The sequence below is a fragment of the Quercus robur genome, chromosome 12 (assembly GCF_932294415.1).
Source record: "Quercus robur chromosome 12, dhQueRobu3.1, whole genome shotgun sequence".
NCBI classification, from domain to species: domain Eukaryota; kingdom Viridiplantae; phylum Streptophyta; class Magnoliopsida; order Fagales; family Fagaceae; genus Quercus; species Quercus robur.
The window spans coordinates 30,662,387-30,721,720 of record NC_065545.1 but is presented as its reverse complement, the minus strand read 5'-3'; the positions used below and the strand labels follow the sequence as shown (position 1 = coordinate 30,721,720).

Below are 59,334 nucleotides of genomic sequence, written 5' to 3'. Positions count from 1 at the left end.
TGGGAGACTGGATATCCACTGCAAAATCACCATCACCATCACCATCCTAAGAATTAAGAAACACACAATGGATTAGTGTACTAAACAACAGAGTTAGTAGCTAAATAACAAAATATCACTAGTATGCTATACTCATACAATGTAGTACTATTCTCTTAACAAACAATGACTGGTTGATATGAACGGGTGATTTCTCCAATATAACATAAGCAAACATGATAGCTCAGAAGTCTCCCATTTGAATGGACAAGGTTCCAGAGCTTGTTTTCTTGGAAGTGATGCACTTCTACTAAAAATAACATTTTGAAGGTCTTCTTCTTTTATCTTTCTTTTAATCAAAAAGATCTTATCCTCTGTTCAGGGATATTCAATGTGTTGGAATCCAATGCTATTAATTAAAGATAAAAATAATAATTTGCAAAAGAATAGGCAAACATACCCTCTCACATGTTCTTATTATTATTTTGGGTAAACACCTATTTCTCATGTTATAAAGTACAATCCACAGCTAGTGATGGTTTCTGCAAAGGTACCTAAATAGTTGAAATGATTTCATTGACGAACTCAAGTCAATAGCAAAAAGAAGTATAGAGGAAAGGCATTCCATCCTACTCCTTTTCCAAATACTAGAGCAACTACATGTGTACGCTACTGAGATATGATATAATTCCCATAATTTTTTATTAAAACCCCATGAATGCACACAGATTTAATCAAAGATGATCTTTATTTAAATTAAATTTGAAAACTAAACCAAGATTCTAGACCATTGCCTTCAAGTTTGTAAAACCATGTATAATCAAATTTACATGATATATGAGCCTCATAAATCTATCCCTCTTTTGTAATTTCAAATGGCTTGACAACCAAGCTCAATGAAATCACTATCCAAAAATATTTCAATTTAAGTAGGATTTAACAACTATCATCAAATCTTCTATCCACAAAGCACTAACAGTGAGCCTTTACTGCTTGAATTGCCAATATAGTCTTTCTGGACTTTAAAAAAACTAAGTATCCCCCTCCCCTTCAGGAGCACCAATGGGGCCGTCAGTGAAGACAAAGCAGGATCAGCATCCAAACCCAACTATACATAATAGATCTGAAATTGAAAGCAGAACTGGCAAACTTACAAAAGCCCAAAATCAAGATTTGATTCAACTTTGGTTTTACTTATACTCTTATATTAAGAACACTAACTATTTTTGAAAGCAGCCATATAGGGGGAAGATGTGGAAGACTACACAAGAGTACTACATCATAGAAACTTCATTACTCACCAATCACCTACAATCACACATCGACAAAACCATCATATATTATCCAATAACCCATTAACTTCACATACTATTCATAACCCATTTCATAGCAAAATTCATTAGATCAAAACTCACCAGTCACCTACACACACACACACACAAAAAGCATCATATACTATCCAATAACCTATTAACTTAATAAATTATCCATAAACCATTTCCAAATAAAATTTCATTTGATTATTTTGCATCACAGAAACTTTATGACAACTCGCCAATCACCATACAAACATGAAGAAAAATGCACATTTTCAGACACACAAATACCCACCAACAGTAACTTATTAACCAGTGAGAATGATAGACCTTCCATTGCCAATATATATCTTTGTTTAAGCCTAGTAATTTTCTAATTGCTACACATATCTAGAGATTGAACTAAACAAGAGGCACAATTGTACTGTATCTGACCCTCATGGGTATAGTCTTCAATGAATTGTTCAATAAGACATTCCACTTGCATGGTATAGATTTTGGATTATTGAAGATGTTACTGTGTTTTGAAGGAAAGAAAAGCATGGTGTTTTCCGTTATCATAGGGCCACAATCTACATTACCATATCTGATAAACATGCACATGCATATATCTAATACATATGACACACAACATACTTTGTATTCAAACTTCTAGCCATAGACATACTGGGAAATGATGGGCACAATTGGGTCAACATCCTCCGCATTAACCTCATTTCCACTTCATAACGAGTGCATTTCTCCTGCATTGCTTCTATTTGAGTAGACAACTCCATAACCCTTTGGTCGGTTGCAGTAGATGTTGGAGGTGGCGTACTGTCATCCATTGACCTTGCATGATTGCTAGAGGGGGATGGACCAAAGCCTACCCCTCTGACACGGCCACCTCTCTCTGCACCGATAACCTGTCCAATGCATTGTCGGGCTGCCAAAACATGCCACCCTCAATGTCGTTTCCCCGCAACTATGACCCCGTTGTCATAAGATGTTTCATCTTTGTCTTGTAATCACAAATAAACAAGACAACATATTAGCAACAAATTAGCAACATATTAGCCACTCTTGGATGGTTTACAAAACTGGAAAAGTTTCTGAAACAGCATTAGTGAATTTCTGGTTATGTAAAAGAGTCATATTTATTCATAAATTACAAACTCAAGAAAGAGTATGTGTGTAGTGTATCATTCATCTAATATGCAATAATAAGTTTGCTTTTGTTCATATATAAATTTTTCCATTTGCTCCCTCATAACTTATAATTGATGTTTTTGTATTCCCCATGACATGGTTTGCCATAGGAGATTATTTTCAAGATATTCTCTTATTCATGAAAAGTTTTTTATGTAAGAGATAGATAGATAGATACATACATGAGAAAACAAAAAGATATACAATAGTAACTCCCTAAACATTATATTTCATGTGCTAACTGTTTTTCTAGTGAGCCACATTAAATATGCACTTGTAATGGAGTATTGTATGTGAACATTAGTAACCTTAAAGTCATATATGATTACATTTTTTTCTCCTCCTCTAGAAAGGGGCTCTGAACTCAGCTTTACTATGAGTAAGCATTTTTGTAAATCATTTTATCTTAATGGCAGGATATTTTTGAGAAGCTTTGCATTTGGAAGTTAATTGCATCAGTTTTTGCCTTTTCATCTACACTAGAATTGTTGTTTGGACTCTACCTACTATACTATTTCAAGGTCTTTGAGAGGTATATAGGTTCCAATAAGTATTCAGTGAGTAAACATCTAGCTTAAATTACTTATGAGCTCAAATTTAATACTTATGTATTATTATTATATATGTCTTTTGCAGAAATTATATCACACATACTGAATGTCCATTATGATGCAGATTTCTAAGTATGTAGGCAAGGGAAAATTTTTTTCAAAGCATCTTTACGAAGCTCACCATTCTTATCTGATTATTTTTCCTTGTGCTTGCTCAATTTTGTTGGGCCTTAGCAAATTATAAGTATTCACATTCTGTTGGGTAGTATAACTGCATTATGTGGCTCAATACAACCATGCCTAAATGTAAAAAATATTGGCGAAAGGCTTCATTGTTGTTATAAGGGGTTTGGTTATAACGGGTACATGTCTTGACCCTGTGGCTACAAAGACAGTCTTTGATTCAAAGGATAACATCACACTCATTCCAATATATATTGTTAAATCCACAACCAAAAAAAAAAAAAATGTAAACTATACTTATAAATGAAATGAAGAGCATCTGAGTAAAATCCTCAATATCTAAGGATCTTTTAATAAATAAAAATAATAATGTTATAAACAAAAGTTTCCTAACATTGGACGACCTTAATCTAATCTAATCTAATAATGCCAACAACCTAATTAAGGACAAGGTTCGGCAATGAGAAACTAGTCTCCCCTTTAATTAAAGTCCCTACCATGTGACCTTAATCAAAGAATTTCTTTCTAACTCAAAATACAATACATTTAAATTACTAATATAATTTGTTACAAACTTACAATGTTCACTTCCGCAGTGGCATTCATAGCAATACCATCACGGTGAGAATACGCCACTTCATATATCTCACCTCTCTCTAGTTGCTTGCCTTTCTTTTCTGTCTACAACATGGTCAGTACATTCGACATATTAAAGTAAGGGTGTTGATTCGATGGCATCGAATCACATTTATTCCTACTTTAGAACGCAAAATAATATAAGTTTTGTTATTTTAAGCATGTTATTAATATATATAATATTGTTCTTACAATGCTATCTACCATTTGGGCCATGCTTTTGGATCTCAACGTATGCAGCTCTGTCTGCTTCCCACGCCGCTCTTTGTTATCTTTCGACAGCTCCTACAAACATTTCAAGAAAGTCACTACCAATTACAATAACAAGCTAATATATAATACTCTTGAGCATGGAACTTATAAAAGCAAAACATCTATACTACCGTAACTATTACTACCTTAAAATCGTCAGAGAACCAGTACTCCACCAAGCCATGAAATTGAGTGTCATCAACCTCCGGCAATGATAGCTGAAGTAAATCTTCCTTAGTTGTGCTCGGGTTGCAATACTTCTCTTTCAACTCTGATTTGTGGCTCCTCCACAACTTCCCAATTCGTGAGAGTGCCCATTTCCTTTGCTTGGCAAGTAGGATGCGGTCTGTAGGAATTATCCATCGTGCCTACCATGTGTAAAGTTGAATTAACTTTAAGATGTCACATTTTTAACATAATAGCAAATTGACATAAAGTTTTAAACAAATAATAAAGAGTGAAGAATTTGAAAGAGTGAAGAATTTGAAAGAGAGAGAATTTGATACCAAAATGGTGTGCTGCTTCATAATTTATAAGAATTTGAAAGTGTCAGGGAAGATACTTTAAAACTCTTTATAACATTTTATCAATAAATAAAATAAAATTTATGGATTGAGGAAGGAGAATGCATTATGACTTATGAGGCAGTATTTTAAGGACATAAGTAACCTAAATAAGACTAATATAAATATACACCAAAAGAACAATGTGGGTTGGATAATATTTTTAGAGCAACCTAAGACAAGAAAGGTCACTTCAAGGCACAGAAGTATTTTTAAACTTGTATGGTAAAAATACAAACCAAGTTGAAGATGCTAACTCAAGGAAGCAGAGCCAATGCATGATCAATTCACAATATAGAAAACTAAAAGATTAACTTTAGATAGGGTAGAGTATAGACAAGATGAACCAATTAACACAGCAAATCTTAAATCCAAATTGATTGCAGGGTAATCAAAGATGCACACTCCTCTCAAAAAACATTTTACTATGATTTTGATCCACTTTTCGCTGATATATTTTATTATGTAATGATCTCCATGAGAAAGAAAGTGTAAGGGATGCTTGTGAAAAATTTATACAAGGTAAACGGCATAATCACCACAAGTAGCACTCAAGATAGAGAAATTTGAAATCTACAAAATATTTTATTCTAACTCAATAAGCTAAGCTATAGAACCTATTCTTGTAGTTTGCATAACTTTATATAATTTTATTTAGAAAGATTAAATTTTATTTTGAACCAAAAGATAAAAGAAAAGAAGAAGAAGAAAATCATGACTATTCAGTGCAATTGATGTATGTTTAAAGGAAATTCATGGTCATTTCTTTTACCATTGCTTTTTGCCTAATACCTGAATGGCTTCCCAGCACCGATTCTTGTATTGTAGTGGCACGGAAGGCCATTTCCAGTAATTGATTGGACATATATTAGGCTTTCTTGCCACTGTTCCCAGCCACCTTGCCCAAGATCCAGCATTCTTCCCGATCGGCTGGCCCGCTTTATTTATTTTCAAGAATAATTTTTTGCCTGGTGGCATATTCCAAATATCATTAAATCGGTTAGGCCCACGTTTATTGGGCACAATGACCACTCCAGCTGCAGGTACGTCCTCAGGATCTATTAAAACACCAAGTTGCATCAAATTACAATGAAACACAAAAGAATGAAATGTCAAGAAACTAGCCATTCGGATACTTGGATATTCCAAAAAACATATAAGTAAATTTATATTGTATCCTTATTAGTATAAGGATATTTAATGAAAATATTAATAACATTGGAATGAACACAGAGTGTGAATTTAAACTTTAAAACAATGAGATACTAACAAACACCCCTAATGATGAAGCTAACAGGTAATAAATTCTGTGGCATAAAAAGTCAGAAGGAAAAAAAAAAGTTTTCCCACTCATTGGTTGAACTTAAGATCACATGTGGACCTGATTCTGAGAAATAATAGGCCAAAAAAATAATTGGGACTATAATTGCTTGTAGAATATGAATAAATTTGTACAATTGTACCAATATATATTATGAGGTTCATACACAAAGGGATTGTTACTTATGCTAATTGTACCAATTTATAGCTGCATGTATTATATGAGTTGTTTTACAATTTAACATCTTGCTATGTTGTTGGGAGTTGGAACAAATAGAACAAGTGAACTTGTATTTTCGCATTAGAGAGATATAATGGCCATATTTTTTGAGGAACCTTTTCAAAAATTCAAGTTGGTATAGAGTGGCACATAGCAATATCCTTATCAATAAACTAGAGGAAATCTCTATTACATTTGAATTGACACTTGTATAGAAAAAAAAAAATTTGTGGATTTCAAATTTCTCTATCTTGAGTGCTACTTGTGGTGATTATGCCGTTTACCTTGTATAAATTTTTCATAAGCACCTCTTACACTTTCTTTCTCATGGAGATCATTACATAATAAAATATATCAGCGAAAAATGGATCAAAATCATAGTAAAATGTTTTTTGAGAGGAGTGTGCATCTCTGATTACCCTGTAATCAATTTGGATTTAAGATTTGCTGTTTTAATTGGTTCATCTTGTCTATACTCTACCCTATCTAAAGTTAATCTTTCAGTTTTCAATATTGTGAATTGATCATGCATTGGCTCTGCTTCCTTGAATTAGCATCTTCAACCTGGTTTGTATTTTTACCACACAAGTTTAAAAGTACTTCTGTGCCTTGAAGTAACATTTCTTGTCTTAGGTTGCTCTAGAAATATTATCCAGCCCACATTGTTCTTCTGGTGTATATTTATATTAGTCTTATTTAGGTTACTTATGCCTCTAAAATACTGCCTCATAAGTCATAATGCATTCTCCTTCCTCAATCCATAAATTTTATTTTATTTATGGATAAAATGTTATAAAGAGTTTTAAAGTATCTTCCTTGACACTTTCAAATTCTTATAAATTATGAAGTAGTACACCATTTTGGTATCAAATTCTCTCTCTTTCAAATTCTTCACTCTTTATTATTTGTTTAAAGCTTTCTATCAATTTGCTATTATGTTAAAAATGTGACATTTTAAAGTTAATTCAACTTTACACATGGTAGGCACGATGGATAATTTCTACAGACCGCATCCCACCTGCCAAGCAAAGGAAATGGGCACTCTCACGGATTGGGAAGTTGTGGAGAAGCCACAAATCAAAGTTGAAGGAGAAGTACTGCAACCTGGGCACAACTAAGGAAGATTTACTTCAACTATCACTGCCGGAGGTTGATGACACTCAATTTCATGGCTTGGTGGAGTACTGGTTCTCTGACGATTTTAAGGTAGTAATAGTTATGGTAGTATAGATGTTTTGCTTTTATAGGTTCCATGCTCAAGAGTAATATATTAGCTTGTTATTGTAATTAGTAGTGACTTTCTTGAAATGTTTGTAGGAACCGTCGAAAGATAACAAAGAGTAGCGTGGGAAGCAGACGGAGCTGCATATGCTGGGATCCAGAAGCATGACCCAAACGGCGGATAGCATTGTAAGAACAATATTATATATATTAATAACATGCTTAAAATAACAAAGCTTATATTATTTTGCATTCTAAAGTAGGAATAAATGTGATTCGAAGCCATCGAATCGACACCCTTGCTTTAAAATGCCGAATGTACTCACCATGTTGTAGGCAAAAAAGAAAGGCAGGCAACTAGAGAGAGGTGAGATGTATGAAGTGGTGTGTTCTCGCCGTGATTGTACTACTGTGAATGCCACTGTGGAATTGAACATTGTAAGTTTGTAACAAATTATATTAATAATCGTCAAGGTTAATGGATGACAGTACTCCACCTCCAACATCTACTGCAACCGACCAAAGGGTTATAGAGTTGTCTACTCAAGTAGAAGCAATGCAGGAGAAATACACTCGTTATGAAATGGAAATGAGGTTAATGCGGAGGATGTTGACCTAACTGTGCCCATCATTTCCCAGTATATCTATGGCAAGAAGTTTGAATGCAAAGTATGTTGTGTGTCATATGTATTAGATATATGCATGTGTGTACATGTTTATCAAATATGGTAATGTAGATTGTGGCCCCAAGATAACGAAAAACATCATGCTTTTCTTTCATTCAAACACAGTAACATCTTCAATAATCCAAAATCTGTACCATGCAAGTGGAATACCTTATTGAACAACTCATTGAAGACTATACCCATGAGATATAGTACAGTTGGCAATCTCTAGATATGTGCAGCAATTAGAAAATTACTAGGCTTAAACAAAGATATATATTGGCAATGGAAGTTCTATCCTTCTCGCTGGTTAATAAGTTATATAACACTGCTAGCTAATATAAAATGTGTTACTGTTTGTGGGTATTTGGGTCTGAAAATGTACATTTTTGTTCATGTTTGTATGGTGATTGGTGAGTTGTCATGAAGTTTCTGTGATGCAAAATAATCAGATGAAATTTTTTTTTGAAATGGTTTGTGGATAATTTATGAAGTTAATGGGTTATTGGTATATGATGTTTTGTGTGTGTGTGTGTGTGTGTGTGTGTGTGTGTGTGTGTGTGTGTGTGTGTAGGTGATTGGTGAGTTTTGATCTGATGAATTTTGCTGTAAAATGGGTTATGAATAGTATATGAAGTTAATCGGTTATTGGATAATATATGATGGTTTTGTGGGTGTGTGACTGTAGATGATTGGTGAGTAATGAAGTCTCTATGATGTAGTACTCTTGTGTAGTCTTTCAAATCTTCCCCCTATATCACTGCTTTCAAAAATAGTTAGTGTTCTTAATATAAGAGTATAAGTAAAGCCAAAGTTGAATCAAATCTTAATTTAGGGCTTTTGTAAGTTTGCCAATTCCGCTCTTTCAATTTTAGATCTATTATGTATAGTTGGGTATGGATGCTGATCCTGCTTTATCTTCACCGACTGCCCCATTAGTGCTCCTGAAGGGGAGAGGAATACTTAGTTTTTTTCAAGTCCAGAAAGACTATATTGGCAATTCAAGCAGTAAAGGCTCACTATTAGTGCTTTGTGGATAGAAGATTTTATGACAGTTGTTAAATCCTACTTAAATTGAAATATTTTTGGAAAGTGATTTCATTAAGCTTGATTTTCAAACCATTTGAAATTACAAAATAGAGATAGATTTATAAGGCTCATATATCATGTAAGTTTGATTATACATGGTTTTACAAACTTGAAGGCAATGGTCTAGAATCTTGGTTTAGTTTTCAAATTTAATTTAAATAAAGAAGATCATCTTTGATTAAATCTGTGTGCATTCATGGGGTTTTAATAAAAAATTATGGGAATTATATCATATCTCAGTAGAGTATACATGTAGTTGCTCTAGTAATTGGAAAAGGATTAGGATGGAATGCCTTTCCTCTATACTTCTTTTTGCTATTGACTTGAGTTCGTCAATGAAATCATTTCAACTATTTAGGTACATTTGCAGAAACCATCACTAGCTGTGGACTGTACTTTATAACATGAGAAATAAGTGTTTACCCAAAATAATAATAAGAACATGTGAGAGGGTATGTTTGCCTGTTCTTTTGCAAATTATTATTTTTACTTTAATTAATAGCATTGAATTCCAACACATTGAATATGCCTAAACAGAGGATAAGATCTTTTTGATTAAAAGAAAGATAAAAGAAGAAGACCTTCAAAATGTTATTTTTAATAGAAGTACACCACTTCCAAGAAAACAAGCTTTGGAACCTTGTCCATTCAAATGGGAGACTTCTGAGCTATCATATTTGCTTATGTTATATTGGAGAAATCACCTGTTCATATCAACTAGTCATTGTTTGTTAAAAGAATAGTACTACATTGTATGAGTATAGCATATTAGTGATATTGTGTCATTTAGCTACTAACTCTGTTGTTTAGTACACTAATTCATTGTGTGTTTTTTAATTTGTAAGATGGTGATGGTGATTCTGCAGTGGATATCCAGTCTCCCGGTGCTCAGCGCTTATCATTTGATGATACATAGTAGGCGATACTTTGGGCACCTATTTTGGAGTAGTTACTATGACATTTTAATATTTATAATCATAGTTGTCAAAACGTGAATCGTATCGTGAATCGATTTTTAAATTTTTTGTATCGTGTATCGTATCGTATCGTGTATCGTAAGATACACAACCACTTAATAAAATTCATAAAAAAATTATAAATATACATATATAAATGGTATATTCATTATAAATTTTGAATATATTTAACTAATAACTAATTTATTCATCACTTATGTAATAATATTTAACAAGCTAACTAAATAAATTAAACTAGCATTTGTTCATAACATACACATTCAAATTACTTAAATTCAAAAGTGATAATATATTACAAATGACCCAAAAATAATAATTTATCTTTATCATATTCATCAAATTACCTAGTCAACCCCATCTACACCAACACTATCATCATGTTTATAATTTTGCAAATTTATTTCTTTATTAAAATTTTCTTTATTGTCATTCGTCATTAACATTTACTATCTCTTCTTGTTCTTTTTATTTTAATAATTTTTTATAGTTTTTTTTTTTTTTTTGGCATTCTAGTTTCTTGGACTTGTAACAATAATGATAAAAAAAAAAAAATATTAAAGTGAAAGATAAGTATGTACTGTGTAGTCCAATTGTAGGAGAGAGGGGAAAAAATTTATAAATATGTTATTTTAGTAGGCAAAATTAAGTAAACTAATAATTGTGTGTTAAAAATAAGTCTAACAACTTGTTAGATTCAAATAGAAGTACAAATTTTAACAAAAAATCTTATTTTAAAGCATCTGTCTATGTATCATACGATACGTACGATTTTACGATACGATACGATTCATATGATACACACATTGAATCGTACGATTCATGAGCACTTACGATACGCTGATACGATACAGAATTTTTTACAAATGATACAATACGTATCGTACGATACGTATCGCGTATCGTACGATACTGACAACTATGTTTATAATAAAGTTTCAAACTTTGATATATATATATATATATACACATATATATACACATCATAGTTGGAAACTTTATTATAACATTCTATATAATTAGAATGTATTCTTTTGTGTAGGACATTGTTCATAGTTGTTTAGAATGTATTATTTTGTTCATAACATTCTAGACACTTGGGATGTATTATTTTGTGTATAAAATTCTAGACATTTGGAATGTAAGTATTGATATGGTGTAATTAAATATATTTAGTTTCTTGGTTTAATGTGGTTTTGTATTTGCTATTGGAAAATATGTATTGTGGTTCATTACAGTTGCTATAAAATAGGTATTGGAAAATATGTATTGTAGGTACATTACAGGTGCTAATTTTTTTTTTTTTTTGGAAAAGGACCTATTTTGGCGCTATTGAAAGCTCTGGCGTAGGCCTTTTAAATTATTTTCATTCAAGACCTCTACTAGCGCTTTTGAGAACATTGGAATAGGTACAACCTATGCCCTTTTAAATTATATTCATTCAAGACCTATACTAGCTCTTTTGAGAACGTTGGAATAGGTTCTGCCTATGCCAGCGCTTTCAAAAGCGCTAGTACTGGTCTTTTAAATTATATTCATTCAAGACCTATGCTAGCGCTTTCCTTTTGAAAGCGCCGGTATAGGTTATATTCATATTTCCGTAAAAGCTGTCCTGACATAAGTAAAAACGCTGAAACAGGGTCTGAAAAATGTTGGGATGTATCCTAGCTCTTTTGAAAAGCGCTGGTACAGGTCCGACGACCCTATATCGACTGTCATTATGCGGTGGTTTGAAGCACTGGGAAAAAAAACGCTAGGTTAAGAATTTTGACTCTATCCCAACGCTTTCTGGGGCTATCCCAACGGTTTTGAAAACCCTGGGATAGCCCCATTTTTTTGTAGTGCACGGAAGTTGGCAATATCGACCAAAGTTCTCTATAGCTGTCACCGACCGACATGCAGTAGAAGCTGCCCCAAAGTTAATGAAGTCCTGGTACGAAATTATTGGCTTCCCAATCTCAATTCTTGTATCTTCATGAGAATTTGAAAAATTAGCCATCGGGCTCAAACCTAATGTATAACGCACTGTTACCCTTTCTTTTTTTTATGAACAAAGCATTGCTACTACAACTAAGTATTATATATACAAAGTTAAAAGACCACTGTCCTTCCAATTCCAATGACATAATATATATTCTGTTTCCAAATAGGAGAAGGTTTTAAAGAGGCCCCCTGTTTGGGCCCAAAGTCAGTCAATACCATGACCACCAAATTCGACTGAAATTGGAAACCCTCTTGCCCACTTAATATTATCCACCCCCCCCCCCCCCCCCCCCCCCCATCAAAGGAAATTACCAAGAATACAAGGCTGAACTCACTCACCACTCAAAAGACTACCCAAAGAGATGCATAATATAACACAAATAATTTTGAATAATAATCACTCTAATAAACTTATATCTCAATCTAGCTAGTACAATTTTGAATAATAATCACTCTAATAATCTAATATCTCAATCTAGCTAACTAGCTATATATAGTGCTTAGAACATCCCATTAAGCATGGGGGAATTAAATGACTATATAATTTCCAAGACATGAAAAATAAGCGGATTTAGACATTGCTATTGTGAAGCCGGATAGATTGGCTAGAATGGGAGGTCTTCAAGAAGCAGATTTTCTAGTTTTTGACAATCCGTCGTGGACTTACCTAGTTTTTTGGATTTTGATTTTAATGGATTGTACCTAACCAGGCAGTGTCTTAAGAACCTATTTGTTCTGTAGTTTTTTTAATATATTATCCTTTTGACCCCAAAAAAAAAAAAAAATGATACAGTATATCCCACAAAACCATATTTCAAGATTGACTAATTAAATGCATTAAAACGAACAAGATTGACCAAATAAATGTTGTAGGACCAATCTTAAAGGCCTTTGACTAGCAGCACAAACTATGGACAATAAAATTGGTATGGGCCTCCATGTCTAAACCATAAGATTCCTCTAATTGGGCTTGTAAGACAACAAGGATTGTTAAGTCTATTGGCTCTTTATTGGACACTCCCATGTGAAACTCCCCCAGTTGGAAAAGACTCGCTTGCAAGTCTAGTTGCTATCTTCACCATGGAACAGAGAGGGGTTAGCTATATTGAAAGTTGTTGAAACTCCATAGTGGTCAAGCAAATTAGCATTAGGCTTGAGTTTAGCATATGTGCCTCGATCTATTGGATGCCCAATCATTCATTTCCATCCCTTTATTTTCAACAATACATGTGGAACTGGCATGCTTCTTACCAATCTTTTTTTACTAGTGATAAACCTTGCTAAACGAATTTTGATTTGTAACTTGTTTTTCTATAGTACATTACATGAAGCCAATGTCACAAACAAATCAGTATATTCATCCATTGATCCTAGATTTCGTTTCCCTTTCAATTCTTCACTTATCTTTTCAAGACAAAGACCATTCATCTCCATTAATGGGACAACATCAATATCAAGTTTATCGTTAGGAAATAAATATTTTTCAACCCCAAGAAAATCAACATAAGGATTTTGCTCCTCAAGTGATAATGTTAAAACAATGAATCTTTCTTTTGTAAAATCAACAGCTTTTTGTATTTGACCAAAGAAAGACTCATCATCATCTTCCAAAACTTGTTTGCACAATTCATATTCCTCATCAGGGTACTTGTCATAGATTTGTGGAGAATTACAATCCATGGTAACGTATTCTTTAGACTATTTCTCACCACATTCAAATATGTTTTGAATACAACAATCCATTGACCTCACAATTGTAGATGAATAGAGTATTTTGGAATAACAAAGATAACTTGGATAAATCCACAAGAAAGACTTGCTCTAATACCAATTTGATACCAAAAAAGGGTGGAAGAAAAGACAAGAAATAGAACTCACACACTAATACAACAAGCTCACCACCAAGGGAAAAAAACCAGTGGGATACAAAAAATTTCACCACTCAAAGAAATTACCAAGGATAAAAGGTTGAACACACTCACCACTTAACAAACTACCTAAAAAGATACAAAATATAACACAAATAATTCTGAAATAATCACTCTTATAATCTGATCTCTTAGTCTAGTCAACTAACTATATATAGTGCTTAGAACACCTCTCAAAGCATGGGGATATTAAATGGATGTATGATTTCCAAGATATGAAATAAGGATGAAAATAAATGATATGGTATTTCCAACAAAACCTTTTTTTTTTTTTTTTTTTTTGAAAGGGAACAGAGATTTCATTGCTTCACGAAATTGGCATACAACAGGACAGACAAACAGGAAAACGGACCCAAAGGGCCTAACCTATAGGCGCAGGGCCAGCAAACCAAAACAACCAAAGCACAACTAAAAAGAACCAGCTAGCTAAGCAACTTAACAATAAAACAAAACCATATTTCAAGATTGACTATATGTAGTGAAGAATCATATTTCAAGAATGACTATATATATATAGGTAAAATAGTGAGAGAAGTAGAGGTGAGATTCAAATTACAAATGTAAAACACTATAAAGGATATTATTACCACTAAGCTATTACTTGAATTCCATGGGTCATTATTTCTAAATTATGAAATAAGTAGTAAAAATTTTCTATTGTTCCCATTTTTCTTCCTAAATCAAGTGTTTTGTAAATCAATTAGTACTTCCTGATCTTTTCAACAAAGATGTCCAATGTTCAAATCTCACTTCTTCCAACAATGAATTATCAAGAGGGAAAAAAAAAAAAAAAAACAATAAGCTCCATTGAATTCAAACAGCTGTGTTTTTTATAACCATGAACCATCAATGCTTGGGTACATTTTCCCCAAATAATGATAACCTACTTTACTATTCGTGACGCTGGAGCATTTGACCTATTTTACCATCTGTGACGTTTAATTTTACAAGTACAAGCTTCATTCTCACAATCTTGAGTACATTTGTTGTTGCTCATTACTTGGAGCATTGGCATCAGAAATGCTAAACACCAAGCACCAAAAACCAAAACCATACCTCATGAGATGTGCCAAATATCAAAAAAAACATTGGCACATGCTATAATGATGTTTTATTTTTAGAAAGGCAAGACTAAATGTGATAAAAATTTAGGTATTATCTTATTACTTTCTCTCTCTTCTATTAATAAGAAAAGAATTAAAAATAATAAAAAATGAATATTTAAATAAAGTAGTAAAAGAATAGAAGATGTGATGTAGAGTGTATAATAAAATGGTGTATTAAAATAGATAAATTAACTTTTTAATGTGTCAAAATAGCTTTTTTTTCTTTTTTTTTTTGTAAGCACTGATGCTAATGCTCAACACCCGTCTTTTTCCAAAATTCCCTATTTAAAGAGTGCGCCCGCAAATATGAAATATCCACATTTATTCAATGTCCACATCAAAGTCTAGTGAACTGTTTCTGGATTACTCATATGCTATATGCATGCCATTAATCCATAATTGGGATCGCTTTGTTAAAGCCAGGATGCGTAATTGTTCCTTTTACTAAGCTAAATAAGATTTGTGGACTACAACCATTTCTTTCACTTCATCTTCAATTTTACTGTATCAAGGACGGGTTTGATCTTTCAACGACAGTTCACGGATTAAAGTTTAAACCATTGAACCTTTCCATGAAAATCCTCAAAGCAAAACCATCATGAAATGTAGGACAAATCTACAGATCAGGCAACATAACTAATTCTAACAAGTCAAATTTAGTGTACGTTTAGCATGATTAATTTTACCAACTTATTTTATTAATTAGCTTATTTTTACTATTATTCATGAATCCCACTGTACTTTTTTGTACTATTTATGAGTCTCATTATACTATTTTAGTTAATTTTTACATTTATCTACAATACTTTCATAAAAAAATTTCAATTTCAACAAAATAAGCAAATCCCAAACAGATCCGTAGTGTATTACTAAGGTCTACCATTGCCCAATAGATTGTGTTTGATCTATCCATGGATATCACTGAACAATTTATAATTATTTTTTTAGAATGTGTAACACCAAGAGATTATGCGAGTCTACATATGCAATCAGACAATCAAAATGAAACAATGTACTTGGTCCCCATTCAGGACTAAAATTCCATGGCCGAAGGAGAATATCCATCACCACTCATAGACACATATGGATATTGGGGGGTGGGAAGCTTCATCCAACCTTCCTTACTTGCAAAAGAAGCCAGCTTGTTTCGTAGTCTAATGGTTATCAATATTGTAGATCATATTACTTGATTAGAGAATTTTACAATTTTTGAAATTTCAACTTAAACACAAGTTTCGACAGCTTCTAGTCAATGAATATGTATAACTAGCTCATAAAATTTGAAGATGCTTAAGATACCTCTCAAATTCTGAAGATGCTTAAGACGCCTCTCAAGGAGGCTCTGCTTCACAAGTTACTGACAGCTCCTAGTCAATGAATATGTACAACTAGCTAATAAAATTTGAAGATGCTTAAGATACCTCTCAAATTCTGAAGATGCTTAATAAGCACACCTCTCAAGAAGCCTTTGCTTCCCATCCTAGTAGAAACGCCTCAAATCAAGATGACCCTAACCACCATGCAGACCAAGAAAAGTTCACTCCTACCTAAAAAGATGCATCTATTACAATTCTGTCAATACCCAATACATAAGTAGCAACATAGGATGGTTCTTAGCTTCTGGAAAGGGAAACAAATGGAAAAGGGAATATCCTCAGATCTGGAAAGAGAATCAATAAAACTTTATATTCATGATGGTAAGTCTTATAAATGTTGCTGGATTATAAATGCATAACAAATTATTTTCTTCCCTTCACACTTTTTTTCACATACAAAACTACCCTGTTATTCCAAATGCAACAACTTCTACACACAGGTAGCCAACATTGTTTCTTTTTTGCATCAAACAGATAAATTTTTCTTTTAGATGTGGGTTATGCATAAGGCAAAGGAAGCTTGAAAGCTGAAGAGATTAAGCCAATCACTTTCATCTCTAGTTCATTTTTCTAATTGGTAAGTTGCACACCCAATGGATTTTGAATCCATGACCTCACCCTCCATCCCATTATTATAGGAGGAGGAAGAACCAGTTGAGTTATAGCTCATTGCTACTACAATCTCTAGTTCATCCAATATGCATGCATGTTACTTTCAGCGTGTAGAAGTTCCATTCATTAATCACCACTTGTTGCACAAGAAGCATCCCACACCCAACATTGTAGCATATCTAAAGTATTAAACATTTTGCCTCTCTCCTCAAAGAATTTTCATCAGGTTAACAAAGAACAGAGTCTTCACTTGTGATCTAACTATCTCAGTTGTATTCAAGATCAAAACCAATCATAAAAAGAGAGAGGACAGTTAATCCCACGGCATATTTTATACAAATTATAAGGAGACTTATTAAAAAGCATGACTTCAAATTATCACACAACTGATATATTTCTCATAATCACAATTTTTTTTTTTTTTGAAAATTTGAGGAGAAACAAAGAAAAGAGCTGCCCATGGTCCTATGAATTCGTCAAAACAAAGATACCCAACCAAAAAAAAAAAAAAAAAAAAAAAAAACAGGTCCCCAAATCTCATCATAAACACAATTACTGAATTCATCAAAGCACACAACATTGTCAATTGTCATACGACAAAATTAAACCAAACAAAATTCCAGAATAAGAACCAGCGAAATCCCAATTACCCTGAAGACCATACACATTATAAACATCACAACAACCCCCAAAATTCCCTTCAATAAAAAGAAAAACACATTAGCAATTTAGCATTACTTCAACAATTCCCAACACACACACACACACACAAAATAAAAATAAAACAGAATATCCAAACAAACCCTAACTTCAAAACATCAACAAACATAACGAGAAACACAAACCCCGAATCGACACAGCCACGTCGTCACTTGGCGACCATCCTAGCGATAAAGTCCTCGTATCGGATCCTACCATCCGACCCGACCTCGACCTCCCGGATCCACTCATCGAACTCGGATGGCTCGAGCTTCTCCCCAATGCTGGTGAGAATGTGCCGGAGCTCCGAAACGGAGACGTAGCCGGTGGAGTCCTTGTCGAGGACCTTGAAGGCATCGCGGAGCTGGCGATCGAAGGGCTCGGCCTTCATGTGCTTGGCCATGAGGTCCAGGAACCGAGGGAAGTCGAATGGGGCGGTGAGGTTCTCTCCGGCGACGATCGATTTCAGTTGGGCTTGGGTCGGGTTTCCTCCGAGAGATCTCATCAGGATTCCTAGCTCCGACGGGGCGATCCGACCGTCTCCGTCGGTGTCGAAGAGCGTGAAAGCTTCTTTCATTGATGAAACTTGGTCATCGCTCAGATCCTTGCCCATTGTTTTCCGGGTCGGGTCTGTTTTCGAGTTTGTGAGTTTGTCTCTCTCTCTGGCTCGCTCGCTGTCCGAGATGGAAATATGTTGGTAGCGGAGCACGTTTTCTGTTGCTTTTGTGTCTCTGCCTTTGGAAACGGACACTTGGGGCCGCTTTTGTTTATTCAAAGACGGTGTCGTTTCCGCCATTGTGATTTTCTTTTCTTCTTTTTATTTTATTTTTTGCTTGTGAAAAATGAAACAAACTGTGACTTTTTTTTTTTTTTTTTTTGAGAAACAACAAACTGTGAGTTCAGTTTGATAAAAAATAAAACTCGTTTATGTTTGTTTATAAACAAAACAAACTTAGATTTAGGCTGGATACCCGGTGTGTGTGGAACAAGAAGACTGCACATGTCAAAAAAAATAGTTTGATACTTGAAAATGTCTAAATACTCTTATTTGTTGCGCGCAAAAAAAAAAAAAAAAAAAAAAAAAAGTCAAACTTGAGTTTTAGTTTTAGGATTATATAAACACGCTCACAAAAATAAGACTTAATAAAAATAAATAAAAACAAGTCGAGCATAAGATGGTATATGGATTTGGTAATAATCTTTATATGGATTCAAAAAATAAAATTATATCTTATTAATCTTTCAATTAATTGGGAGTTAGGACAACTCATTCAAATTAAATGGAGTTTATAATATGTTTGAAATTGACTTGATAATGTATCTAGGTTATATCTCTAGCTTAAGAACTTGATATTTAGCTTGAGTTTAAGATTGGTAATGAGTTTGTGCTCAGTTTCACTAATGAATTAAGCTGTGTCAAACCGAACTCAAACTTTTAGAATTTTTGACGAGAATGTTGTATGTAGGCTTGGGTCAAGCTTGAGTCGAGCTTAAACATTTTGCTTTTGTTGTTGAGTTGAGTTTAAACATTTTACTTTTATTGTTGAGCTGAGCTTGAACATTCAATACTTGGAAAACCTCGACTTTTTTAATGCCCTAATGAAATAGAATGTAAATATCAATTTATTTTTATATCTATATTTTTTTATTTACAATTATAAATTTACCTAATTCATTATATATATAGGCAAAAATAGGATAGACTAACTTTTTACCTCACACAATTAATTTATAGAGATGGGATGCCAATCAACCTTTGTTACCCTCGTTTAAGTGGGCTAAACTTGAAATGAGAGGATAAGAGCTAGGAATGAGTATGAGACAAGGAAATTGATTAACAATAGTCTCGGATTGCTTAAATTATGTTCCTTTGGATTGGTCCGAGATACAGATTTACACTTGTTCTTAGATTACAATGGTGTTACTTTCTTTTTCTCTTTCTTCAAATGTTTCATCCCCTCTTCACATAGGCCTCTCTATCTTGTATAGTCACCCAGATTGTATCTTGACCTTCCATTTGTAGGGCTAGGGTTCATTTCTTTTGATACTTGTCCCATCAGAGTCTTACTAGAAAGTTTTTACACCAGACTGTGAGCTGTGATGACACTATCTAGGGGTCATTTCCTTATTAATGTAGCCAGCTAAGTGGGTTCAGAGCATTGAATGCGGATGTGATGGATGCTTTATCTGTATTCTTCCCTTTCTTGGTTAGAGACCAGCTTTCCCTCTCTTTCTCGGTTCATGTCTGATGGTCTTCAACATTAGACTTCGGCCCTTCCAAGGATGCGTTAGTATCCTCAGGGTCCTTAGGCATTCTAGTTTCCTTGGGCTTGTGATTGTGTTGTTGTATTTGCCCCGAGGATTCTTTGATAGTGTTTTCCGATGTGTGTTCTTCTGGCATTGATCTCTTCTTATTCACTCCTATCCTCGGCTTCTCATCCTCCCACACACACACACACACATATATATATATATATGGGGGAAATTAAGTGTATTCTAACCCATTTTTAGAATAGAATCGTTCTATCATAATTTTTTTTTTTTTTTTAAATAGAAACTTGTGCTAGCATGTTGTCGAGGGACTTTTTTTTAAAACGGAAAACGTGTTAGGCCCAAACCAATAACTCTATATGCTTGAGGGCAACCTTTAAGGGCCGATCACTCACTAAACGATGCTTATCAATAAACAGAGACATGCTATGCACAGCCCACAGTTAGGCCCAACTTTAGACAACACAAGACGTTCATGCAAAAAAACCAAAACACCCCCAACTCGAGCTGTACTTTGAGCTCATTTCTTATCAAAAAAACAAAATTGAGCTCATTTAAAAGAAAAATAATAAGCCCGATGTTAATTTCCTTCACTCTACAGCAAAAGTGGGTGATTAAACTATTTATATATACTATATAGTATCCACTTCTAACTTTTTCTGCTTGTAGATTTCGTGTACAGAGCTAATTGTCAGGTAAAAGTAATAAATTCGGAATTTCAAAGAACCTCTTCAGTGTAAAAATAATAAGTTTAGGGAAGCAAATGGAGGAAAGCAAAAATCAAAACATTCAAACTTCAAAATTTTCCTAGCTGCTGGAAATTTTTCTTTATTCTTTAACAACATCTTCAGTCTTCACAGTGGCCAAACAGTCAACACTAAACACAAATCATCATCCCATGGCCGATCCTTTTACTAGGTAGGCTTGTTCTGAGCTGTCCCTCATTATTTGTTTAGGTACTAATTTATCAAGTGTGGCCAAGCTTGCTTTTTTTGGTTATCTGTGTGGATTTGTCATTGGAGTCTTAATTAGACAGGTGAATCAAACTACCTAGAACGAATCTGAGCCCGGCTGTGGCCCATCTTGCTGCAGGCTTAACCAACAACTTTTCACCCTTTTTTTTTTTTTTTTTTTTTTTTTTGAGAATCACAACTTTTTACCTCTTCACATGTAAATTTGCAAACTAATCTAATTTCTTTTACCAAAACTTATTTCTAACTCGAGTATAAACTTCAATGAAAAATTTACCATGTTCCCAAAAAAACAAGTTGTCTGTGACTAAAATTTCGTTACTAAAGATTAACAAAATTTATTGTATCACAATAAAAAGAAAAAAATAATAATTACGCTAAGATTTAAGGAGTAAAAAATAAGCTAAGTATATAAATAGATCAATTTATCTTCTTCTTTTTTTAATTATTAAACCGGCACAATTAAGAATAAGCAATTTGCATACTTTACCAAATGATATATTCTTGCAAGAATATTTCAAGAATTGACATTTAAAAAGAAATGTGAATAATATTAAACTTAGGCATCATATCATATGCATCTAATTGTGAATATTTTTAAGTATACTCATGTGCAAGGAACATGCTAGTTATAAGAATGTTGGGCACATATCATACGATTAAATTGTATGTTTCTAGAATTGATGGCAATTAGCTATGGAATTGTTAGAACATATAGATGCCAATATGCTTATGATGAACAAAATTATTGATGATAATTTTATAGCTTGGTTAGCCTATTTATGTTTGTAGGGAAAATAGGTGTTGTGAATAATTTGTTTAAGTAAGATTAAAGAAGAGAAAAATCAACATAGAAATTTTATGTGATTTGGCAATATGCCTATGTGATTACATTTATGAAGCAAGCAATTAGGGTTGTCCAGAGGTCGGTCCAGGTTGGTTTTGGACTTAACTCGAAATTGACTCACTCAGGTCGAGTGGAAGAAGATGAAACTCACAACTAATTGCCAATCACCACGGGTTGAATTGGATCAAACTCTAGAAAATGATCGGTAGGTTCGGTTGAAACCGCGAAGGGTGACGGTGGGCTAAGGAAAGAAAAACTTGGCCGGGTCTGAGCTAGAGAGTGATAAACATTGCTGGATCTAAGCCGAAGTCACCAAATTTAAGCATATTTGAGAAAAATATCACCAAATAAGCCAAAGGTCACCGGATCTAAGTAGATTTGAGACAAATATAGCCAAATTTGAGGAGAGGAGGGTTGATCGTTGCTAGATCTAAGTGAAGGGGGGCTGTTTAAAGTGGAGGTCAGTTGAGTCGAGTGGCTCAGGTTTTAAAGGAGAAAACCTGCCACTTGACCCGCTAGACTCAGGTTCTGAAGGCTAAAACCTATTGCCAACAACTAGAGTTGTCAGATTGAGCGGCAAACGGGTCAGTCCGGGTGGGTTGGTCAGTTTGGTCAAGTGTTTGGGTTACTTGGACACCTTTACAAGTGGCTATCAATCCACTAAATGAGAAATGATGGTACATCAATGCTAATATATAACATAACCCTACCCAGTATGAATCCCCAAAATACCCTTGACTTTACCATATTTTATTGCTCCATTCCACTCTACTACACACATAAGGCCATTGGATTGGTTGGCCCAAAAAATATAAGTCAATTCCAACAATAAGTAAAGCTCAAACAATTAGTTTCCACCTTAACCTGAAGAGGTTTGTCTAGAACATCATAAATAGCATGATTAGCACTAATCTTCCAATTTCTTTTTCTTTTTAAATTTTTTATCAAAATGCAAAATGACCCTATAGGGCATACTATCAGTTTTGTATTAGATCCCTAGGATTTAAGAATTGTCCAAATTGACCCCTCCATCTTAATTTCGTTAACTATAACCAACAAAAAAATGGTAATCTGCACGTGGTATGCACATGATCACTCTACTTAAAAAATAATTTAAAAAGCAATACGCGCATAGCACAGGACCATTTCTTGCCAATTATAGTAATTAACAAAATTGAGATAGAGAGATCAATTTGGATAATTCTTAAATGTTGGGATAAATAATACAAATTTGATAGCTAAGGAGGTTAGTTTGCAATTTACCTAAACCCCAAAGGGTCTTTTTTACTACTAAAATAATATGTATTTTCTCTTTAATTATGTTTTCTTGCCATGCACCCCAATACAAGTGCAAGCAATAGAGTGTCAATACAAGTCATCAGTCATGGTCTAAATAGTGGTTTATTAAACTTTTGTAATTCATGAGGTCCTGATTTAAGTTTTATAGTTAACATTTTAAGACTACCACTCCATTTGTTTTGAAGTAAAATATTTCTTAGAAAATGTTTTCCCATTTTCAGGTTTTTGTATGCATGTAAAATGTAGTCAAACTTACAAAATAATTCTGTTGACTGTAAAATCCTTTAAAAATTGGTAAAACATTTTACAAAAACATGCAATGTCTTCCCCTCCCACCATCTAGTGGCTAAATCACAGGTTTGGGTAGGTTGGGCAGTTGGTGCCAATGGTTCAGTGGCCAAAGCTGCTATTGTTGGTGGTTCGATGGTCGGAGACATCACTCCGGTGATCAGTCCTAACAGCTTGGTAATTGGAGATGCCATTTTAACGGTGATCATTGACAATCAAACCACCATTTTGACAACTAGTGTCAACAGTCCGATCACTGAAGACATCGCTTCGGCAACGGTCACTAGTGGTCCATTCATCAAAGCCAGCATTTTGGCGATCCGGTAACCGAAGACTCCGTTTTGATAACCTGTGTCGTTGGTTCAATTACCAAAGACATCGTTCTAGCGGCTGTCATTGGTGATCCACTCATCGCAACCACTGTTCCAGTGGTCCAATCACGAAACCTTTGACACTAGTTGGTTTAGTGGTTGAGATATAGGTTTTAGTGATTTGCTTGAAAAATTTTATATATCATACCAAGCACCTAAAAATATTTTACTTCAAAACAAATAGACTATAAATTTAAGATATTTTTACATGTAATTGCTTAGTGTGTGTAGGATGGAGGGAGTATACTCATCTTTCAACGAGTTGTTATATCAAAGATCAATTCCAACCTTAATCTAAATAACAACTGGATGAACAAAGCATGAACATCCAAATGTGAGATCTACCCGCTAGCTAGAGTTCAAAAGGCCAAAAAGATTGGCTTGACTTTCGGAGGGTAGTTATAAGTTATAACCTTAATGAAAAGCCTCACCTCCTTTTTTATTTCTCTTTATTGACAAATATTTATAGTCTATGCTTAGGGGCTATGTAGTAACTAAAGATCTTTGTAGTCAGTTTACAATAGGGTAGGCTTTGTCATTGCCTCAATCATGAAGCTTATTCCACTCGTCACTATAAGTGAGCATTTGGTTCGATGTGATGTGCTCTTAATATGATGCACATTACAATGATGTGATATTAAGGTTTTTAATTTATTTTATTTTTTCTTACCATAATTTAAAATACAAAATATATTATATCATCTTAATCTCATCACCTTCCTAAACAATGTAATGTTGTATTCTTGTATTAAGATTATATTAATGTAAGATTACAATAACATAATATTATAGCATAATGTAACATCATAGTGAACCAAACACCCCCTAAATGCAAAATGCTACCATTACCATAAGAAATCTAAGGTATAACAAAATAAATGTAAAATGCTGACATTATCATAGGAAATCTAAGGTAAAACAAAACAAGTGATCATGTTTGTGTTGTTATAATAGGTTGAGAAATAAATGTAACGTACTATAATAAATGTTGTGAAGTCTTCACAACATTTATTATAGTACGTTACATTTATTTCTCAACTCATTATAATAACATAGATAGGATATATATGTATGTATGCTAACATTATCATAGGAAATCTAAGGTAAAACAAAACAAGTGATCATGTCTGTGTTGTTATAATAGGTTGAGAAATAAATGTAACGTACTATAATAAATGTTGTGAAGTCTTCATAGCATTTATTATAGTATGTTACATTTATTTCTCAACCCATTATAATAACACAGATAGGATATATATATATATATATATATATATATATATATCGGCAAGACTTAGGCACAGTACGTAGGTACTGTTCATTAAGTTCTCATTTTAAGATTCTATCATGTAGATTTTTTCTCATGGGATGGAAATGTATTTTTTAATTAAATAGCCACATAACTGAATTTTAAGAGGAGAATCTAAGGAATAGCACTTAAGGTATTGTACCTAAATTTTTTTCATATATATATATATATATATATATATATATATTCAAAATTTGACAAGTTAGTAAGTTGTGATTGATATAACATTACATTCATATTGACTCATCACTTACAACATTTTTACCATATAGTAATTATAATATATGTTTCTCAAAAAAAAAAAAAAGTAATTATAATATATTAACTCAACGATTGTAAAAAAAATTGTGAAATCTTGTGTCACTCTACGTATAGTTTTAAATTAACACAATGTTACTTGAACATAAATCATGAAGAATTGGAGTGAAAATCAAAGATGATATTGGTATGTGTTAGGTTGAAATTCACCCTGATTAATTTAATCAATTACCCAAATTGATTAAATTAAATAATTATGCAAAGGTCCAATGTAAAGTGTGATAGACACAACCAAATTCCCAAAATCTGAAGTGTAGAGGAAAATAAATTAATACAGGTGATCTAATCACAATGAGAAAAACTTTATCGGGAAAACTAATGGGTGTTCAAAAGCTATTTTGGTTAGATGACCATTTAATTAATTTTTGTGTTTTTTGGGTTAGAATAATATTTTAATTTTTTTAGTATCAGTTTCAGAGGGGGCCATATGAATTCTTTAGCCAAAATTTTTAATAATATATATAAATACCATATAATGATAATTAAAAAAAATTCAAAAAATCTTGGGTGGGGGGGGGGGGGTTCCCCTGTTCTAAGCCTAATTTAAACCCTAATAATAAATGTTTGTTAATAATTAATATAATTATCAAATTTTATATTTAGATTATATATATTAAATCTCTCAAAAAATAAAGAGACTATATATATATATATATATATATATATTAAAAACTTTCTACTCTTTACATAATTTATTGCATAAGTTTCGACCAAGTTATAGTAGATAATCTTTTCAATAATGCTAATACCACACACACACACTTTGTCATAACTGTCCTTCATAGCAAACTGTGATTGACTATTTGTTACTATCACATTGACTCTTTACTACTCAAAATCTGTCACATAGGACAATTATAATAAGGTGTGTGTATTTGTGTGTGGTACTAGAATTATTGTAATCTTTTACACTTTTTATTTTATTTTTATTTTTTGGAAAATGTTAAATATACTACAAATTTTACTACTTGAAAATTACAAATTGACGTGGCAATAAATGTTGTTGGTGGGTTTCAACTTTCAACCACTTATAATTGAATTTTGAATTTCCCTTTTTTTAATTGATATATCAGTTTATAAGATCAATGTAGGAAAACTTAGAGAACTTGTAGCCCTACTCTTTCCTTTTTAAGAGTGCCTCACAGGTTCTTAGGCAAGCAAGGGTCTTAGCCCACTCTGTTGCCCACGTTTGGGCATGTGCTTGTAGTTGTAATATTAGAGCCTTTAGAGGGATGCCACCCATCTCCTCCTTCCTTGAAACTGTCTTGTGTTCCCAAGAAGGAGATGGAGTGCAGTCCTTTGCTTTAGTTACTTAATACAAAATTTTTATTAAAAAGATCGAAGAGAAAGAAGAATGAAGTGTTTGTTAAAGAGAAAAAAAAAAATACAAAATGGATATGATCTAATGGGTAAGAAATTTTTTATTGATACCTAACCTAACCTTGTTAACGATGAAAGGCAGAAAAATAAAAGTTCATAGACAAATTTCAAAAGAGAGAGATTGAGATAGAAATGTCTTTTCTCATAGTTGAAAACAGAGGTTAGAAACCCGTCGTTCTCAAACCGAGACTTCTAGAAAAAAGAAAAAAAAAAGTGCATACCAAAAAATCACATTAGAATATTTTATGTATATGAACTTGATTAATTGTTCAACTAAGGGTCAGGACAATCACAAATTTCTTGAAATACATTTATGGAAATGTCTTTTTATGTCACACTATTTGAAAATTGATTTGGTTTTAATATTTTTTTTTTTTTTGATAAATATTTGGTTTTAATATTTGATTCTTTCAACTTTGTTTTTATTCTAGCTTATTCTTGCCTCTGATTTGAATAACAGTACCTCTCATTTTCATCTCTCAATCATGTCGATAATGGTGGCGAGATTTTGTAAAGTTACATCATAGTTAAATCGAATGGGCGTCATTTTCAGTCATGGGGGCCATTATTTCTTCTTTCTTGCCACTAGTCCTACTTTCTTTTTATTTTATTTTTTGAGAGGTAATGCTCAGTGTTTGGCTAAGTTTTAGAGCGTTGAAAAATGACTTTCAAGAAAACTTTGGCTCCCCCAATTCAAATTTAAAGTCGGTAACCTGCTTTCTTGTGAAACATGATTGAGGATCCAATTATATTGTTCTTTTTAAAATGCCGATCAACTTCGAGGGTTGTGGCTTAAAAAAAGTTCCCACTAAGCTATTTTTGCGTAATGTTTCAGGACCAGCTCCTCCTATTGCCTCTCTTACAAATGATTTAGTTTCATGTGAAGGAGTAAAAATTGTTCTTTGTTTTCGTATTTTGTCCTCTTCTTCATGGTTTATCTTGCAAATCAAGGGGAGTTAAAAAAAAAAGGACCTTAAGTCAATCAAGTTAAAGTGTGCATTGAAGATTGCTTCCTTTCTTTAACTTTAAGCCTTTAACTTAAAAAGAAAAGAGAAGTAAAAATAATGATGAAACTTTAAACACTGTCTGTATCTTTCGAAAAGCTATGGATTGTTGGGAGATTAGGTTTGTCAAAGTTAAAAGCTAAGTGGTTTGATACAACATATTAACTATTCACTCATTTTATTACTGATAGAAAACTTGCTCAAATAATCAATCACACTACTCACACATAAAAATGTCAAGAAAGTTAAAATTTTCAACATAAATATTTTTCCTTTTATCTATAGATGTGGGGGAAAACTGACAAAGAAAGTTATTGTAAAATTAGTTCCATGTTAACTTTTTTGTTCATGTTGTTCACTTGTGCTAGTTTATAAATAAATCTAAATGGTCTGTCCTCATCTCTTGTCTGCATTCTTGAGTATTTTGCAATGCGGACAGATTTAGAGAGGATTAGCTAAACAAAACAAACAAACAAAAAAACAAAAACAAAAACAAAATTACGTCCAAGATCTATACCTAAAAACTATTTCTGGTAAAGTGAGTGTCACTTAAACTTTGAAGGCAAATACGCAATCAGCACTATGGGTCAGTACCTAGCTCCTAATTCCTCGCTATCCAAACCCAATACAAATATAGAAATTGGAATGTCTCTCCGATCCTAATCAATTCCATACTTATTATAGGGGTGCGTTACATGCAGTTTTATCATCCTATGCCATGAATTTCACAGATAACATGACAATAGCATTGCGTCATGGATGATTATTCTGGTAGGTGGCACCACAAGTAAAAAACACTGCACCTGACAAATTTTTCACAATTTATATTTCTTTAGACATAATAGTAATCAATTTTATCCAAGATAGGACAAATATTAAAATAGTCTATATATAGCTATGTTGATTAAAATTGGAAAATAAAAGGGAATCCCATGTGAAGGATGCCAGTTTTTTGGGTCCTACACTCCTACTGCATAGTACACAACTAGAAAAGTATAACTTTATTCTTCTTCTTCCTGTTTTTTTTTTTTTTTCTCTTTTGGTTGCTGAAGGGTAAGTATAAAGTATAAACTGTAATTACTGGGTCAAATAATGGTTTGCAATCTGCATGTAGTGAGTGCAAATGAAAATCTTGGGTTACATTGCTCCAAGAATTAATACGAGAGGGAGCTTTCTAATAATAGAGAAGAAAGCACAAGTTAGGGAACATGAAGATTACTACACATTACTTCTAACTTCTCCAACAGACAGGAAGATAAATGAACCAACTCCCTCCCCATGTGGAGTGTGCCAAAGTTAGGTCTCCCACCAAATTGACCTTAGACTTAAGAGTCTTAAGACCATTTTTTAGGCCATAATTGACCTTAGACTATTAAAAACTAGAGAAGAATAATGTCAGGAACCATAGGCTAGCTGCTCGGGCTGTCTAAAATTTTCATTCTAAATTCGAATTCCAAATTGTAAAGAAGTAGGTAAAAGGAGTACAAAAGTAAAACGACAATCTGTCAATAATTGTTTGCATAACGAACTTCATATTTTGAGATTTGTACGTATTAGTAGTATTAAAAATTCTTGAGATAAGGTTATTCAAAATAGACTACCTCCTAAGTCCAAGATGACTTCCGTATTATGTTTTAGTTTGAATCCTAATGCCAAACCTGCCCAATATTATGGAAACTGATTTAGTGGTACTTTTTTTTTTTAACTAGAGCTTTGAGTTCAATTTTCAATACCATCCACACCAAAAGAAATCCCCTTAGATGTTGTGGGAAAACTCCCTTTTGGAAAGAATAATCTCAATGTTTCATACTTAGTTGCTTGGAAATTTCATAAAATTACATTATTCTATGTTATTAGGCTTAAAACTTTGGCGTTGTACCAAACAATTATTCTCCGTCTCTCTCTTTTATTCTTACAAAAAGTGAAAGAATTTCTCTCTAAGATTGTTGGTAATTACTCTCTCTTTATTTGTTTTCAACAAAACATAATGTTTTATTAAATAATCATATGAAACTTTCTTTTATCGGAACATCTCATAATAATCATACTAAGCTTTCTAGTTAACACATTTCCAATATGCTCCATAAAGAATGGTGGTTATTTGCATGTAATTAATTGAAATATTTATATTTGCTGATGCTAAATACCTTGTAGCTCAAATTGATACCTCAAACTATTTTTAACGAAGACGTTCAAAATTTAAATAACATCTTCCTCACTACCAAATTATCCGAAAAATTAAAAATAAATAAAAATACATTTTCTCTTTTTATACAGCAGCCATCAATGCAAAATTTTATAAAACTACTAGAAATTTTGACACCTACAAAGTCAAAAATATGTAGTTCTGCCGAGAATGCTTCAAGCTTGGTGTCTTGACTCTTGACCAATGCTCCCAATTTGAACTGGAAGACAACCGCATGCTACGTCCAAATTCGATTGGGATTGGTTTCAATTTTCTGTTGCTACGGACCGTGACTGCTATCCTCTCTCCCTCTCTGTTTACAAACACATGTGATTAAACTTGTCTCAAACATTGTCATATTGGAGGCTTTGGAGCCCATTTCTGCAGCACCGCACTAACTGAAAATCAATCAAACTTAGAGCAAAACAGCTAGTCCATTATCAAGTGGCATGCTTTGTGCACCACATTCATCATCATCACCATCAAACTTTCTTTAAATCTACGATATATTGACAATTGAAAATGCGTCCAACAATTACAGCCAGCTGTCATGCTGACGTTATCTAATCCCAAATCCAAATGTGAACCTGTCTGTAGACCAATCACATAAAGCTGGTGTAATAAATTCCACTCTCTCTTTGAAAAAAGTTACGTACTCTTTCTTCCTTTTACTTCGCAGCAAAACTACACAAAGATTCTATGCAGAGAATTTAAGTAGAAAGAGAAAAAGACCGTCAGTCACACAGAAGACTTTCTTGGAAGAAATAGTATCAGAATTGCGGTACAGAGTGAGACCCAGATACAGAAATGGGGTTTTCAGTATAGGTCCAGTGAAAAGATAAGAGCTTTGAGGCTAAAGCTAAAATGGGTTTTCTTCACTTTCTCATTTCTGTGCTTCTTTTGCTCATATTTTCTGCTCCACGACCTGTTCGTGGAAATGTTGAGCTGAAAGCTCTCATGGAGTTGAAGTCCTCGCTAGACCCGGAGAACAAGTTGTTGCAGTCGTGGACGAGTGAGGGTGATCCATGTAGTGGTTCATTTATGGGCGTAGCATGCAACGAGCATCGCAAAGTGGCCAACATTTCTTTGCAGGGAAAGGGTCTCTCCGGCAAGGTCTCAGGAGCTGTGGCTGAGCTGAAATGCTTAACAGGGTTGTACCTGCACTTCAACAATTTGTCCGGAGAGATTCCCAGAGAGATTTCCAATCTTACTGAGCTGACTGATCTCTATCTCAACGTGAACAATCTATCTGGTGCTATACCCAATGAGATAGGGAAAATAGAAAGTCTTCAAGGTTAGTGGTTGCTTGGTTCTATGGATTTATATAAAGTTTCAGTTTTGCTCACAGATTTATACATTTTCTAGTCTTGTTTTCTGGGTTTTCTGGTGCCTTTGTGTTACTGTTAGTTTGCCAGCGCCTAACTGACGTGAATTTTCCATTCTTTATTTTTGCATGTTGCTGTTTTCCCTCTATTTCATCTATGCGATATTTGATTTGTAATTTAGGAGCAAATGGATGTTTGCTAGCTAAATAAGTGAATTTATTATTGAGAGAGGGGCTTCAATTTTGCTTGCATTTGAAGGTTTTAACTTCTCTGAATTAGTATAAATGGTATATTTGAATGACATTTGTTGCTGAGAAAACTGAGGGAAGGAAGAGAAGGATCAAATTTCAAAATCTGGAGTAAGTTGTTTGGTTTCCGGAAAAATGATAGAACTTAATTGGGGGTAAACGTGGTATTGGTGTGGCATTCTGAGTTGTTTGTTTGCCCCAGTCCCAAATCGTAAAGATATTTCTCATACGCATAGTTGTCTGTTATGTGGCTTTTATGGTAATCTTTGGATCGAAGGCCTCATGGAGAACTAAGTTCATTGATTTACTATTTTTTCTCCAGGGGTCTGGGGATGTATTGTCTTCAATCATTCATCTGAGTTGTATTTCTTTGATCAAGTGGGGTAATCATAGCCAAATAGCTAAATACAATAGGGAGAAGTTTCAACTTCACTTGTTAATATATGCATCTGTACCACTTTAGTTCATATTTGTTTTTTTATTAGTACCATCAAAAAGAAAAGAATAGAGGCAATTGCACGAAAGAAAAGAACAGAGTTTGAGCTACGTCTTTTTTGTTGTCTTTGTTTACCTTGTAAATTATATAATTGAGATTTACTTCTTTTATCGTTACTTTTCTTTTCCAAATTTTCTCAGAAACTGAATGGTTCAATGGATTGGGAAGTCAAGAGTTGTTATGCCAAGTTGACATTAAAAACCGGAATAGAATATATATAGAGTTTTTTTTCGGACTTTTGTCCTTGAAACTCAGCTTAATTCGAAAACTTTCTTTGTTTGTGTAGCTTTACAGCTATGTCGTAACCAGCTGACGGGCAATATTCCTAAACAGATGGGGTCCTTGACGAGGTTAAGTGTTCTTGGTTTGCAATATAATAGACTAACGGGTCCAATTCCTGCAAGCTTAGGGAACTTGAAGAATTTAAGAAGGCTTGATTTGAGCTTTAATGGCTTCTCTGGTAGAATTCCAGCTGGACTGGCCAGTATTCCACAGTTGGATTTTCTAGATGTCCGAAACAATTCTCTCTCTGGCGTTGTCCCTTATGGTATGTCTATTTCTTACATTCTTGATTATTCCACAAAAATTCTCCTCCTGACACTTTCTTTTTTATTATTGTGGTTATGCATTGATCAATATTGAATAATTTTTTATACATGAAATTGAAGATTTCAGGAGATTAAATGAAGGGTTCCAGTGTGCGAACAATCGAGGTTTATGTGGATTTGGGTTTTCTACATTGCGAAACTGCACTGCATTTGATAATGGTGCAGTAAATGTTGATCCATCTGAACCTGCTGGACCAAACATAAATAAAACTCCCCCAAAGGAGAACCCTAAGTCTGCAGTTTTCGATGCTCATTGCAATCAAACCCATTGCTCAAAGTCAACAAGATTCCCACTAGCTGCAGTTGTTGCAGTGGTTATTACAGTTACGGTCACATTGACAGGGGCTGTGTTTGTTACCATTATTCGGTATCGCCGGCGGAAACAAAAGATTGGGACTACAGCTGATTCTTCTGATGGTCGACTTAGCACTGATCAGGCTAAGGAGTTGTATAGGAAAAATCTCTCTCCACTTGTTAGTCTTGAATACTCCAATGGATGGGACCCTTTGGCTGATGGTCGGAACGGCATTGGATCTCCTCAGCATTTTTTAAACTACTTAAGGTTCAACATGGAAGAGGTTGAGTCTGCAACCCAGTACTTTTCTGAGGCAAATTTATTGGGAAGGAGCAAATTCTCGGCTGTCTACAAAGGAATTCTAAGAGATGGTTCTCTTATAGCTATTAGGAGCATTAATGTGACCAGCTGTAAGTCTGAGGAAGCTGAGTTTTTGAAGGGGTTGAATTTGTTAACCTCCCTGAGACATGAAAACCTTGTTAGACTGAGAGGTTTTTGTTGCTCAAGCAGCAGGGGTGAATGTTTTCTCATATATGATTTTGCTCCAAATGGGAACCTGTCTCGATATCTTGATTTAGAAGATGGAAGCAACCAAGTTCTTGACTGGCCCACGAGGATTTCTGTCATCAGTGGCATTGCAAAAGGTCAGTAACTTCTACTGATCGCATTAATTTATTTAGTTTCATTTTCTTCTAGTCTTTTGCAATAATGCTGTGTTACATAAGTTTTTTTTCAAGAGGGTTTCTGTCCACCGTCCACGTATTCATTTATTGTTCTCACCCTTTAAACTTGAGTTATAAGTTTACTTTAGGAAAATCAAATGAACCATACATGTTTAGAAAACCTTAAAATATGCAGTTTGCTTACTTAGATATTGGTTATGCTCCAACCTGCAGGTATTGGGTACTTACATAGCACTGAAGAAAACAAGCCTGCGATAATTCACCAAAACATCTCTGTTGAGAAGATTCTCATTGACCAACAGTTCAACCCATTGATTTCGGATTCTGGCCTTCCTAAGCTTCTTGCAGATGACATTGTCTTCTCTGCTCTTAAAACCAGTGCTGCGATGGGATACCTAGCTCCTGAGTACATTACCACTGGTCGTTTCACAGAGAAAAGCGACATATTTGCATTTGGAGTAATCATATTCCAAGTTCTTTCCGGGAAGCTATTACTCTCCAACTCAATGCGAACGGCAGCTGAATCTTGTAAATTTCAAGATTTCATCGACAAAAATCTGGAGGGGAAATTCTCTGAATCTGAGGCAACTATGCTGGCAAAAATTGCACTGATGTGCACCAACGAGCTTCCAACCAACAGGCCAAACATGGAGGACATAATTCAGGAGCTTAGCAGTTCTAGGAACGGTTCTTGATGGCCTACTTTTGTGTCTATATCTTGGGAATTGCTGCTGCTGATGATCTAATGATGGTGACTCATTAATATGCACACTACTGTTGAAGCTGGTCCTATTTATTGTTATATGTGCTCCCTTTTGAAGGTAACTAAGGCTTGCTGGGAATGTCAAAAGACTTATGTTTCTACAAATCGGTGGAGGTGAGGAAGATTCCCCTGTGATTACTTGTTATTCCTAGCTTTATGAAAAGCAACAACTGCAAGGATGCATAGGAAGAACCTCTGATCATTCATTCCATTTCTGAATATAGCTTCTGATACATTGAAGAGATGCATTTGCTACCACTAGACAGCAACTGCGGTGCTAACTGCAAAACTGTTTCTGTACAATTTACTTTTATCTGTTAATAACAGCAGTCTTCAACCTGCTATGTAACTTCAAAAGATTTGATTAATAGTAAAGATTTATTAAATTTTTCTTTATGTATGTAGTGGTTGACCAGAAATCTTGATAATTCTTTAGGTGGTCTTTATCAAGAAATAACGCTACCTTTTATTTTTTTGGAGATAACTCGATGGTTACAATGGGAGGGAGGAGATATTTGAACACTAGGAAAGTAGGCACTATGCTACTTTAAATTGCTTAAAATTTACCCTCTTGTTCTTTTGTGTTTATTATTATGTTTGATTGAATTATAAAACAAACTTATTCTTCAATTTCTAAGATGGAGACAAAGCTTATGTTGGAGGTTAGATGACCCCTCACTTGATGAGGATGTTCCTATATGTCTGTATATGCTAAAATAGGTTTGAGCAAGAAAGTACTTCGTGTTGCAATTTTAATAAAAAGGTTACCGCAACAAATTCTTTCTGGAAACTTTTTTCCAGATCCAACGTTACATCAAAACAAGTAACTTTAACATCAATGTTTACTATCTTCTAAAGCCACTAATCCTCTTTTTGGCAGAAAGCAGGGATTGAAGGATTATTTTCTTAGTCTGTTTTCGTATTTTGTAATTTAAAGAAATCTGTCGTCTGCGTGTTCGGTTGTTTTAATCTGTTGACTAGAAGTATGCTGATGATATTCTTGGAAATTTTCTTGGAAATTTTCTTGAAAGTTTTAGCGGTGGAATATTATATTGAATTTATTGTAAAATTTGATAATAGAGTTTCTCTGTTTTTGTTTTTGTTGAAGGGAATAATAGAGTTTCGTTAACAACAAATTTTCTTAATAATTTTAATAGATAAATTTTGAAAAGCAAACCATCACAACATAATAATTTAGCAAAAGAATTTTACTTTAACAAAATTCTCTACTTGACAAAGCCTCATACATTCCTAATTAGTAAAATCAAATGGAACATAATGCGCAGGATCATGAGGAGAAAACCTGGATAGAAAAGGTGACATTCAGAAAACGAAGTATTGACTTTGCATTCATTTTCTTTACGTTTTCTACAAGCAATATTTTTTCCACTGCCCTTCTCTACACTTGCAGTGCTATTTGTTATATTAATGTTTAAATCAGCATTACTACAACAGTTTTCTTCTTTGTAATAAAAGAATAAAAAACAGCCTCATTTTATTTCTCATAAAAAGAAAAATGTAAAGTAGTATAAAGTTTTAACCATTAGTGCTATGCTTTTTCTCTGAATAAGCAAGCCTAAGCAACTGCACTATACTGTTGATACTCTTGAAACCATTCAGCAGGCCACCAATCTGTTCTAACAGCCTCGACCTTCACATTCTCCTGTCCTTGTATGGTCAATGCACCTGATCCTTTGAAGGCTTCCTCCAACCGCAAAAGACCAAGCCCACGACACCCAAGTGCAGCCCTCACAGTACCAGCCTTCTTGTGGGAGGCAGTATCTATCACCTCTGAGCCAGGAGCAACCTTTTGCTCCACTTCTGAGAAGCAGAAATGAAAATGCTTGGGATATGCCAAGACAAAAGGAAAGAGAAAGAGGGGAGAAATTCAGAGGAAGGGAAGATTACCTTCTCCACTATCGTTAAGAAACCTTAAAGGAAGCAAGCGCTTGCGAATGACGCCTCGATGATGCGTACGAGCTACAAGCTCTTGGCCCATGTAGCACCCTTTGTCAAAGCTTATTGCTTTCAGACCAGCAAGATTGTATTCAAGAGGCATTGCCTCACCTAAACATGATAATAACAATTCCACGATTCTTATTTTTTTAAAACTACAAAAATAACCTCATAATAACATAAATGAAAGGAGAACAACATAGGGAATAACAAGGTCACAACTCACAAGTTACAAAATGCAGACAAATTCTTTGCCACAACAAATTTGGAGGGGAGGGGGGTGTTGGGTGGTAAAACAAGAATATTACAATCAGTTAGATTGAAAACCTCAATCTATAATACATGCTAATGTAGAACAACAATGAGCTCTGACACCAAAACAAATGCTACAAAAATTCTTAAAGGGGATTGAGCAAGAATAGAAAAATAAAAATAAAAATAAACCTAGGACTTAGCACCTAAGATTGCCTGGAGTCAACACCAAGCGGGATAATAAAAAAAAACCTACAAATTAGCACCTAAGGTTGCCTGGAATCTGCATCACAGAATGGGAAAATTTCCAATAAAATTTTATTACTCAAGCAAACTTGTCTCCATCAAAGTATAGTTGCTTGCTTATATAGACTACTAAGACTAAATTCTAATCTTCATTGACTTGGGCCAAAACTCAATTATTGAATCATGAAAATATACTCTATGAAATTAAATAAAATACTAATAACCTAATTAGTTAATAAGACCTAAAATAAAATCCAATGTACCAATAGTAAAAAAAAATTAATTTCTAAAATTAAATAAAAAAAATTTGGTGCTCCCTGCATCACATTCAGAAAAATATGGAAAAAAGTTCAAGCATACAATCAAGGAGGAACTAAAAGTCTACCTTTTGGAATCTCAGTTGAGCCTTCTGCAACCCCCTTCTGTAACCTCCAAAGCAGGTAATTTTGTTCATCTGTTTCTTTGTCAGCCTCAATCAAAGGTGCTGCAACAGGCACAAAAAGGGAAAAATATTTGCGGCTTGAGTGGATCTCCCAATTATCCATAATGTAACCATAAGCCTCTGAAAACATAGTGATGCTGTAAACTTATAGAGATCTAGCATAAGCTTATAAAACTCACGTATTATATCTGATGGAAAGATCCCCCTGAAACCTAGAGAATCCAATCTGGGATCATTAAACCATTGCCATCCAAGATTATTTCCACGTGAAGCTGACTCGCCTGAATGATCAACACCAGCACCCCAGCCAACACTGGCAGCCTCTGGTTCTTCTATAGATGAGGACTTTTCAGGAAGGTTCCCACCATACCTCTGCCAGCAAGAGAAGTCTTTTGCCACATTCTCAATCTCAACCTTAGACCTTACTCGGTATCTGCCGCCACAAAATTTAAAATAAATAAATGGAAGTTACCTAAATTTAAAAGCTAATATTGCCATACAGAAAGCACACATCTGCTCCCTCGAAAGAATCTTGCAGGCTTGGCAATTCAAAGAAAGGTTAATACAAAGTGAATAAAAGAACATGAAGAGGTAAAACAAATGGTTCAAATCATATACTAGCCTTGGTAATGGTTCAGATCATATTCTTCACAAGCTTAGATTAAAGAGGTATAGCATCACACACAAAGATGGAACTGATTACTTCTTGCAGCCAGTCACAAGTAAAGCATATTTAAGACAGGAACTGCACAAAAAGAAAAAAAAAGTCTTGGTTCATGATTGATCATGCATCTTCAAAGAAACTTTGATTAAATTCATCATTTCCTAATAACAAAAACAATTGGTTTGGGGTATAATACATTGTGACATTAAATATAATAAGTCACAATATATTATACTCCACAACAATTTGGTAATCAGTCGGCTTGAAAAAGTTGTTTTTGTTAATTTTTATCATAAGAGGAAGTGTTAAAATAATGGTTAAATGATTAAATTCATTAAATGTATTATACTCCAACTAAGAAATATTTGAACGCAATAAATCTTAATCTCCAAAAACTTAACTTTACAATCTCAATTCTCATCTCAGCTTGTTATTTTCCACAGATAAACAATAACTTCGCATATTTCAACTGAGGAGAATCCAAATGAACTAGTGCATGGTGGGACATGACATGCTTCATAATTTACATATAGTGACTATTCCATTGCAAAGTTAACATAAATGGTGCACTAACAAAATCAGATTATACTGGTATACAACTTGTTATACTTAATTACCTACAGAAGAAACCGTATTGTCAATTTGTCACTAACTAAATTTTTCCAAAGAAATCCGAATAAGTTTAGTTCAAAACCAAAATGTGCAAACCAATAACAAATCCAGCAAAAAAAAAAAAAAAAACACAAGCCAACATGTTGAATACAACATTAACATTGTTGTCTTCACGGAACAAATTCTCAACTAAATACATGTTTAAGCCAAAACAGATAAAAATTCACAAAGCTTACTTTAAAAAAAAAAAAAAAAAGCATTTAATAAACCAGCAAACCAAAACCCAGTTCAGAAAAAACCCAAACTCACTTTTTGAAGGTCACCAAGAGCTCATCCAAGACAGTAGCATCCACATCCGCAAACAGTTCAAACGATTGGTCCGGGTCAGACCCAGGTCCGGAACCAGACTTGTCGAGCTTGGCGTCGGGCTTAGGCGGCTCGTAAAGGAAGAGGTCGTAGAGGAACTTTCCCTGAGGGGTCAAGAGCGCGGCGTACATAGGAGGCAAATTCGGTGCGGGCAAGGTGGAGGTTCTCTCATTCTCACCCATGGGTTCACTGAATTTCCGTACATCGTTGGTCAATAAGCCTTGCAGGAACTTTACAGTGTCTGGGCCTCGGAACCGGACCACGGACCGTGAATTGAGCTTCGAGGCAATGGGCCCAGCGGTTTCGAGGTTGTGAGAGGAGAAGGAACGGTACGCAGTGGATTTGGCGAACCGGAGGCAGGGTTTGAAGCGGTGCATTGTTTGTTTGTTTGTTTGTTTTGCGTGATGTGATTGAAACTTTGAAAGAGTCGAGTTGGTTTGGTAATGAAGGAGCTATGGACTATGGTGATAGTGATGGTGACGGTGGTGCCTTGTGAAGATGAAGGGGGTTGACACGTTAGCTCGGAGGTGGTTCTGGGTTTTTTTGCCACGTGTATTAGAGGGAAGGTTTGTTTATTAATTCTTGTCGTAACGGGAAAGAAAGAAAAAAAATGCGGCTTTAAAATAAGCTTGCTAGGTGTTCGATGAAAGTTCTGAGCTAGGCTTGTTGCTTTGAAACCGCATTCAGAAAGAATGGAGTTGGGCCACGGCCACGGGTTATTTTACATTTTCACTACTCGGGCCAATTGTAATTTTCTTTCGTTTTCAGACAGTTTATTTATTTATTTTTTTTTTTTTTTGTACCACAAAGGATAAGAACCCAAACTCAAATTTTCTCAGTAAAACGAACTAAGGAATGTTACTGAAGCAAAAACGTTTACCAAATTCAACTCGACTATTAAGCTTGCATAATTACTATAACATTGATAGTTTGATACACTTAATCGAAGCCCAAGTTTATGATCTTGGTCTTTTATCTAGTTATTATGGTTAAGATCGTATTCCTGTAAGGCCTTTGGTCTTAAATAAAAGTGTTCTCAAATTCCATAAGCATTTGGACTCCTCTAGCTATTTGGCTGTCTCAGTTGGTTAAATAAATGAAATCTTTCATTTAATTGGTAAAATTTTGAGGCTTGGGTTTGAATGGGTTGTGGGTCTTGGGTTGGTTTCAAAGTTTCAATGGTGTGTGGTGTTGTTTCGGTGGTGGGTATAAATTTCGGTGGTTATGGGTTGTTGTTGGTGGTTGCAGGTGATGGGTATTTAGCTGTGATTTGTTCTGTGGGTTGGGATTTGGTTGGGTTTGGATTTGTAATTTCAGTTTGGTGTTACAATGGTGGGTTTGGGGGTTTGGTTTGTTGTTTTAATGGTGTTTTAGAGGTGGTAGTGGTGGTGTTGTTGTTGTTGTTTGGTTGGTTTGGTGTTTCTGGGTGGTTGGTTTGGTGGTGCTAGTGTGAGTTTGGTTGTTGAGGAGAGACAGAGATGAATAGACGAGAGAGAAATCAATAAATTTGTATATTATTTGTTTTGTAGTTTATCTTTATATATTAAAAGGGTTCGGAAAGTTAGTTATTATATTTTTTTTACTTTCAAAAATACCCCTAATTTAATTAACTTATCTTTATTCTTAAGATATAAAATGAGGTATCATCGCACACCCTTGGTGCGATGGTCACTCCACAAGTATAAGTGTCTGTAGAGTGCGGGAGGCAAGGGCTAAGGTTTAAGTTTCCAAAAGGGAGCTTTCACACACATATACACTTAGATTAGGCTAGAGTAGAATTTTTATCCTATATTAAAAAAAAAAAAAAAAAGTTATAAAATGAGGTTAAACTGTAAATCTAACCAACATTCATTAAGGGCACGTTTGGTAAACTGTAATAGGCACTGTAATGATAGTTATTCCTATGGTTTAGCTATTCAATAGTTTGGTAATGTTTTTATTACAGGAAATAGTCATTCCTTATGAATAGCTATTCTTTAAAATGAGGAATAACTATTCCTCTCTAAAAGGATTGTAATAGCTATTCCTTAGTAGATGTAATAATTTCTAACATTAATATATTTTCAAATAAAAAACTTTCCATATCCACCTAACAATTATAGAAATAAAAAATCATCAAAAAATAACTCATTTGTCTAAAATTTAAAATATATTATTTTTTAGGAAATATATTTGTATGAATGAGATATTTCCTAAAATTAATCATAAGTTTTATTCTAATGTTACAACTCACAACCAAACTAATGAATAGGTTTAGTTATTCCATTATAACACCTTTTATTTATGGTAATAAAGATTATCATTCCTGTTGTAATCCACATTTAGTGTACCAAATGTACTCTAAATAAAATAAAAATAAAAAATAAAAAAACTTCCCACTTCACAGCTCCAAGAAGGTCCAAAACTTCCCACTACCCCACGTTCTTTGAAAAAAAATTATAACTAGAACTAAAACTACCCACGGACAAAGCCCAAAAAAAAAAAAAAAATTCCCCTAAGTTCCCCCAAAAAACAAATAAAAAAACTTCCATGAAAAATAAAAATAAAAACTACTCACATTCACATCACATAAGGAATGGGGAAAAACTTCTAAAAAAAATTCTCCTTTTTTTTGTTGCTCTCTTCCCCTTTTCGAAATTGTGGAATGCATAAGGAAAAATTCTAAAAACATTAGATTCTATAAACTTCTTCTTCACTATTTCATCCTATTTCTAATTGACACTATCTTCTTTCATACTCACTGTTTCATATGCTGAATGCTTCTCAAAGGTAAGACATTTTCCTGTCAAAATTGGTAAGTCTTTGAACAAAATTTATATACTCTTTGATCTTTTGTGATACTTGAACTATATGAAAGGTGTTATAGAAAATTTGGTTATGAATGAAAAATTATGACACTAAACCCAAATGTATAATATTAAATTTGTATAACTCAAATTGTGATGAATGAAAAATTATGATAATAAACCCAAAAAAAAGAGCTTCATCGCACGCGTAAAGCATGTGTGATAAAGCTAGTATTATTTTATTGATTTGTATGTAAAAATAAAAACTAGGATGTTGGGTGAGTTGTAAAATGAAATGGTAAAATAGATAAAATAAGTTTTTAAGTTGTAAAATATAACTTTTTTTTTTTGACATTCCAAATGCTAATGCTTGCCTGAATAGTAACTTTTTCTTAAAAAAAAAAAAAAACAAAAAACAAAAAAAAAAAAAAAAACAAAAAACAAAATTACCACAAGAATTTGTTCACTGCTTCGTAGACCGTTCCTGCCAATTACACAAACAGTTCCACCGGAATCTCCACCGGTTCCAATTTTATCAGATGTTCCCGAAGGGACAAAAGTGTTTGTGTGTTTGGAATCTTTGGATACCATGAAAGCCTTTTTAATAGACAATACATTCTATTGGCCAATAGAGGGGGTTTAAAAAAAATTTCCCAGGGTGATGCAACCTTAATTAAAATATTAAAATAAATAAATATATTATATTAGCAATGGCCTAAGTTTCCGGTTCAGTCGGCCCTACATGAAACACATAGTGAGCTTCAAACCCACTTACAAGAAGAATAGGAGATCAAATAAAAAAAAAAAAAAAAATAGGGGATCATTTTTATCTAGCCTAACTAGTACATTGATGGGCCAAGCCACCCATTGGACCAAAACAGTTTTCACTATTGGGCTTTCACCTCTAGCATTTTGGCCATATTTCACTTACCATGCCAACACTTTAAGGTCTGTTTGATTGGAGAAGTGAAAAAGTGGAATGATAGAAAAATGAGAAGATATTTTGTTTTCTATCTTAGACATAAAATCTAAGCTTAGAGTCCATAGACTCTATGATGTGCTTTACTTTTTTCGTATATCTCGTTAAACTTTGTTGTGACAGTATCCCATTGGAAAGAAGCGTTCCCATCAACTGCTGCGTTCCCATCAACTGCTTCCTTTAACATAAAATCAATGAAATCTTTCTCTGTTTCATCGGGCCATAACTTCTTATCGTCTGCCATCTATTTCACTGGTTTTTGAGAGCAGAGAGAAAAGAGACTGAGATTGAGACTAGAGAGACTTGAGAGTTGAGATTGAGAGTAGAGAGTTGAGATTGAGACTAGAGACTTGAGAGCAAAGAGAAAAGAGACTGAGATTGAGACTAGAGAGTTGAGACTGAGAATGAGAGTAGAGAGAACGGAGAGTGAGCACTGAGATTTTATAATATGAGAGAATGACAGCACTGTGAGCACTGAGAATGACAGCACTGTATGCTGTATGAGAGCGTCTTTTTGAATGAAGTCTTTCTAAATAAGATGAAGTCTTTCTGAATTAAATAGCAGATGAAGTACGATTCTCATAAATGAAGTCTTTCTGATTCAAATCTTACTTCAGATCTCTTAACAACTGCTTTCCAGCTAAACAATAACTTCGCATATTTCAACCGAGGAGAATCCAAAGGAACTAGTGCATAGTGGGACATGACATGCTTCATAATTTACATATAGTGACTATTCCATTGCAAAGTTAACATAAATGGTGCACTAACAAAATCAGATTATACTGGTATACAACTTGTTATACTTAATTACCTACAGAAGAAACCGTATTGTCAATTTGTCACTAACTAAATTTTTCCAAAGAAATCCGAATAAGTTTAGTTCAAAACCAAAATGTGCAAACCAATAACAAATCCAGCAAAAAAAAAAAAAAAAAACACAAGCCAACATGTTGAATACAACATTAACATTGTTGTCTTCACGGAACAAATTCTCAACTAAATACATGTTTAAGCCAAAACAGATAAAAATTCACAAAGCTTACTTTAAAAAAAAAAAAAAAAAAGCATTTAATAAACCAGCAAACCAAAACCCAGTTCAGAAAAAACCCAAACTCACTTTTTGAAGGTCACCAAGAGCTCATCCAAGACAGTAGCATCCACATCCGCAAACAGTTCAAACGATTGGTCCGGGTCAGACCCAGGTCCGGAACCAGACTTGTCGAGCTTGGCGTCGGGCTTAGGCGGCTTGTAAAGGAAGAGGTCGTAGAGGAACTTTCCCTGAGGGGTCAAGAGCGCGGCGTACATAGGAGGCAAATTCGGTGCGGGCAAGGTGGAGGTTCTCTCATTCTCACCCATGGGTTCACTGAATTTCCGTACATCGTTGGTCAATAAGCCTTGCAGGAACTTTACAGTGTCTGGGCCTCGGAACCGGACCACGGACCTTGAATCGAGCTTCGAGGCAATGGGCCCAGCGGTTTCGAGGTTGTGAGAGGAGAAGGAACGGTACGCAGTGGATTTGGCGAACCGGAGGCAGGGTTTGAAGCGGTGCATTGTTTGTTTGTTTGTTTGTTTTGCGTGATGTGATTGAAACTTTGAAAGAGTCGAGTTGGTTTGGTAATGAAGGAGCTATGGACTATGGTGATAGTGATGGTGACGGTGGTGCCTTGTGAAGATGAAGGGGGTTGACACGTTAGCTCGGAGGTGGTTCTGGGTTTTTTTGCCACGTGTATTAGAGGGAAGGTTTGTTTATTAATTCTTGTCGTAACGGGAAAGAGAGAAAAAAAAATGCGGCTTTAAAATAAGCTTGCTAGGTGTTCGATGAAAGTTCTGAGCTAGGCTTGTTGCTATGAAACCGCATTCAGAAAGAATGGAGTTGGGCCACGGCCACGGGTTATTTTACATTTTCACTACTCGGGCCAATTGTAATTTTCTTTCGTTTTCAGACAGTTTATTTTATTACAAGACGGATAAAACTATTACTATTTATTTATATGTAATTATGTACTGTATTATTAAAACAAAATCACATAACTCATTAAATAATTTGTTTTAACTATAATTACTCATTAACAGTTTTATCAATTATGCATATAATGAGTCAGAGGAATTTTCCATAAAACCGGTTTGAAGCCCTCGTTTTCAACTTTGCCTCTCATAAATTCTAAATCTGTTTTTTTTTTTTTTTTTTTTTTTATTTTGGTACCACAAAGGATACGAACTAAGGAATGTTACTGAAGCAAAAACGTTTGCCAAATTCAACTCGACTATTAAGCTTGCATAATTACTATAACATTGATAGTTTGATACACTTAATCGCAGCCCAAGTTTATGATCTTGGTCTTTTATCTAGTTATTATGGTTAAGATCGTATTCCTATAAGGCCTTTGGTCTTAAATAAAAGTGTTCTCAAATTCCATATGCATTGGACTCCTCTAGCTATTTGGCTGTCTCGGTTAAATAAATGAAAATTTTCATTTAATTAGTAAAATTTTTAATAATGTATCAATTATCAGAGACTTTAAAGGTCATATCCCAAATTCATGAAAGAATAAAAATCTTTTTGGTTAAGTGAACTGCTTCTTTTTGCGTAGTTAATGAGCCAAATGAACCTCAAGTAAGCTACATTTTGTTGACCAATACAAATGGGAAAAAGTTATAGTTTAAAAAAAATTAATTAAATTACCAAAAAAAAAAAAAATTTGTAACAAAGTAACAAGAGTGGATTGATGTATATATCACATCAAACCATGTGATATGTGTGAAGAAGCCGAGAAGGTAACAAGTTTTTTTCAAAGTGATATGATGTGATTATTGGTACAGATGTGTAAACGTGTGTAGAGACTTAAATATGTAAAGGGAAAAAAAATTAAGATACAGTGGGGCTTTAATTTTCACTCCACATTTTAATAAAAACCTTTTTATGTGTTTTAGATACAGAGCATTCTCATCAAAACTTCTAAAAAATTTAGTATTTATCATCTTAAAAACCTATTTTATCAATTTTAATACCTCATTTTACAATACATTCAACATCCAAAATTTTATATTTTTTACCACTTCATTAAAATATTAATTTTTTATATATCTCTCTCTCCTCCTGAAGCAATCCACTCACATCTCATCTTTCTTTCTCATCCCTCAACCCAGTAAACCCACGGCCACACCCACCACTAGGCACCGCCAGCCACCACCACCTAAAAAAAAAAAACCCCACCATCCACCACAACTCACAAGCTACATATCTCACTCAACCACCACTACATTATTGTCATAACTCCCATCAAAACCCACATCCATTGCCACCAACCCCTGCAACCGGCCACCACCACTGGAGGAAAAAAAAAAACACAAACCGGACCACCAAAAACCCACAAACTAGAAACACCACTAGCACCACCGTGGCAACCACAACCCATCACAAAAAACCCAAAACAACCACCATCACCACCATTGTTTCAGCCACAACCCATGGCAAAAAAAAAAAAAAAAAAAAAAAAAAAAAAAAAAAACCAAAACAAAACCACCACCACCATCAACAACCCACCACAAAACCCATTAAAATAAACCAACACCACTAGCCAAAACAACCACCATCAGAATCACAAGCTACCTCCAAAAAAAAAAAAAATCAACACCACCACTACCACCGTGCTTCTCAGTTGTGGATGCTGGTGAATGAAGAAAAGAGAAAGAAAGAAGGAAAGAGAAAAGAAGTGAGACCAGTGAGAGAAAAGGAAAGAAGAAAAGAAAGAAAAAATGAGAGAAGAAGTGACACTGATGAGAGAAAAGGAAAGAAGAGTACAGTGAGAGAGATGAGAGAAGTAATAAAAAAATTATTTTTCTGAGAGCACACTGTAGCAAGATGGCAAATTTTTTAGGACATAGCATGTATGATGGAGCAGCATTTTGTGGTTTCAGATGCTAAAAATAACATTTTAGCACTTATACAAGCTTTGATGAGGATGGTCTAAGAGCCTTTTTAATAGTCAATGCATTCTACTCGCCAATAGAGAGGGCCTTAAAAAAAAATTTCCAAGGTGAAGCAAACTTTTTCTTTTTTAGAAACAAGTGAAGCACCCTTAATTAAAATGTTAAACAAATAAATGCCTATACTACTATTTAAGAGACTTCTCATGTTTGGGATACTCATTTTTTTTTTTTTTTTGTTTGAAAATACCCCTACACTCCTATGTTTAAGTAGAGACAAAACTAAAGGACAATCCAGTAAAAATACAACTCTAACTCTTACTAAAACATTGCATAAAAAATAGGGTCACTATCTTGTCGATTTTCAAATTGCTTTATAAATTAGATTTTCAAAATAAAAATTATATATAAAAATAAGGACACAAGTTTTTTTTTTTTTGGCTATAAAATAGGACCTCTAAACTCAACGTTTTCACTCTTTTTTTTCTTCTCATTTTTTCCCCTTTATCAAGACTTAAAACGTTTCTCTCTCTTTTTTTTGGTTTCCTTTCTTCTAAATTCTAATCTCACGTTTTTATTTTTTAGTTTTTTTTTTTAGTTTTTCAAATCTCTTCTTCTTTGTTTTTGAATTATTAAAAAAAGTGATTTTTAATGTACTCCTTTTTTTATTTTTAATGATTTTATTTATTTAGTTATTTATGCTAGTGTTTGAATTGTTTTAATAAATGTATTTTCTAGGTCCAAAATAAAAATTACTATGCGTGTGATTTAATTAGATAGAAGAGATTAACATCTCAAATTGAGATAAATAAAAAATTATGACACTAAACCCAAAAAAAAAACCTTATCACACTAGCGAAGTGCGTGCGGCAAAACTAGTAATACAATATATTAGTAACAAATGGCGCCTGCTTATAATTGGGAAGTTATGTACATGTTTCGGTCGGCCTGCATGAAACTCGTAGTGAGTTTGAAACCCACCTACAAGAAGAATAGAAGATCAGATAGGGGCAGTTTTTGCCCATTTTTATCAAACATAACTAGTGCATTGATGGGCCAAGCCACCCATTGGACCAAATTTGCTTTCACTCTTGGGCTTTCACCTCTAGCATCTGGCCATATGCCACTTGCCATGCCAACACCTCTAGACTCACCTTCTAGGGAAAAAAAATTAATTAAGACTTTCTAAGACAAAAATTACCAATTCTTTTGAGAAAATAAATGAATGCATCCATGAGATAAACCTCGTAGAGCCTTATCTGAAAAGATATCAAGATTACTTGTCCTCTACATATGCTTAAAAAAGAACACATTTATGAGCATTCCAACATTTGATCATAATTATGAGTCTTAGATAATTTCAGCAAGTGATCTTAGCAATATCTCTATAGAATATCAAGAAGGCCTTATCTAGGAAGAAATCCAAATTACTTGTCTTCTACGTATGCTTAAGAAAGAACACATTTGTGAGCATTCGCAAAATGTAATAGTAATAAACTAATAATTATGTGTCCTAGCTAATTTTAGTAAGTGGTCTTAGAAATATCTTTGTAAAATATCAAGAATTAATGCTAATCAGATGTTTATTAGTTGTTACATAGAGGGTTTGCTTTTTAACAAAAAGTACAAAAGAGAGGAAGAATGATAATATGTAAAATTGAGAATATCATGCATTAATGGTGATGAAGAATATATTTGGTAATATTTACAAATAAATGCCATGTAGAAACATTTATATCTTTATGAATTATGCCTATATAAACTCAAGGGTTCCAAAAGTTTTCAATACAAGAAAAGTGATTTTGTATCTCAAAAAAAAAAAAAAAAAAAAACTGATTTCGTGAGACAGAAAGATACAGTGATAGAGTACCCATCTTTTTTTAAAATGTTCATTTTTGTGATGAGCTATCCGATTATCAGATAGATTTTTGGATGTAAGTATTTTTGCATCAATGATGCTAATAACCCCCAAAAAAGATCATTGTTCATGATAGAATATCATGAGTGTCTCCTATAATATGGCTTTCGAACCATCAACGGGTAAGTTATTATTTTTAAAATTTATATCCTACCTTTGCTTCCGTACCGTGTGAATATTAGTGATTATTATTATTATTTTTAAGTATATTTGTTTCTTGCTCGATTCTTATTTGCCGAATTATATTTAATTATAGTTGGTTGTTTCTTGAAGGTTGAAGGAGTTTAAATGTATTGCATGTTCAGAAAATTTAGAGGAAGAAAGTAGTCCAAGAAACATCTCATCATTACTAATAATAAAGTTGATACAATGGGGTGACTTTTCATTGAAATAACTCATGTTGTGTCTCTTTTTCATATTAATGTAATAGATATTGTAAGTTGTAACCCAAAAAATGAGAGAGAAAAATAAAACAGTTTACCAATGGGGTGAAAAAAGTTGTCCAATTCTCCGAGTCTTTTTTGTTTTCTTGATTTCTTTTTTCTTCCTTTATTTAGGAACAACTTACTGGGGAGGCAAATTATATTTTAAAGCATCCTTGCCTGATGCATACAATTGAATGCCACATTTTAAATAGAATTATCGTGTGGATATTCAATGGAATTACATTAGTTTAGAAATGAACCAACCTTACGCCACTTTAGTGGAAATTTAATCCGCCATGCATAAATGCTTAAGTATGAATTTGACATCCAATTGAAGTTGGTCTAAAAAAGGGCTAAAAAAAAACTATTGAATGAAAATGAGGAAGCTAGTCTACAATTTAAATTCACCATCTTATTTCATGCCAAACCTGAGGAAAATATATGCTTTCTGGGTCGGGGGTGTTGCTTTTACAACCACAACTGTGGCTTTATCACCATTATTGATTATTTTTGCAATGTACAGACATTAAGGGTCCGTTTGTTACTGTTATTTAAACAATATTACACGTATTTTCACACACTTTTTCACCTACAAATATTTTCAAAAAATACAAATAACATTATTAGAACAACACTATCAAACGGAACCTAATAAGTCATATAACTACTGTGGCATGATTTTTAATAGTTGCGAAGGATGTGCAATAATCGTGTATGATTTTCATCTTTCACTGTCTACATCAAGTTTTAATCAAATTGCTCGTCATGACAAGCCATACTTTGGCAATAAAATATTACTGTCTACTTGTCTTCCATGTGGGCCATGTCAAATTGTCAATTGATATTTGATAATCAAATTTTTGTAAGCCATCTAGAATTGGCTCCTTTTTAGAGTAGGGTTTTTTTTTTTTTTTCCTTAGTAGAAAGCTCAGTTATTTATAGCCGGTTTAAGATTACTTTGAGGCAGTTCTTATATATTCAGAGATGATTTTTCATTGTGCCTTGGCCATAAGGTGACTGTAGTGTTGAGGGGGACATTGGTAGAGAGAATTTAGCATTGGCAAACCCTTTGCTTGCTAAGTGGCTTATTTCTTTGTTCCCATGTTTCAAAACTGTTTGTTTGTTTAGACCCCTGTAAACCAGATTTGTTTAACCTAATTAATTAGCCAAGTAGTTACTTAGGTTAATCATTCAAATTTAGGTTAAACTCAAGCAATCATACCACAAAGTGCGGAAATATAAAGAAGATAGTGATATGATGACCTAGGAAAACCAATGAAACCAACAGTTTCAAGATAAAAAATTTGGGAAGGATTTACCCTAACTATTCTCAAGGTAAACAAATTCACAATGATAAAATGAAAGTTTTACAATAGATTTTCTCCCTAAAATCTAAAGTTACCTCTTGTAGTACTTACTCACACAATCATGTGCAGCTCCGAATTCACAGACTTTTCTATTTGAATTTGTTGAACACAAATACCCATTTTTGTGATTTTCAGATCCCACTCAAAGGTTTTAGATAACCGTCAATAGTTGATCTTTATTCATAAACTTTTCTCCACTAGTTCTTGATTGTAGATTTAGCTTTCGATAGATGTTTGTTGAGTTAGAAAGCTACAGAAACCTCACAAATCTCACAAGACTTTTAAGAACTTCTTAAACGTATTTAGGGTTTTCCTTTTATACTAGATAGTGTAGGACACAAACCTTAAAACATTTTCGTGGGCTTTGGGCGTAATTTAAAATTTGCGGAATATGACTTTAAATCGGTCAAGTCTTTCTTTCGATCGGTCGAGCTTTACAAATTTTGAACTCTTTTTCTGCTACTTGACTAGTTTTGAATCTTGACTTGAACAAACTTAAGCAATGTCTAACACCTAATCTAGACATATTTTTGTTCTCAGTTTGCCAACATACATAAATTTGGAATCTAAACATTTAACCTAAATATATAGAACCTAACAAAGACCATGTGAGCAATTGGCTATAACTTAAAATTGTTTAAGTGGAATTGTAAAAACTGCTATTGCACTCCCTCAGTTGCTTAGATTGCTTCGTCCTCAGTGCTTTGTTCCAATTTGTTCATGATAGAAAGAACTACAAATAACATGCTATTATGCTGAGAAAGAACTGCAAACTCATCCCCACCCCGCCCCATGGTGCGGGTCTAAAAAGTCTAAATCTATCCCTGCTTTGTCCCATGGTGCAGCTCTAAAATGTTGCTTCATCCCTGCCCCACCACCTTTGCGAAGTGAGGAAAACCCACGCGGGACAAAGCAGGTTGGGATGGGTCAAGCGAGGTGGGGCAAAATTGTCATCCCTCATTTAGACTAGCCTTCCTGGGAAAAAAATTTAATTGAAACTTTCACAAACAAAAAATTATCAATGCTTCCAAGGAAATAAAAGAATGCATCAATGGGATAAACCTCGCAAGGCCTTACCTTGGACAAAAAAATCAAGATTGTCTTCTACGAAGGGACGGACCCAAGGGGGCTTGGGCTCCTTGGCCCAATTGTGTGTGTGCGTATTTATTTATTTATTTATTTATTCAATATTAGGTATATTTTGAGCTTTTTTATAGTTGGGTCCGCTCTCTTCTAAGGCCCTCTCCTATGATTATCAGCCCAGACAACCAACTCCAACCCAAAAAAATTAAAACCCTTCAGCCATTACCAGTGTGACTAATATTTAAGTGGAGCTCAAAATTTTACGTTGACTTTTAAGCTCCTCCACTACACGTTATCACCTTCTTCTTCTTCTTCTTCTTCTTTTTTTTTTTTTTTTTTTTTTTTTTTTTTTTTTTTTTTAATTATTAAAAGAAAATAGGTTATGCCTTTTTCTTCTTTCATTATATAGATACATTTTAATCATATTGTATTTTGAAAAATTAATTGTTAATTTGATAATATTTGTATTAAATTTATATTTTAGGCTTAAAGATTGAAATACTAATTAAAATATGGACTTATAGTTTTAAGATCATTTATAATTTATATGGGTTTTAATTATATATAAATATAAATATATATATATATATATATATATATATAAAATATTGGAAATCCCAAAATGGTAAGCTGAAATAAGTTGATACTAAAGTATCCAGTTCTAAATTTCTAATGGAAAAACCGAAACGGTATTCATAGCATTGCTCATAATGCTATAACTAATATTTATAAATTAGATAAATTTATAATTGTAAACTAGTAAATCTCGCATTGCCCACATTTACTACATCAAAATAAGTCTATTACATCAAGTGTTAATACAACAAAATTAGTATAGTGGTATTAGATATAATATCACATCTAAAAATTAAAAGTCGTTGCAATAGTAACTTAAAAATAGTAAATTATTACATTAAATTTTTAGTTGCAATAGAGATTTTAATACTTGTGGTGGGTAAAGTCTGTCGGTTGATGTTGGGCCGTAGCTCACGTACCAAGCCCAGCCACGATAAAGAAGAAAAGGCTTGGGCGTAGGATATCCCGTCCCAATCATGATGGGCCGGGCCTGCTAAGGGGCGTCCGAGGAGGAACACCTCCTCGGACTCACCAAGAAAGTGTCCAATTTGCACCCCATACTTGGCGAAAGTTCACCCAATACGAAGAAACAGTGCGTGACACTCAGGAAGGGGGGGGGGGGACAATCACAACTGCCACATTAAATGCCAAGGAACTACTTTTCCAGCCGCATTAATGTGGAAGGGACAGGAACGCAGAATGATCTTGGCCAGTGCAACTCACAGAAAGAAGGGAGAATGACCTATGGGACAGGCACTCGAGTGGAGGATCGGATGACTGACAAGTGTAGGGATATGATCTCAGGAAGGATGCTATATAAGGGAAGGAGATCCCCATGGAAAATGGATCGGAAGGAGCAAGAAGAAAGGATAAAGAAGGAGAAAAGAGAGAGAAGTAGCAGGAACAGCCTCAGGAACCGTTACTCCAAAAGTTTGAAGGAATATCCCTACGTCCAACTGGTTGCATGGCTTGGTCTTAACTTCGTTTCTCCTGTCAAAGACCTAGTTCTATAACGTACTCTCTACAAATTCATTGTTGAGGGACTTTTGGGCCAGAATCTCCCACCTGTTGGGCCAGAGCCCTAAAATTCGTCATCCTACAATTGGCGCCGTCTGTGGGAAGAACTTGTGTCTCGACAAGTGAAACAGCAAGGGATGGAAGGATCAGGTCCGCGCCAAACCGGACGTGCTGAATCTCAACGACAGGACAACTTTGTAAACCTTGAACGAGCAAAAGACCAAAATGATCAACGAGAGGGCAGTGTGAACACCGCTCACACGAGTAGAAGTCGCTCGAAAGGGAAAGGCCATGCATCCCACCAGCACAACGAGCAGAAGGCTTTGCAGCAAGAGATTGAGGATTTGAAGAGAAGGCTGCGGCGAGCCCAACAAAAACGTCCTTTGCCCATTTCGGATACTAGCAGTGGTGAGGATGATGAATACAGACGAAGGACGAGGACCCCCCCGAGCGAGACGTTCTCCTATGAGGAAGAGAGGCCTCACAAACGCGGCCGCAAAAGCCCACCTTAGCAAGGCTTAGTCAATGACGCCATGAGCAAGGCCCTGGATCGAATCTCCCAGTCGCCATTTACCCATAGAATAGAGCGGGCGGTGCTCCCTCGGCGATTTAATCAGCCAACGTTTACCCTGTACAATGGTCGAACTGACCCAGTGGAGCACGTGAGCCAGTTCAACCAAAGGATGGCTGTTCACTCCAGGGACGAGGCGTTAATGTGTAAAGTGTTTCCCTCCAGCCTGGGGCCCCTGGCCATGAGATGGTTTGATGCCCTCCCACCAAACTCTATAGACTCCTTTAAACAGTTGACGCAGGCCTTTGGCTCCCGCTTCATCACCAGCACTAGAGTCCCTCGGCCCCTCGATTCCCTTTTATCTCTGTCCATGCGAGAAGGAGAAACGCTAAAGGCCTACTCGGACAGATATTGGGAGGTGCACAATGAGGTAGAAGGAAGTCACGATGACGTAGCCATCAGTGCCTTTAAAAGGGGCTTGCCGACAGAGCATGGCTTGAGAAAGTCTCTCACAGGGAAGCCAGCCACCAGCGTGCGGCAACTTATGGACAGGATAGACAAGTATAAGAGGGTCGAGGAGGACCAGCAAACCGGGAAGGGAAAGGCGAAGTTTGTCCACCAGGAGAGAAGGGACTTCAGGTCGGACCGTTTCAGTAACAGTAATAAGCCGAGAAGAGATTATACAGAACAATCGGGATCTACAGGGGCTCAGGTAGTCCACGCCGTGTTCCGAGAGCCATTACACGTGATCATGGAAAAAATAAAGCACGAGCCTTTTTTTCAATGGCCAAATAGGATGGCAGGTGACCCCTCAAAACGCAATCAAAACCTATATTGTGCGTATCACCAAGAGCCCGGCCACGTCACGGACGAATGTAGGAATCTGAAGAACTATGTGGATCGACTCGTCCGAGAAGGAAAGTTAGGGCATCTGTTGCAACGCCCTGAGCAGTCAAATGTCGATACCAGGCAAAGCACCTTGAGGCCACCCATCGGCACGATAAATGTCATTCTGGCCGCACCTGGGAGAACCGGTTCCGGCCCACTTAGAGTAATGTCAGTAGGTAGGTTCCCGGCAGAGCCAGGCGAAAGGGAATCCAAGAGGGCTAGAGGGAGAGTGCCATTAATTGGATTCACGGAAGAGGACAAGGAGGGAACTACTCAGCCCCATGACGACGCCCTAGTCGTGACACTCAGAATATGAGGTTATGACGTGAGGAGGGTGTTAGTTGATCAAGGCAGCGCCGTAGAGGTGATGTACCCGGACCTATATAAAGGGCTGAATTTAAAGCAGGAGGACCTGTCGCCATACAATACTCCTCTGCTTAGCTTTGAGGGAAAAATCGTCATCCCTAAGGGCATGATCAGATTGCCTGTGCAAACAGACATAGAAATAGTGGAAGTGGACTTCATTGTGGTGGACGCATACTCACCCTACACGGCTATTGTGGCACGGCCATGGCTTCATACGCTAGGGGCTGTGTCGTCTACCCTGCACCAGAAAGTGAAGTATCCCTCAGAGGGCCGAATCAAAAAGATAGTGGGGGATCAAGGAATGGCCAGGCGATGCATGGTATCGGCCATTGCTCGACGATTAAGCGACGCGCCTTCCACTTCAACCGAGAATGCCTTATAGCAATCAAGAACCCCGGTCCTAGTTGTAGGTAATGAAGGACCGGACATGGAGGTGAGTTGTGAAGAGCTAGAGAAGGTGCTCGTCGGATCAGACCCCGAAAGGTTTTTCCAGATTGGCTCGGAGCTACCAGCACAGGAGAAGTCGGCGCTAATTGATTTTCTGCGTCAAAATGAGGATGTATTCGCTTGGGATCCTTATGAAGCCCCTGGGGTTGACTCAGACCTAATACGTCATCACCTTAACGTTAATCCAGCTATTACCCCAAAGAAGCAGCCCCCTCGGCGCCCGTCAAGAGAGCATGCAGACGCTGTGAGGGAAGAAGTGGCGAAATTGAAAAGAGCTGGGGCTATCAAGGAAGTGTTCTACCCCGAATGGTTGGCGAACACAGTCGTGGTGAAGAAGAAGAGCGGGAAATGGCGAGTCTGTGTGGACTTCACGGACTTAAACAAGGCTTGCCCGAAGGATCCTTTCCCAATGCCGCGAATAGACCGACTGGTCGACGCAACCGTCGGGCATCCCCGCATGAGTTTTTTGGACGCTTTCCAGGGTTACCATCAGATATCCTTGGCCACGGAAGACCAGGAAAAAACTGCCTTCGTCACCCTAATTGGCAACTATCATTACAAGGTGATGCCTTTTGGCCTGAAGAATGCCGGTTCGACCTATCAAAGGATGATGACTAGGATGTTTGAACAACATATGGGAAAAACTGTAGAGGTGTATATAGACGATATGGTAGTAAAGAGCAAATTGGTGACTGACCACATCAGGGACCTTGATGAGGTGTTTCACATCCTGAGAAGGTACAGGCTGCGACTGAACGCATCCAAGTGTTCATTTGGAGTGGGATCGGGAAAATTCCTTGGCTACATGGTAACCCATCGGGGGATCGAAGTTAACCCTGACCAAATAAGGGCCATTTGTAGTATGCAACCGCCTCGGAATCCCAAAGAAGTCCAGAAGCTTACCGGCATGATAGCAGCTTTGAACCGTTTCATCTCCCGCTCGGCGGACCGATGCCGACCTTTTTTCCTCCTATTGCACAAGTGGAAGGGTTTCGAGTGGACTGAGGAGTGTGACGTGGCTTTCCAACAGCTCAAGGAATACCTCGCCCGACCTCCGATCATGTCCAGTCCCGAGGCCGATGAGGTACTCTATGCGTACATCGCAGTCGCCGATCATGCAGTCAGCCTAGTACTGATCCGAGAGGACAACGGCACGCAACGGCCCGTGTACTACGTAAGCAAGTCGCTACAGGAGGCAGAGACCCGGTATCTCCCCCTCAAAAAGGCAATATTGGCTGTCGTGCAAGCTACAAAGAAGCTTCCTCACTATTTTCAGGCGCATACAGTGGTTGTGCTAACCCAACTTCCATTGAAATCAGTCCTCCGCAGCGCCGACTACACTGGGAGAATCGCTAAGTGGGGAACCGTCTTAAGCGCTTTTGACATCAGATATATGCCGCGCACCGCCATAAAAGGTCAAGTCCTCGCTGATCTGGTAGCTGAATTTGCGGAGCCAACAGTGGTAGGGGTGGACGTGTTGGAATCACCGAATAATGATAGGAGACTGGTCAGCACGATTTCTGTGCAAGAGCACGATGAGTGGAGAGCATACATTGATGGTGCAGCGAACCAAAAGGGGTCCGGAGTGGGGCTCGTTCTAATCTCTCCCGAAGGTATAACCCTGGAGAAGTCGTTGAGACTGGGATTCCCAGCAACGAATAACGAAGCTGAGTATGAAGCACTGGTAGAAGGGATGTCGATGATCCGGAAGCTGGGTGGGAAATGCGCGAGCATATTCTCGGATTCAAGACTCATAGTGGGGCAAGTAAGCGGGGAATTGGAGGCGAAAGACGAAAGAATGCAACGGTATCTTGCCCGAGCTAAACGCCTACGCGCCCACTTCGACGACTTCCGTTTGATGCATATACCCAGAAGCGGGAATACTCACGCCGATTCTCTGGCAACACTGGCCACATCCTCGGCTCAGCCCCTTCCGCGGGTTATCTTGGTCGAGGACCTCTGCCACCCCACGGAAGAGGAGGCTAAAGGTATTCGGATACACAATGTCGGCGAGGGGCCAAGCTGGATGGACCCTCTTGTCCAATTCTTGAAGAATGATTCCTTACCAAGCGACAAGGTCGAGGCCGACAAAATCCGGAGGAGAGCTTCTCGATTCTGGTTGTCTGAGGACTCCAAGCTCTACAGACGTTCATTCTCGGGGCCATACTTGCTGTGTGTACACCCAGGCGCAACTAAACTCATTCTGGAGGAGTTGCACGAGGGGATTTGTGGGAGCCATACGGGGGGCCGGTCCCTCTCTCACAGGGCTATGACGTTGGGTTACTGGTGGCCAAGCATGCATAAGGAAGCTCTGGAATATGTGAAGAAGTGTGACCAATGCCAACGGTTCGCTCCGAATATACATCAGCCCGGTGGGGTACTTAACCCATTGTCCAGCCCTTGGCCATTTGCACAATGGGGCCTAGACATATTAGGTCCGTTCCCCAAAGCTGCCGGGAACAAGAAGTTTCTTCTCGTCGGCACCGATTACTTTACGAAATGGGTTGAGGCTGAGGCGCTGGCAAACATTAGGGATGTTGATGTCATGAAGTTTATCTGGAAAAACATTGTCACCCGATTCGGCACCCCACACACCCTAATCTCGGACAATGGCCTGCAATTTGATAGAAAGGCCTTTAGGGAATATTGCAGTGAATTGGGGATTGTCAACAGGTACTCTACACCAACCTATCCGCAGAGTAACGGACAAGCCGAGGCAGTTAACAAAACCATAGTGAATGGGCTGAAGAGGAGGTTAGACGACGCGAAAGGGAGGTGGGTTGAAGAGCTCGCCCATGTTTTGTGGACGTATCGCACCACGCCCCGCCGATCCACGAGAGAAACCCCCTTTTCGTTGACCTACGGGGCCGAGGCCGTCATCCCATTAGAGATAAACTTTCCCTCCCAGAGGACTGCTACATTCGACCCTATTGTTAACAACGGGCTTCTAGAGAAAAGCTTGGACCTCCTTGAAGAGAGAAGGGATTGCGCGATGGTGCATCTAGCTCAGTATCAGCAAAAGCTCAAGCGGGGCTATGACGCCAAGGTGAAGTCAAGACCGTTGGCGCCTGGGGACCTAGTACTGAGGAAAGTCCTGGGCAATGCGAGGAACCCTGCATGGGGAAAACTCGGGCCAAATTGGGAGGGTCCATACTGTATCACCTCTGTGGCTGGCATTGGAGCGTACTATTTGGAAGACTTGGATGAACGTGTAGTGCCACGTCCGTGGAATGTAAATAACCTGAAAATGTACTTTTATTAATGAAGAATATTTTACTTGATGTCGCTCTACTGTGCAGTTTTCAATAAGCGTTAAACAGAACCCAAGTCCTGCATGGCTCCTCGGACCACAGACTTGGGGGAAATTAACCACGCAGCACTTTTCAATAAGCGTTAAACAGAACCCAAGTCCTGCATGGCTCCTCGGACCACAGACTTGGGGGAAATTAACCACGCAGCAGTTTTCAATAAGCGTTAAACAGAACCCAAGTCCTGCATGGCTCCTCAGACCACAGACTTGGGGGAAATTAACCACGCAGCAGTTTTCAATAAGCGTTAAACAGAACCCAAGTCCTGCATGGCTCCTCGGACCACAGACTTGGGGGAAATTAACCACGCAGCAGTTTTCAATAAGCGTTAAACAGAACCCAAATCCTGCATGGCTCCTCGGACCACAGACTTGGAGGAAATTAACCACGCAGCAGTTTTCAATAAGCGTTAAACAGAACCCAAGTCCTGCATGGCTCCTCGGACCACAGACTTGGGGGAAATTAACCACGCAGCACTTTTCAATAAGCGTTAAACAGAACCCAAGTCCTGCATGGCTCCTCGGACCACAGACTTGGGGGAAATTAACTACGCAATTCTTTCATCAAGGGATAACCTTTCATGATTCGCGAAAAGCGTTAAAGGGAGTCCAAGTCCTGCGCGGATTCTTAGCCATGGATTTAGGAAAAATCAACATTGTAATCGTTGTTGCTC

The 59,334-nt window shown here is 35.7% G+C and overlaps 3 protein-coding genes and 1 long non-coding RNA gene across 5 annotated transcripts; 2 read left to right on the top strand and 2 right to left on the bottom strand.

Annotated features, from left to right (window-relative positions):
* Positions 1–17,699: 17,699 nt before the first annotated feature.
* LOC126709088 (probable calcium-binding protein CML13) lies at positions 17,700–18,622 on the bottom strand. Its single transcript, XM_050409176.1, has one exon. It carries the CDS (start codon positions 18,472–18,474, stop codon positions 18,031–18,033), a length of 444 nt encoding a protein of 147 aa, XP_050265133.1. The 5' UTR covers positions 18,475–18,622; the 3' UTR covers positions 17,700–18,030.
* Positions 18,623–30,637: 12,015 nt separating this feature from the next.
* On the top strand, positions 30,638–34,918 carry LOC126708874 (probable LRR receptor-like serine/threonine-protein kinase At5g10290). Its single transcript, XM_050408863.1, has 4 exons — positions 30,638–31,398; positions 32,460–32,720; positions 32,842–33,720; positions 33,973–34,918. The coding sequence occupies exons 1-4, from the start codon at positions 30,969–30,971 to the stop codon at positions 34,452–34,454; spliced, it is 2,052 nt and encodes a 683-aa protein (XP_050264820.1). The 5' UTR covers positions 30,638–30,968; the 3' UTR covers positions 34,455–34,918.
* Positions 34,919–35,844: 926 nt separating this feature from the next.
* LOC126708897 (putative transferase At4g12130, mitochondrial) lies at positions 35,845–44,647 on the bottom strand. Of its 2 annotated transcripts, none has more exons than XM_050408898.1 (5): positions 43,946–44,647; positions 37,598–37,851; positions 37,362–37,460; positions 36,431–36,589; positions 35,845–36,343 (listed from the first exon to the last, which is right to left on the bottom strand). In XM_050408898.1, the coding sequence occupies exons 1-5, from the start codon at positions 44,377–44,379 to the stop codon at positions 36,099–36,101; spliced, it is 1,191 nt and encodes a 396-aa protein (XP_050264855.1). In that variant the 5' UTR covers positions 44,380–44,647; the 3' UTR covers positions 35,845–36,098. The 2 variants fall into 2 exon arrangements, with proteins under 2 accessions (XP_050264855.1, XP_050264856.1); XM_050408899.1 differs by lacking the exon at positions 43,946–44,647 and adding an exon at positions 39,004–39,673.
* On the top strand, positions 39,553–44,881 carry LOC126708899 (uncharacterized). The gene is made up of 2 exons (XR_007649286.1): positions 39,553–39,696; positions 44,640–44,881. It is a non-coding gene; the product is annotated as an uncharacterized LOC126708899 (long non-coding RNA).
* Positions 44,882–59,334: the final 14,453 nt, after the last annotated feature.

Bases quoted from the DNA above. Each gene is read 5' to 3' on its own strand.
- LOC126709088 (XM_050409176.1), bottom strand. From the start codon at position 18,474: ATGGGCAAGGATCTGAGCGATGACCAAGTTTCATCAATGAAAGAAGCT.
- LOC126708874 (XM_050408863.1), top strand. From the start codon at position 30,969: ATGGGTTTTCTTCACTTTCTCATTTCTGTGCTTCTTTTGCTCATATTT. The intron at 31,399-32,459 runs GTTAGTGGTTGC...TTGTTTGTGTAG, and splicing joins GAAAATAGAAAGTCTTCAAG to CTTTACAGCTATGTCGTAAC. The intron at 33,721-33,972 runs GTCAGTAACTTC...TCCAACCTGCAG, and splicing joins CATCAGTGGCATTGCAAAAG to GTATTGGGTACTTACATAGC.
- LOC126708897 (XM_050408898.1), bottom strand. From the start codon at position 44,379: ATGCACCGCTTCAAACCCTGCCTCCGGTTCGCCAAATCCACTGCGTAC. The intron at 37,852-43,945 runs GTGAGTTTGGGT...TTGTGGCGGCAG, and splicing joins CTCTTGGTGACCTTCAAAAA to ATACCGAGTAAGGTCTAAGG. The intron at 37,461-37,597 runs GTGAGTTTTATA...TGCCTGTTGCAG, and splicing joins CTTTCCATCAGATATAATAC to CACCTTTGATTGAGGCTGAC.